This window comes from Coregonus clupeaformis, chromosome 21 (assembly GCF_020615455.1).
Source record: "Coregonus clupeaformis isolate EN_2021a chromosome 21, ASM2061545v1, whole genome shotgun sequence".
Lineage (NCBI taxonomy): Eukaryota > Metazoa > Chordata > Actinopteri > Salmoniformes > Salmonidae > Coregonus > Coregonus clupeaformis.
The window spans coordinates 19524617-19594205 of NC_059212.1; the positions used below are offsets into that span (position 1 = coordinate 19524617).

The 69589-nt window shown below is 41.8% G+C and overlaps 2 protein-coding genes across 2 annotated transcripts; both read left to right on the plus strand.

Annotated features, from left to right (window-relative positions):
* Positions 1–4025: 4025 nt before the first annotated feature.
* ccdc18 (coiled-coil domain containing 18) lies at positions 4026–31800 on the plus strand. The gene is made up of 27 exons (XM_041841714.2): positions 4026–4407; positions 4623–4824; positions 5054–5209; positions 5299–5408; positions 5561–5689; positions 5947–6043; positions 6133–6254; positions 16062–16350; positions 16539–16626; positions 16958–17175; positions 17549–17659; positions 17915–18046; positions 18388–18522; positions 18752–18829; positions 19144–19260; positions 19447–19614; positions 20467–20609; positions 21639–21802; positions 22011–22224; positions 23940–24039; positions 24175–24291; positions 24449–24517; positions 24929–25090; positions 25241–25378; positions 28210–28422; positions 29461–30201; positions 31268–31800. Exons 1-27 carry the CDS (start codon positions 4304–4306, stop codon positions 31310–31312), a joined length of 4362 nt encoding a protein of 1453 aa, XP_041697648.2. The 5' UTR covers positions 4026–4303; the 3' UTR covers positions 31313–31800.
* Positions 31801–45189: 13389 nt separating this feature from the next.
* Positions 45190–68579, plus strand: LOC121535035 (gelsolin). The gene is made up of 17 exons (XM_041841715.2): positions 45190–45326; positions 49264–49451; positions 51152–51306; positions 59498–59659; positions 60034–60183; positions 60666–60755; positions 61043–61175; positions 61457–61545; positions 61822–62037; positions 62382–62515; positions 62887–62977; positions 63523–63693; positions 66564–66738; positions 67096–67211; positions 67419–67496; positions 67615–67675; positions 68095–68579. The coding sequence occupies exons 2-17, from the start codon at positions 49271–49273 to the stop codon at positions 68253–68255; spliced, it is 2163 nt and encodes a 720-aa protein (XP_041697649.1). The 5' UTR covers positions 45190–45326; positions 49264–49270; the 3' UTR covers positions 68256–68579.
* Positions 68580–69589: the final 1010 nt, after the last annotated feature.

Below are 69589 nucleotides of genomic sequence, written 5' to 3' on the forward strand. Positions count from 1 at the left end.
AGTGGCCCATGAAGTGTCCTTCGACTTCCTTCAATAAACTGTAATTTCCTTAATTCATGATATCCCTTAAAGGTCCAACACGGCTGTTTTTATCTCATTATCAATAATTTTTGGGTAACAATTAAGTACCTTACTGTGATTTGTTTCAATTAAAACGGTCAAAAATAAACAAAAATAGCTTCTTAGTTAAGAGCAATTTCTCAAGCAAGAATTTTGCTAGGACTGTCTGGGTGTGTTCTGAGTGAGGAGGGGAAAACTGAAAACTAGCTGTCATTGGCAGAGAGGTTTGGAACTCTCTTTCTTATTGGTCTATTAACTAATTTACTGCCTGGTGATGTCACCAGGACCTTCAAAAGGGGGCCCCCAGTTACCCATCGCTTGCTGCCAAGCCTGTAAATCCTATTCTAGTCTATTCTCCCCTTTGGACTCAAATATTAAAGTCCCTGGAAATCAGGTTAACGTGTGACACGAAAAGTCTGACAAGAATATTGGCTATAAGTATGAGTACACCGCTGCAAAGCATGAGGCAAGCTGACCATCTCTAATAAATAGGACATTAGTCAACATTGTTACCATTTCAAAGGCTGTCCATAATATCCTGGCTTCAATAACACATTCATTAAGTTGGTTGTAACAGATGATATAACTGTATTGATTACTCAAAGGTTACACAGAGGCCCCAAATGTCACTATTACTGATGGCGCAGTCTTCTATTCACCCATTGGCCAATATGGCTCAGTTGGTAGAGCATGCGCTTGCAACGCCAGGGTTGTGGGTTCGATTCCCATGGGGGACCAGTATGGGGAAAAAGTATGAAAATGTATGCGCTCACTACTGAAAGTTGCTAAATGACAAAAATTAAATAGCTAAATCTATAAACCCACTCTAAAGTGTGTTTCCCATTAGATGGTGTCTCCTTGATCAGAGTCCAGTGGGAGTCATGAGTCTGGAGCATAAAGTCTCAATGTGTGTTGGGGGATATTATGAGATGTGTGTTAGCACTTAGCAGAGTAACACACCCATCTCACTTTCTCTAATGTGTAATGCACTTGATCCATATTCAATAGTCCATGTACAGTGCCTTCATACCCCTTGACTTATTCCACATTTTGTTGTGTTACAGCCTGAATTCAAGATGGATAATTTTTTTTCTCTCACCCATCTACACACAATACCCCATAATGACAAAGTGAAAACATGTTTTTAGACATTTTTGCAAATGTATTGAAAATGAAATACAGAAATATCTCATTTACATAAGTGTTCACACCCCTGAGTCAATACATGTTAGAATCACTTTTTCTTTAAATGTGTCTGTCAAGTTGGTTGTTGATCATTGCTAGACCACCATTTTCAAGTCTTGCCATAGATTTTCAAGCCGATTTAAGTCAAAACTGTAACTAGGCCACTCAGGAACATTCCCTGTCTTCTTGGTAAGCAACTCCAGTGTAGATTTGGCCTTGTGTTTTAGGTTATTGTCCTGCTGAAATGTGAATTAATCTCCCTGTGTCTGATGGAAAGCAGACTGAACCAGGTTTTCCTCTAGGATTTTGCCTGTGCTTAGCTGTATTCTGCTTCCTTTTTATACTGAAAAACTCCCCAGTCCTTAAGGATTACAAGCATACCCATAACATGATGCAGCCACCACTATGCTTGAAAATATGGAGAGTGGTACTCAGTGACGTGTTGGATTTGCCCCAAACATAACGCTTTGTATTCAAGACAAAAAGTGAATTGTCTTGCTTTTTTTGTGTGGCAGTATTACTTTAGTGCCTTGCTGCAAACAGGATGCATGTTTTGGAATATTTGTATTGTGTACAGGCTTCCTTCTTTTCACTCTGTCAAGTAGGTTAGTATTGTGGAGTAACTACTCAGTTCTCTTATCACAGTCATTAAACTCTATAACTGTCTTAAAGTCACCATTGGCCTCATGGTGGAATCCCTGAGCAGTTTCCTTCCTCTCCGGCAACTGACTTAGGAAGGACGCCTATCTTTGAAGTGACTGGGTGTATTGATACACCATCCAAAGTGTAATTAATAACTTCACCATGCTTAAAGGGATATTCAATATCTTTTTTTATATATATAATTTATATACCCATCTACCAATATGTGCCCTTCTTTGCAAGGCATTGGAAAACCTCCCTGGTCTTTCTGGTTGAATCTGTGTTTGAAATTCACTGCTTGACCGAGGGACCTTACAGATAATTGTATGTGTGGGGTACAGAGATGAGGTAATCATTCAAAAAATTATGTTAAACACTATTACTGCACACAGAGTGAGTCTATGCAACTTATTATGTGACTTGTTAAGCACATTTTTACTACTGAACTTACTTAGGCTTGCCATGACAAAGGCTTATTGACTCAAGACATTTCAGCTTTTCATTTTTTATTAATTTATAAAAATATCTAAAAACATAATTCCACTTTGACATTATGGGGTATTGTGTGTAGGCCAGTCAAACGAAATCTCAATTTAATCCATTTTAAATTCAGGCTGTAACACAACAAAAATGTGGAAAACGTCAAGGGGTGTGAATACTTTCTGAAGGCACTGTAGGTACAGTCGTGGTCAAAAGTTTTGAGAATGACACAAGTATTGGTCTTCACAAAGTTTGCTGCTTCAGTGTTTTTAGATATTTTTGTCAGATGTTACACTGAAGTATAATTACAAGCATTCCATAAGTGTCAAAGGCTTTTATTGACAATTACATTAAGTTTATGCAAAGAGTCAATATTTTCAGTGTTGACCCTTCTTTTTCAAGACCTCTGCATTCCGCCCTGGCATGCTGTCAATTAACTTCTGGGCCACATCCTGACTGATGGCAGCCCATTCTTGCATAATCGATGCTTGGAGTTTGTTAGATTTTATGGGTTTTTGTTTGTCCACCCGCCTCTTGAGGATTGACCACAAGTTCTCAATGGGATTAAGGTCTGGGGAGTTTCCTGGCCATGGACCCAAAATGTCGATGTTTTGTTCCCAGAGCCACTTAGTTATCACTTTTGCCTTATGGCAAGGTGCTCCATCATGCTGGAAAAGGCATTGTTTGTCACCAAACTGTTCTTGGATGGTTGGGAGAAGTTGCTCTCGGAGGATGTGTTGGTACCATTCTTTATTCATGGCTGTGTTCTTAGGCAAAATTGTGAGTGAGCCCACTCCCTTGGCTGAGAAGCAACCCCACACATGAATGGTCTCAGGATGCTTTACTGTTGGCATGACACAGGACTGATGGCAGCGCTCACCTTGTCTTCTCCGGACAAGTTTTTTTCCGGATGCCCCAAACAATCGGAAAGGGGATTCATCAGAAAAACTGAGGCAGCAGACTTTGTGAAAATTTATATTTGTGTCATTCTCAAAACTTGACCACGACTGTAGTCGGTTCCCTGGAATCAAGCTGTATATTGCATGTCTAACGAATGAAGCCACACGTGATAGAAACATAGGTATGTGAATGGCACTCATACATTATGGCATATTGGAGCATTCAATCGGATCTTTAATGAAACTGTATATACAATCCCCGTATGCCGTTTTTTCCCCTTCCTCTTAAATTACTTTAAAAGTAAATGCATTTTTTATTATTGGGTTATCAATGATTAATTGTGTCAAAATGTTCCTGTGAGAAATGTTTTCTATATCAAGATGTCTGGGGGTTAGTCTCACATTTTGAAGGGAATTTATTCAGCTATGACTCATGACATATGTTGTTGTCAACTTCATGAATCAAAAGTAAACATCTCTATGCGTGATTTTTTTGTATTATCCACTATATTTCGTCATTTTGCATATTTCTGCTCCACAAATTGAGATTAATAACAATTTGCCAGGAGTAACAGAAACCAACACACTAAAAACAAAAACGTAAAAATGACTAATCTAGGAGGCCAGGATACATATGCTTTGAATTGGGCAGTCAAAACGCGCCACCATTCGCGGCCTTTGCAGTTCACGACCTCTTTGTGCAACCAATCACTTTTCACACAGTTCCCTCTCGTCCAATCAGATGACGCGATGTTGGAGCGATGTTTAGATTTTGGCAGTGGCGATTGAACTGTCAAGCAGTAAACGATTTTTAAACTTTATGAACCTTTCCTTTTAAAAGATCACCGCGTATTTACCTATTACACTAGCTAACTAACTTTATCCAGAGTACCACTGCATATCTTTGCTATACAGCGTCAGTTAGCTAACTAGCTAGCTAAAAAGAACCCTAGCAACCTGGTGATTGATAAACTGGCTAGCGAGTTGTTGATGTTAGCTAGCTAGCTAACGTTAGCGTGTGCAAATGACACCCACCAATGTTTAATAACAACGATGAGGATCTTGTCGAAGATGTGGCAAGTTTAAGGAATCAATTACGATTGACTGAGATTAGTTTGCAAAGTTTGGGAGAACAATTAAGGTAAGCGACGCTAACTTAGCTGCTAACTATCACAATAGACATGGCTAACTTGATTTCCCCACTTAGTCACAGGTAGGTGCCAGTCATGGTGGCCAAAGCCAGGAAAATGTAATTTCCTCACGCACATAGCCCAATTGACAAACAGACTGTTAGGTCCTCTGAAAGTCCAACAGGTGTAACACTTACTTTGACATGTCTTTTCTCCATCCTCCCAGTCACTCAGGACATGAAAGTCACAGTGAGCGCTCTGAGAAGAGTTTAGTCGATGGGTTGCCAGGTCTTCTGTCTCTAGAGGACCTGCAGCGGCCTGATGTCCCTCATCCTCCACCTGGCAACCCAAATCTTGAGCGACCCCTCCACAGGAGTAGGACAGCTGAGAGACAGGCCTGTGAAAGCCTACCCAGTACTGACTCCAGGGTGAGAGAGAGAGAGACATCCCCTTTATTTAGAGGTGGACCAGTATATGTTACTGTATGTCACTATGTATGTGTGTGGTCGTTTGTGCACTAACTCTGCTCTAGCTATAATGTCACAGACTTTGTCTGTTTGCGTAACATTATTGTGAGTTGAGTGTGTTTCTTGTCTGTGTGTGTGTGTTGGGTTTGTGGTTCATGTCTTAACCTGTCTATACCTCTGTATCCATCAGTGCTCCTCATCCAGGGCAGTGAAGATGGAGGTTGCCCCCCTCAGGAAGAAGCTAGGCTGCCTGCGTCAGGAGAATGCCTCCCTGGCTGTGGAGAACAGACAGCTCATCAGTGACCTGGAGGCGGCCCAGATTGAACTGGCCAGCTCTAAAACCAAGGTACTAAGTGAGAACAACCATGAATGTAAAGATCATTGACATTCGCTAGGAGAGATGCTAAATGGTCTGTGTATCTGCTCTTCCTTCAGGTCCGTCTCCTGGGCTCCACAGTAGGGGCTAAGACCTCCAGTGTGACCGTCATGAGGGAGCAGATCCTGGGCTTGGAGGCCGAGGTGGAGGCCCAGGCCAAAGAACTCCGGTCAGTTGGCATCTTTTTTATTGCCGTGTCCTTAAATGTAAGATTGTAATTAAGTTAAGTCTCACTGAATTTGTATTTTCCAATATCTTTTTCAGAATGAAAATAGAACTGAATTGAATGTTGTAGTTGTTGTTGACTTGTTGTTGATTTAGGACTGCAGAGTTGAAGGCAGAGCAGAGCCAGCAGGCAGCAGCCCAGAGTGACAGACAGGTAGCCGAGCTCAGAGACGAACTGAGCATGCTCAGAACAGAGCTTACCGACACAACCAGACAAGGAAAACGGTAACACTTGACACTTGTTTCCTCTTGCATTATTTTGTTTTAGCTTTGTTTCTCCCCATCTAAAATAATTTGCCCCCTATTGATTTCAATGATTTTTGGTGCTGGCATCCTAGGATGTTCCTTCAGGCCCTTAGTGCCTGGACATAGGCAACAATCTAGCTAAGGAAAACACTGACACTTGTTGCTCATTCACGGTCATAACCATGTATTTTAGTGTGAAATAACGACAGTGCACTGAGCTGTCTCGTTTCTTACAGAGCGGAGCAACAAAGGAACCAAGCCCTTCGAAATGCAGAGAAACTCACAGACGCTTTCAAAGACTACAAGACAAATATTTCCATTAAGCTGAAAAAGGTATCTCATTGAAGCCTTACTTAGTTCAGCAGAGTAAATAATTAGTAGTGACCGACCCTTTGACATTATGGCTTGACTGTGTTTCCAAGGTCATGGAGAGCGAGAGCAAACTGAAGGAGAGTCTGATAGTGTGTGACCGAGAGAGAGAGGAGCTGGAGAGCAAGTGCACCGTGATGGAGAGAGTGCAAGAGGAGCAGGGCCAAACCATCAGGTGGGTGTGGGCATTATCATCACCAGGGCCTAAAAGTACCACCTGCCAAATGCGGGTAGATTTTGGCATTGGCGGGTAATATGTATATTTCACCAGCCACGTTGGTGGGTGGTCAGGGCTCCACAGTGCACACGTTTCACTCGCATTTGTGAATAAAAAATAGTTGCGTATGATCACATTTATAGCTAAATACATTCTGCAGTAGCTATTTTCAAAGTATTTCTGCCGTTTTGTTTCAATATACCACTACTTACTAGTTATACATTTGTTTTAGAAACATTACAAAGCATGCATACTAGAGTTGGTCAGTAATGATGTAAAAGAGTTGAAGGCGAGTCTTGAAATGAGTGACGGAAAAGCTGCGATAATGGAGAAAGATACAAAAAAACTAAAAGAAACGGTCACTAAGCTGCTAATGAGAACCTTGACGACCTTGTACCTAGCCGGTGGGGATTCCGGTGGGGTACCCCCACCCAGGTAGTGGCAGTGCTGGCAACACTGGCTGCAGTAACCCATGGGGAGGGGGTCACACTCAGACAACCAGAGAGGGGGCTTATTATTGTGGCCCAAGTGGCACAAAATAATCAAAGGTCTGACTGCACGGAGATGCTTGGGGAAAATGGTTACAACGGGGGACCAGAGTGTTTGTGTCTCAGGTGAAGAGGGTGGATCTGATCTCCATCACCTAGGACTTGACATAGATTAAATAGATTAATCAAATCTCACATTGTTGTCAATTTTTGCTCAATCTTGCATGCTTTATCAAACAGCTGTATCTGTATATGCATTCGTAAATCAGGTCCTTTCTTAAGTTGGGCTCTGGGATGTAACAACCGTTGAGCATCTGATCTTATTGTGGAGGAAAGGGGTTGAGTGTGTTAGAGTATGTGCGTGTATGTTTATCCCACATATATATATATTGAGGTGAGAGCATTGGAAATGCTTTTGGTGGTTGACCTGCTTCTGTTTTGTGGGTGGCACTGTGTGCTGTTTTCGATGGATGGGTCCTGGCCTCTCGGGGGCCTGGGGGGACGGGGGTGGTATGCTGGTCACTGGGATGATGGCCCAACTTGGGATGGTGGAGATAATATAAGGCAAGTACTGGAAACAATATAACACTATGAAAAATCTGGGAAACCAGGCCTACTATTCATAGCAGACTTTGAAAAGGCATTTGATAAAGTACGACTGAGGTTTATATATAAATGCCTGGAGCATTTCAATTTTGGAGAATCTCTTATAAATTGGGTTAAAATCATGTATAGTAACCCTAGGTGTAAAATAGTAAATAATGGCTATTTCTCAGAAAGTTTTAAACTGTCAAGAGGAGTGAAACAAGGTTGTCCGCTATCGGCATATCTATTTATTATTGCCATCGAGATGTTAGCTATTAAAATCAGATTCAACAATAATATCAAGGGATTAGAAATCCAGTGCTTAGAAACAAAGGTGTCATTGTACGCTGATGATTCATGTTTTCTTTTAAATCCACAACTTGAATCCCTCCACAGCCTAATAGAGGATCTAGATACATTTTCTAACCTCTCTGGATTACAACCAAATTATGATAAATGTACTATATTACGTATTGGATCACTAAAAAAGACAACTTTTACCTTACCATGTAGTTTACCAATTAAATGGTCTGATGGTGATGTGGATATACTCAGCATACATATCCCAAATGAAATAAATGATCACACTCCAATAAATTTTAATAGAAAGTTAGCCAAAATCGATAAGATCTTGCTACCATGGGAAGGTAAATACCTGTCTATTTGTGGAAAAATCACCCTGATTAACTCTTTAGTATTATCCCAGTTTACCTATTTGCTTATGGTCTTGCCTACGCCTAGTGAACAGTTTTTAAAAAATGTATATGAGAAAAGAAGATTCCATTTTATTTGGAACGGCAAGCCAGACAAAATTAAACGGGCCTATGTATATAATGAATATGAATTCGGAGGACAGAAATTATTAAATATTAAAGCATTAGACCAATCACTAAAAGCTTCAGTCATACAAAAGTTATACTTAAATCTGAACTGGTTCTCTACCAAATTAGTAAGATTGTCTCACCCAATGTTCAAGAATGGCCTTTTTCCCTTTATTCAGATTACAACCTCTCACTTTCAGTTATTTGAAAAGGAAATAATTTCCCAAATATCACTATTTCTAAAACAAGCCATAGAAAATTGGTTGCAATTTCAATTTAATCCTCCAGAAACGACAGAACAAATAATGCAACAAATATTGTGGTTAAACTCAAATATACTAATTGATAAAAAACCTTATTTTCTTTAGACAAAATTTACAAAAAAATGTATAATCTTCGTAAATGATATAATCGGTAGGACTGGTGGAGTTATGTCACACATGCAGCTAACAAAAACATATGGAAATGTCTGCTCTACCCAAAATGACAACCAAATAATTGCAGCATTACCGCGAAAATGGAAAAGGAAAGTGGAAGGGTGAAAAAGTATAGAACTATACTGTCGGCCTTGCATTAAAGAATATACAGTGGGGGGAAAAAGTATTTAATCAGCCATAAATTGTGCAAGTTCTCCCACTTAAAAAGATGAGAGAGGCCTGTAATTTTCATCATAGGTACACGTCAACTATGACAGACAAATTGAGGAATATAATCCAGAAAATCACATTGTAGGATTTTTAATGAATTTATTTGCAAATTATGGTGGAAAATAAGTATTTGGTCACCTACAAACAAGCAAGATTTCTGGCTCTCACAGACCTGTAACTTCTTCTTTAAGAGGCTCCTCTGTCCTCCACTCGTTACCTGTATTAATGGCACCTGTTTTGAACTTGTTATCAGTATAAAAGACACCTGTCCACAACCTCAAACAGTCACACTCCAAACTCCACTATGGCCAAGACCAAAGAGCTGTCAAAGGACACCAGAAACAAAATTGTAGACCTGCACCAGGCTGGGAAGACTGAATCTGCAATAGGTAAGCAGCTTGGTTTGAAGAAATCAACTGTGGGAGCAATTATTAGGAAATGGAAGACATACAAGACCACTGATAATCTCCGTCGATCTGGGGGCTCCACGCAAGATCTCACCCCGTGGGGTCAAAATGATCACAAGAATGGTGAGCAAAAATCCCAGAACCACACGGGGGACCTAGTGAATGACCTGCAGAGAGCTGGGACCAAAGTAACAAAGCCTACCATCAGTAACACACTACGCCGCCAGGGACTCAAATCCTGCAGTGCCAGACGTGTCCCCCTGCTTAAGCCAGTACATGTCCAGGCCCGTCTGAAGTTTGCTAGAGTGCATTTGGATGATCCAGAAGAGGATTGGGAGAATGTCATATGGTCAGATGAAACCAAAATAGAACTTTTTTGGTAAAAACTCAACTCGTCGTGTTTGGAGGACAAAGAATGCTGAGTTGCATCCAAAGAACACCATACCTACTGTGAAGCATGGGGGTGGAAACATCATGCTTTGGGGCTGTTTTTTCTGCAAAGGGACCAGGACGACTGATCCGTGTAAAGGAAAGAATGAATGGGGCCATGTATCGTGAGATTTTGAGTGAAAACCTCCTTCCATCAGCAAGGGCATTGAAGATGAAACGTGGCTGGGTCTTTCAGCATGACAATGATCCCAAACACACCGCCCGGGCAACGAAGGAGTGGCTTCGTAAGAAGCATTTCAAGGTCCTGGAGTGGCCTAGCCAGTCTCCAGATCTCAACCCCATAGAAAATCTTTGGAGGGAGTTGAAAGTCCGTGTTGCCCAGTGACAGCCCCAAAACATCACTGCTCTAGAGGAGATCTGCATGGAGGAATGGGCCAAAATACCAGCAACAGTGTGTGAAAACCTTGTGAAGACTTACAGAAAACGTTTGACCTGTGTCATTGCCAACAAAGGGTATATAACAAAGTATTGAGAAACTTTTGTTATTGACCAAATACTTATTTTCCACCATAATTTGCAAATAAATTCATTAAAAATCCTACAATTTGATTTTCTGGATTTTTTTCCCTCATTTTGTCTGTCATAGTTGACGTGTACCTATGATGAAAATTACAGGCCTCTCTCATCTTTTTAAGTGGGAGAACTTGCACAATTGGTGGCTGACTAAATACTTTTTTCCCCCAATGTAATTGGTTAAAGAAAATTGTGATAAATTAAAAAAGTATACCAGTTTCATTTAAGGACGTCCCATATAGATTGCAAAATAGTTGGGAAGAGATTTTTGACGTACCGATTCCATGGCATAATGTTTATGAATTGATACGCAAAACGACGCCGGATTCAAAACTTAGAATTTTTCAATTTAAATTATTATATAAAATTCTTGCTACCAATATAATGTTATTTATATGGGGGATACAATCTTACCAGCTCTGCAGATTTAGCTGCGAAAGACAGAATCATTTGTTTTGGTACTGTCCATTTGTAGCTTGTTTTTGGACAGAGGTCCAGGAATGGCTAAAGGATTGCAATATTTACTTGGAGCTAACCCTGCAGATAGCACTACTGGGTGATCTGAAAAGTCATAGTCAATCGATCAATAAAATAATAATACTTTTAGCAAAACATTTTAGTTTTCAATTTACGATCTGTAAAAACAATGAGAATAGAAAGGTTCAGAACTTTTGTAAAACATCACAGTACAGTTGAAAAATATATGGCAAATAGAAATCCAATATGGATGGTGTTAAGAGATAGATGGGAGGTGTTGAATGGAGCTGAAGGATGGGACTAATAACAACAACTAATAACAACAAGATAACTAATGTAAAGCATACTGTGTCCATAATAAGTATATAGGTTGAGAGCTTTTGTGAAAGAGCACAGTTAGAAAAATATGGCATATAGAAGAAAACCAGATGGACATCATGAAAATGATCGGAGGAAGTTCAGGAGTAAAAACAAACAAAATATAATTATTGTAGAATTTGACTGTGTCCATAAAATATATATAGTATGTTTGGGCTGGAAGTAGAGGCCTAAGCGTTGTTGTTCACTAGTTTACTCCAATTGCGGAAGGGGTGGTGGTTGTTGTAAAGTAATGAAGGATATGTGTGTATGTATGTATGTTTATGTGTGTGTGTGTGTTTATTTATGTATGTATGTATGTATGTATGTATGTATGTATGTATATGTATGCGAGGAAAATAAACATATGGGGGATTGGAAGTGATGCAGACAATTACATTGATGGAAGTTACAATCTATCTGAAATATTAAAGCTGATCTGCCTCCTACATCCGTTTTGTTGGTGTAATTATACCGAACATAAATGTTTTGGTTGTTAATAAATCTGAGTGGCTGATAGATTTTTGTATCTACCTCACTAAGTGGCTGGTGGACCAAAAAGTTAATTTAAGGCCCTGATCATCACGGAGTCCAGTAGCTAGCTATACGGTTAGAGGTGTTTTCAGAGAATATTCACACCCGTTCACTTTTTCAACATTTTGTTGTTACAGCCTGAATTTAAAATGGATAAAATTGAGATTTTGGCATACACACAATACCCCATAATGTAAAAGTGTTTTTTAAACTCATTCATAAAAAATTAAAAGCTGAAATGTCTTGAGTCAATAAGTATTCAGCCCCTTTGTTATGGCAAGCCTAAGTAAGTTTAGTAGTAAAAATGTGCTTAATAAGTTGCATAGACTCACTCTGTGTGCAGTAATAGTGTTTAACATGATTTTTGAATGATTACCTCATCTCTGTACCCCACACATACAATTATATGTAAGGTCCCTCAGTCAAGCAGTGAATTTCAAACAGATTCAACCACAAATACCAGGGAAGTTTTCCAATGCCTCGCAAAGAAGGGCACCTATTGGTAGAGGGGTAAAAAAAAAAAGCAGACATTGAATATCCCTTTGAGCATGGTGAAGTTATTAATGACACTTTGGATGGCGTATCAATACACCCAGACCAGGATTTCCGTTAGCTGGTAGTAGCCGGCTCTTGTCCAATATATATTTTTGGAAAAACCCATAAATAATAATACAAAAAAAATCCCATTTCGAAAAAATGCTTTTTGGGGTATTCATTGATGGAAATACCAGTAGATGGAAATACTTTTGACTGGGCATGCTCATCAGTCTTTAGGGGAATTTCAATAATTTTGTGGAATTAAATTGGCTTGTGTGTACAGTATTCGTTATGTATCTTATTTATCACATGCGTACAGCATACATATACAGAGCCTTTGAGCGGAAAATCTGCCAGACAGCTCAAGAGCTGCTGCTGCAGCATCTTGTGGTGCTTTCAAGACAACTGGGAACTCTGAAAAATACGAGGTCAAATCATGACATCAGTGATCTTTAGTTCGGAAAGTTGGAGCTCTAGAAAGAGGCCCGAGTTCTGGATTTGGAGTTCCGAGTTGGATGATCGTTCAAAACCGCTTTTCCCAATCAGAGAACGTTTTTTCCCCCAGTTCCCAGTTGTCTTGAGCGCACTGAAGTCGGAAGTCTGAGATTTCCGAGTTCCCAGTATTTTTCAACGCGACATCGAATGGCAATGGAAGGCAGGCTTCTTCATCAGCCTGTCACACACCATTCCAATGAGTTGGAGGCAGTATGCATTTTGAAAACATATACCTAATTGTTTGAAACTCGAACGTCTTAATGAGGCATGCCTTGCTTCAAAGTAGCCTATTAGATATCCTTTCTTTCTAAATTTCTAATGAATATTTTCATCTCTTTCACATGAAACCGCTAATGTGTGCAATGCCCTTTTGACAGCTGTGTTTTCCCTCTAATTGCATTATGGAACGAACATTTGCGCGTAGCTTACTGCCTTGTGCGTATTGCTGCGCTTATAATGTGAATAAATTATAGTTTATCTACATTTTTAAGTTAAACGTTCTGATCTGTTGGATCAGACTCATTTCTTTTTTAATTGTATTTTTTTTTATGTAGCCTAGTCATACTTGGTTGTATGAATTTGGGATCGATCGCCCCACAACTGTCCCGGAGTCTGTTTGGAATAGGCTATTTCTTTCTTGACAAGCTGACCAATAGAATAGGTAGCCTAAACTTTTCTACTATAGTAGATTGACATAGGCTAGTGATTTTGCTGTTTGTTACTCGTCGTGTTGGCTCAGATGAATTACCATATTCTAAATATAATTTATGTTATTCTGAGCAATGTGGGTGGACGCACTAATCAGGTTACGCACACAATGCATATGGGTCTGGTCAATTTCTCAAATGTCAGGCAAATTAAAATGTCCAACGCCACATTTTCCTAAGGGAAACCCTGACTCAGTCAGTACAAAGATACAGGCGTCCTTCCTAACTCAGTTGCTGGAGAGGAAGGAAACTGCTCAGGGATTTCACCATGAGGCCAATGATGACTTTAAAACAGTTACAGAGTTGAATGGCTGTGATAGGAGAAAACTGAGGATGGATCAACATTGTTGTTACACCACAATATTAACCTAATTGACAGAGTGAAAATAAGAAAGCCTGTACAGAATACAAATATTCCAAAACTTGCATCCTGTTTGCAACAAGGCACTAAAGTAATACTGCAAAAAATGTGGCAAAGCAATTAACCTTTTGTCCTGAATACAAAGTGTTATGTTTGGGGCAAATTCAATACAACACATTACTGATTACCGCACTCCATATTTTCATGCATGGTGGTTGCTGCATCATGTTATGGGTATGCTTGTAATCGTTAAGGACTGGGGAGTTTTTCAGGATAAAAAAAGAAACGTAATGGAGCTAAGCACAGGCAAAATCCTAGAGGAAAACCTGGTTCAGTCTGCTTTCCACCAGACACTAGGAGATGAATTCACCTTTCAGCAGGACAATAATCTAAAACACAAGGCCAAATCTTCGCTGGCGTTGCTTACCAAGAAGACAGTGAATGTTTCTGAGTGGCCGAGTTACAATTTTTACTTACATTTACTTGAAAATCTATGGCAAGACCTAAAAGGGTTGTCTAGCCAAACAACAACCAATTTGACAGAGCTTGAATAATTATTTCAAGAATAATGGCCAAATATTTGGCAAATATTGCACAATCCAGGTGTGGAAAACTCTTAGAGACTTACCCAGAAAGACTCACCGCTGTAATCGCTGCCAAAGCTGATTCTACAAAGTATTGACTCAGGGTTATGAATACTTACACTACCGTTCAAAAGTTTGGGGTCACTTAGAAATGTCCTTGTTTTCTAAAGAAAAGCAAATCTAACTGATCAGAAATACAGTGTAGACATTGTTAATGTTGTAAATGGCTATTGTAGCTGGAAACGGCTGATTAAAAAAAATATATATATATATGTCTACATAGGCGTACAGAGGCCCATTATCAGCAATCATCAGTCCTGTGTTCCAATGGCACGTTGTGTTTGCTAATCCAAGTTTATCATTTAAAAAGGCTAATTGATCATTAGAAAACCCTTTCGCAATTATGTTAGCACAGCTGAAAACTGTTGTGCTGATTAAAGAAGCAATAAAACTGGCCTTCTTGAGACTAGTTGAGTATCTGGAGCATCAGCAATTGTGGGTTCGATTACAGGCTCAAAATGGCCAGAAACAAATAACTTTCTTCTGAAACTCGTCAGTCTATTCTTGTTCTGAGAATTGAAGGCTATTCCATGCGAGAAATTGCCAAGAAACTGAAGATCTCGTACAACGCTGTGTACTACTCCCTTCACAGAACAGCGCAAACTGGCTCTAACCAGAATATAAAGAAGAGTGGGAGGCCCCGGTGCACAACTGAGCAAGAGGACAAATACATTAGTGTCTAGTTTGAGAAACAGACGCCTCACAGGTCCTCAACTGGAAGCTTCATTAAATAGTACCCGCAAAACACCAGTCTCAACGTCAACAGTGAAGAGGCGACTTCGGGATGCTGACCTTCTAGGCAGAGTAGCAAAGAAAAAGCCATATCTCAGACTGGCCAATAAAAAGAAAATATTAAGATGAGCAAAATAACATAGACACTGGACAGAGGAAGATTGGGAAAAGGTGTTATGGACAGACTAATTGAAGTTTGAGATGTTCGGATCACAAAGAAGAACAGTGGTGTGACGCAGACCAAATGAAAAGCTGCTGGAGGAGTGCTTGATGCCATCTGTCAAGCATGGTGGAGGCAATGTGATGGTCTGGGGGTGCTTTGGTGGTGGTAAAGTGGGAGATTTGTACAGGGTAAAAGGGATCTTGAAGAAGCAAGGCTATCACTCCATTTTGCAACGCCATGCCATACCCTGTGGACCGCACTTGATTGGAGCCAATTTCCTCCTACAACAGGACAATGACCCAAAGCACAGCTCCAAACTATGCAAGAACTATTTAGGAAAGAAGCAGTCAGCTGGTATTCTGTCTATAATGGAGTGGCCAGCACAGTCACCGGATCTCAACCCTATTGAGCTGTTGTGGGAGCAGCTTGACCGTGTGGTACGTAAGAAGTGCCCATCAAGCCAATCCAATTTGTGGGAGGTGCTTCAGGAAGCATGGGGTGAAATCTCTTCAGATTACCTCAACAAATTGACAACTAGAATGCCAAAGGTTTGCAAGGCTGTAATTGCTGCTAATTGAGGATTCTTTGACGAAAGCAAAGTTTGAAGGACACAATTATTATTTCAATTATTTCTAACCTTGTCAATGACTACATTTCCTATTCATTTTGCTATATTTCCTATTCAAACAAATTTTATATACGTTTTCATGGAAAACAAGGACATTTCTATGTGACCCCAAACTTTTGAACGGTAGTGTATGTAAATGAGTTATTTCTGTATTTAATTTTCAATATATTAGCAAATATTTCTAACAATATATGTAATTAAAACCATCTCTTTCTCCAGTGAGCTGAAGGAGGAGATCACCCAGGCACGCACACTCAACACAAAAACCTCTGAGCTTCAGGGACGTCTGGAGGAGGCTACCCAGCGGGCCTCGCGGCTGGAGATGGAGCTGGGGGAGCGGGCCTTGGCGGCCAGGGAGCTGACCTCTCTCCACAGGGAGACAGAGGACCTCCGGGCCCTCACCCAGTGCCAGGAACACAGGCTGGCCCAATGCCAGAGAGAGGCCCAGCAGAGCCAGGCTGAATTAGCTAGTCTGGAGAGCATACTGGCTTTGCTGCATCTCCGAGAGGTATGGAGGATTGGGGACGCGCGTACATACACACGCACGTACATAGACACACACACACACACACACACACACTCACTCCCATTCAGACATATATTTGCATGCACAAACACAGACAAACAACTTGGGGGGCATCTCAAAGCGATAGGGAGATCCTTCTTTAGACACTTGATGGGGTTGTGTTGTAACAGGGCGATGAGGGACCGCTCTGTGTGAAGCCCTGTATGCTGCCCCCAGTGGATTACATAGGAACTACAGACCTACTCCGACCCAAGCCAGGTGTGTGTACAGTACAACCAAATCACAGGCAGCTGGTGGCACATTAATTGGGGAGGACGGGTTCATAGTAATGACTAGAATGGAATGGTATCACACACGTTTGATACCGTTCCATTCATGCCATTCTAGCCATTATTATGAGCCGTCCTCCTGTGAACCAGATGTATATCTTTGAACTAAGTTGATGTATTTATTTTGTTGCCTGTGGTTGTTGGGCTGTGAGTGATTTTTCTTTATCTTGCTCTCTTCTACCTACCCCCTCTTCCAATCCATCCATCTCCCCCTTTTCCCTCTACACCCCTCCATCTCCCCCCTCTCCCCACTCCTCCAGGTGAGCACTACCAGCAGCTGCTCCCAGTGCTCCAGGCGGTGGAGGCAGAGCGGGGCAGACAAAGCTCCCTGGCCTCCAGGCTCCAGGAGAGGCTGTCTAAAGCCCAGGAGGAGGTCTCCTCCCTGCACAGCTCCATGGCCCAGAGGGCCTCTCACTACCAGCAGGTCCACAGCGAGCTGCTAGAGAGGGCCAGCCAGGCTACCGATGCCGAGAAGGAGGTGAGGAGAATGAGTTGGGAAGGGGAGAGGTGTGCCGAGTCCAAAACCACCAGCCGCTGCCTCTTCCCTTATCCCTTCTGGGTTTGCAGATCTGTAGTGAATGGATAAGCGTAGTAGTGATGGTTCATCTGGCCTTCCAGTGGACGTAGAGGTTCTGTCAGATCTGCCAACACAGATGGACTAGAGCTTGGCTTTGTTTTACACAACAACATGTAGTCTGAGTGTGTAGACCTGCAGTAGCGAATGTTTAGCGTTGTCTGTGTTTGTTTGTTGTCGCGTGTGTGCGCATGATAGGGTGCGTGTGTCTGAGGTGCGAGTCGTATTTGTTGAATTCTGACTGTCTCCCTATGGTGGTCTTGCTGTCCTGCTACAGTTGAAGAAGAAGAGTGCTCGTGTGGCGGCTCTGGAGAAACAGCTGCAGGAGAAGAGCTCTGCCTACTCGCTGGCCGCCCTGAAGAACACTCAGCTGGAGCAGGAGCTGCTGGTACACACACACACACACACACACACACACACACACACACACACACACACACACACACACACACACACACACACACACACACACACACACACGTCACACACACACACACACACACACACACACACACACGTCACACACACACACACACACACACACACACACACACACACGTCACATTAAGTGACTCATAAAGGATGCTCATTGTAATGAGCTACTCTTTCATTCTCTTTCTCTACTCTCTTTCTCTCACCCCAGGAGAAGACAAGTGGTATCCAGCACTACCAGTCTGTGATGACCAAGAAGCAGAGGGACTTCCAGCAGGCTCTGGACAAAAGTAAAAAGGACTGTGCTGACCAGTGCAAGGAGCTGCAGGATAGAGTGAAAGTGGTGAGTCTTGTGTTTGTGTGTGGATTTACTAATTTCACTGTCTTTCTTCCTCATTCTTATAGACAGTTCCTGATTTATCATCAACTTCCTGTGTCACTTTATCTTTGTGACTTTTATCATCCTGACAGTCTCACTCTCCCTTATCTCATTTCCTTTATCGTTCTAGGAAAGAGAACAACATATGCACACCCAATGTTTTTGGACATGTGCTGGAGATCAAATAATGGAATCAAGCAAAAGTCAAATGTAGTTGTGGACTCTCTCAGTAGTAGTGGCTTTCTCCCTTTTTAACTCTTTGCCTCTGTCCCTGTCTCTCGCTCTTGCTCCTTCCCTGTCTCTAGCTGCAGTTGTCTCTGGACCAGACCCGGGCCCAGCTCTCAGAGCTGGAGCAGGCTGTGTGTTATGCCCAGAGGGAGAGACACGAGGCCCAGAGCACAGCCCACCTGCTGCAGGTCTCCCTGGACCAGCTCACGCAGGTCAGAGCCACCACAGCTATACAGTTTCAGACTACACATCCTCTCATCCACCACTACTATGTAACTGGGATGCATGGCCCGGCAGCCATTTTGTGCCAGAACACTCATTAAATGACATTTCATGACCGTACATGAATCCATAGCGTTAATGTAATGAGATTGGCGACCTTGAATGTCTTGCTTGTGTGCTCTGTACCTTTTCATGAAACCTCAATGTACCCATCACCAGGAGAGAGAGACCACAGTGAGACACAGTGAGGAGGCTCTACAGAGTGTCAAAGAGCAGGCCACAAAGTCTTCCACCAAGGTTGGTGCACAATACATGGAAAATACTGTACTGAATGCTATACCCAGGTTTTTCTAGCCCTCAGTTTAAATGCATATCAACTGTATGTACTGTAGTCTACAAACACGTGTGATTGAACAATTACTACAGTAACAGTCTTGTGCTTGGTGATGACATATCAAAATCAAATCGAATGTCTTACTGTTATCTTACCGTAGATCATTGACAAGGATGTATGGCAAGGTGGCAAGGAAAAATAACATGTATGTTTGACATCAATACAGAACATATAACATGACCGTTTGACATGAGTATGTTGTGTGTCTGTGTTTGAGGTGAGGCAGCTGGAGACAGCCCTGTCGTCCTGCAGAGATGAGCTGAGCTCCTACCTACTGCAGATGGAGGACGCTAAGGAGCGCTATCAGAGACAGCTGGACGTCAAGGTCCAAGAGGTGTGTGTCTGTGTTACATGTTGGTACCTACCTGTTGCTTATACTCCATTGTGACTGTCTGACAGTCTCTGCTACCATGCTTGTGTGTGTGTGTGTGCGTGTGTCTCACTTTGTTGTGTGTGCGTGTGTGACAGTCCGTGTGTGTGTGTGTGTGTGTGTAACCCCCTGTCCCGCTATACTCCACAGCTGTCGTCTCTGCGGGAGGAGTTGCGTGGCAGTACTCTGGTGTGTAGTCGCTCCAGTGAGCAGTGTGTCCAGCTCCAGTACTCTCTGCAGCGGCAGCAGAGCATGTTACAGGAGAGCAGCACCCGTGTGGCCGAACTGGAGGAAAGCCAGAGCCAGCTACAGGGACAGGTACGGAAGCCTGCTGGAGAGACTGAGAAATACTCTACCTAGACGGCAGGTAGGAATATGTGTCTTGTAGACAGGGAGAACGCTGACATTGCAGTGATACCGAAGGTAAAACATTTTTCATGGAGCTAGCTACCGGGAAATGGACATTTGATGGAGAGACCCAGGTTGTATGTCAATGGTCAGTAGTCTTCATGGGTCTTCATGCAACTGAATAAGCAGGACACAGCCTATTCTATTGACTTCAGTGTTAAAGTGCTTCCAATAACACCCCCTGAAAAGCAAATGCATATATTCAATGCTTTCACTTCAATACATTTGAGTATTTAACTTATCAGGGACCTTTATGTGGTTATAATCATGGGAGCTAATCATTTCACATGTTCTTGCAACATTGTTCGTGTGAGAGTGTTCCTTTTTCTTTCTCAAACTTCCCTCACAACAAGAACATAGTACAATGACTCCATTTACCAAAGCCGATATAAATCTATGAACTTGCGGGCAGGACTTTTCTGTCTACAAAGTGTGGCTTGACAGGGGACATGAGAGCTGAACTTCCCACAGGCAACATGCTTTCTGTGTAAACCTTTGTCAACTAGGTTATCATCAAGTCTTCCATTGTTTTAAGGTGAATCATGTAATTGGGTATTTTACTGTAAGAAAAACACATAGCAAAACAACAACAAAAACATTTGTCTCCATGACTACTATACACAGGTATAAATACAACTTACTGTAAAGTAAAACCAGTTGTATTACGGTATTTGTAGCCTATGTTCAGGATAGTGCTTAAACATGATATTACTAATTGAGTATGGGATATTAATATATAATATGAATGATATTTGTTGCCAGGTGTCTGCGTTGGAGCAGGAGTTGGAGCGTGCGCGCTTGTCTCTGGAGGAGGAGCTGAGGAGGAAAGAGAAGGAGGTGCAGGAGGCTGACAAGGAGGTGCAAGAGAAGAGGAGACAGGCTGCACAGCTCTCTGGCTCTGTCACGTAAGACTAGACAGAAGATTTTTATTCATTCAAATTAAACATATTTGTCTATACTTAGTTTGCGATAGAACGCTTCAGTCACACAATTCACTAAATGTAATTTAATTCAGACATTGCATTAACGTCTGATTCGTTAATCAAGCCATTCAAATATGCTTATTTGTTTGTTTACCCTGAAAACAAACACATTTTATGATATCTGATCCATGAAAAGTTGAGTTTAAAATAACCCTCAAGCCATTGTGCCACACTGAACCATACCGTACTGTTGTTCAATGGAAGTTGTTGGAGTTCAGTCCAGACAGAGCAGCTCCTGCCCTGTAACAGAAAGAGCGAGAAGGAGAGAAATGTTCCCATCGGCATAGTGCTGACAGAATAAGACAGTCCCATGACTCTAGTGCCTCTACAACCAGAGGGTTTACTGTCCCCCACGCCACACTCTCCCTTGTCATGGGTATATATACAGCGTTCCACTCTCTGAAGCATCCTCCTTAGAGAGAGGGCTTAGGGAGCTTCACTTAGGGTGGAGTTGAACACTTATTAAAAGAGCGTAGCAAAGCATAGAGGAGCACTTTGACTAGGAAAGCACATTGCTTTGTCTATTAAGTCGCTACTTAGGAAGGATCGATACTCGGATCGTACTCAGTTCTAACTCTCGTTGCTCAGTTAGTACTCTACTTCAGGTTACTCCGTTAGTACTCTAGTTATTGTTAGTCAGTTAGTACTCTAGTTATAGTTACTCAGTTAGTACTCTAGTTATAGTTACTCAGTTAGTACTCTAGTTCGGTCCAAGTCATATAGAGCCTGAGTTGGCTCCATGTTCTTGCGGGTCGTGCAGGGGTCTATGTTGCGGAGAGGATTCCTAATGGGGGCACATTTGTGCACAGTTCGGTAGGCGCCAGATGGAGGGTGTCTAGGATGTGTGTGAGTGCAGGGTGTGAATCTCTGCATGTCTGTACCTTTACATGTATTTTTATCTGTGTGAGGATACTTGTATGCTAACTAACTGTGTGTGCATGTGTATTCCAGTCAGCTGTCGTCTGAGATGAATAAGTGTCGTGGGGAGCTGTCATCCATGGAGCAGGAGCTGCAAAGGCTGCGGAGGGATGCCAGCATGAAGTCCTCCCAGCTCAGCTGCATGGAGGAGACCCTGCAGCAGACCCAGGGCCTACTGGAGAAGAAGAATGACGCGGGTAAGACAAACTGGGGGGATTTAATTTCTTTATGTCAGTCTTTATTTCTTCAATCCTTCAGTCATTCATTCAATTTTATTTAGATTTTTCGTGATTACTGTATATATCCCCCACGGTCTGCGTTCCATTGACCTCTTTATCACATCTATAGTCATTGTGGAAACCCTTTCTCCTCCTCCTCCTCCTCCTCCTCCCCCCCTCCATGCAGTTGTGGACTTGGAGGAGAAGCTCCACCGCTGTGAGGAGGACAGGCGGAACTCTGTGCAGCGGGCGCAGACTCTGGAGGGACAGCTACAGGGGGTGCGCGGTGAGATGCACGACACCCTAGAGAACCTACAGGAGCTGAGAGACCTGTTACAGCGCACGCAGCTCAGCGCAGACGAACGACAGACATCACTGGAGAAACTGTCCGCCGAGCTCAGGTGAGCCTCTCTCTGCCAACCACCCGACAGACACACACCTTTGACCGGTGGTGTCCATTTGTTGCTCTGCTGAACAAAACACATCTCCCCTCAAATCTTTAGGAAATGCTTCCTAAACAAAATAAACTCAGAACATAAATAAAAGTCCCCCACCCCAAGTACATTTTTTTATGGAAAATGCAGGGTTAGTTTGAAGGTAAAGGTATTCATAGTTCATTTTTGCAACCTATTTCATCCCACGTTTAATTGAAGAAGCGCTGGCAGCACACCGGAAGTCACACGCGCTTTCAATGGCCTGTGTAACCATGGCAACCACTGACCGGTCGAGCGCTGGGGATTTGTCTGAGACGTCGTTGACGGGCGATTTGGGAAGACTGAATCAGAAGTCATATGTTTAGGATATGGGTCAGATTTAAGAAGAATTGATTTTGGATTACCTTGTTTTTCTTTTGAAAAAGTAAATATAATATACTGTATGTAATATGTATCCTATTTGTAAAGTAAATATTATGTACTGTGCATATTTTATTTGTTGAGAATTAGTTGCAATGTTGAAAGCATAACTTTTCTTTGCACTAAAACCTGACTTGAGGATAGGCTATCCATGTGTAGTTCGTCTCTGGCTGAGTTAGTGTCTGTCATTCATAATATGTATCATGCTATATTATGTTGTTGATATATGTCATAATATATTTTTATAATATATAAATTGTGTATTGTTTTGAGGCTTTGTTGCAGTCAGTGAACAAACAGCATTTGCTTTGGGTACACACACACACACACACACACACACACACACACACACACAGACACACACACACACACACACAGACACACACACACAGAGACAGACACACGACCCACACTGATACCAAGCACAACAGGATTTTACATCCATTCCAAATACAATATCATCTGTCTGCTATGGATTCAAACCCTCAGTCTGATACCAACCAGTTCATATCTGGTAAACGTCTTTGTCAAAAACACAATTGTCCCCCACCCAGCATGCCCCCAGCCAATATGACTTGACAAGTGGACAGTGTCACAAACTTTCTAACGGCACGTTCTAATCAGGTGAATGTAATGGCTAGGTATTATTGTGAAGCTTTGACAGTTTTACATGTCGATTTATCTCTCACTGTCAATCAAACATAAAACAAGTACAGTAACACCTGATGAAGATCTGTAAATCCTATTGAGCAGCTACAGTGCTGAACCCCACCATCTCAACCACTGATACAATATAATTAAAGACATGTATGTAAAAGTAAAGGCCTAAAAAAGGCTGAGGGGATCAGTTTGAGCAAGGCAAGGCGCAGAATCACTAGTCTTGGCCACATAATGAGTAGTTATTTGGGAGGCAAGGGGATTTGTAGATCAGTGATTTAGACTTCAATGTAGTTGATCTCAAACACTCACAATATCTCTGCATTACAGTCTCAAGTAGTTTTCCTTTGATTCCCCCCAGTGTGTGTGTGTGTGACTGAAACAAAATGCCTGCTACACAGCTGGGATCAGATGTTGAGATCTTCTGTGTGAAATAGAACATGCCCCTGGTGTACAGTGATTTCACAGCCCAAATATGTATGAACATTTAGTGTGTGTAGGTTTCCCAGCTCCACGAAACATGATTCCAGATCCACATGTTGGTGTGTGTTAGTGTGTGTTTGAAGATGTCCTATCCCTGTGTAACGTGTGGCTTTGTGCTACAGGGAAAGCCAGATGGAGTTGGAGGAGAGGAACCACGAGGTGTTGGACATGGACACAGCATTGAAGGAGAGACAGGGGGAGCTCCAACAGAGAGCACAGCTGGTATGCACACACACACACTAAACCGAGGCAACATTTGATTGCATGGCGTGCTACATGAGGTTTATTTAACTTGAATGGATGGAATGCTAACAGATTTTAGAGCTTCTCTCTCTGTGTCTCCCTCCTCTTCCTCAGCTGGGCCAGTTGGATGTGGCCATCAGAGACCATAAGCTGGAGATGGACAAGAAGGTTCAGTCCCTACAGCAGGCTCTGGATCAGAGAGAGAGAGAGGTCAAAGACCGAGACAAACGGGTAAAAGTCCCCATTACACACAGACTTCTATTCTTCATTTGGGATCATTGTTGCCCCTGGAAAGCATATTCCTGTTACAAGTACTGTCCATTCTGCTATAGTGATATAGCTGAAGTACTGTTGTTGTTGACTACCACCTCATGTTTTGGCTCCACAGGTAGAGTTTTTGAGTGAGAGGTTAGACCTGCTAAAAGCACAACTACAAGGGAAGGAGGATTCTGAGAAGGTATGGTGGGAGGAATGGATCTATTGATCGATAGAGGGAAAAGTTGAAGTACGGAAAGATGGGAAAATACTTATGGTATCATTATACTGATGGAGGGACAGATAAATGGTTGAAAGTTATCGTTGAACAGAGAAGTTGTTATATACCTCAATTATGGTGTGAATAAAATGCCACCAATAGCATACAACTTAGAAACTTTAGCAATTGGCAAGATGCTTCTGGATCATAACCTCATAATGGAATATCATGCATTGTTCAGTGTTTCCTTTTTGGAACCTTTTGAATGAACCACAGAAGGAACCATGACAAGCTTCAAGTCTATTTGGAGTAATCCATAGAGGAAATGCTTTAAAAAATCTATGGACTGACCATCTAGGCTCCGTCTGATTAACCTTTGACCTTTTGCTCCAGGACTCTCTGGGGCAGGGCCAGAACCTGCGTGTGTGTCGGGAGGAGCTGCAGAGAACAACGCAAGAGCTCCAGAAGACGACGCAAGAGCTGCAGGACACACAGACTCGCTGCGAGAGCCTGATAAGAGAGCTGGACAGCATCACTCAACATGCCAGGGAAAAGGTGAAACCTTCATTTTGTTGCTGTTTATAAAAGGTCATGCCCAATAAATCCATGTATTCTTGCTGTATCCATAATAACAAAGTGTGGTATTTCTGTCAATTCTTCAATGGTCAGATGATGACCTTAACTGTGTTGTTGGGTCTCATGTAGGAGGTGCAGGTGAGGAGTCTGGAGGAGAAGCTGTCTGCCAGGGAGGGCCGCTGGGTCCAGGGGGAGGCCAGACTGCAAGTCACCATCTCCTCCCTACAGCAGGAGCTGGAGCAGGAGAGGGAACAGCACAGCAAGGAGGTACAACAAGGCCCAAGAACTGTGGATGTCTCTGTAGTACAGCCTGTCTGTCTTTGTTTCAGTCACTGTCTCTGTAGTACAGCCTGTCTGTCTCTGTTTCAGTCACTGTCTCTGTAGTACAGCCTGTCTGTCTCTGTTTCAGTCACTGTCTCTGTAGTACAGCCTGTCTGTCTCTGTTTCAGTCACTGTCTCTGTAGTACAGCCTGTCTGTCTCTGTTTCAGTCACTGTCTCTGTAGTACAGCCTGTCTGTCTCTGTTTCAGTCACTGTCTCTGTCTGTCTCTGTTTCAGTCACTGTCTCTGTCTGTCTCTGTTTCAGTCACTGTCTCTGTCTGTCTCTGTTTCAGTCACTGTCTGTCTCTGTTTCAGTCACTGTCTCTGTCTGTCTCTGTTTCAGTCACTGTCTCTGTCTGTCTCTGTTTCAGTCACTGTCTCTGTCTGTCCATTTGTCTGTCTCTGTTTCAGTCACTGTCTCTGTAGTACAGCCTGGCTGTCTCTGTTTCAGTCACTGTCTCTGTTTCAGTCACTGTATCTGTCTGTCTCTGTTTCAGTCACTGTCTCTGTCTGTCCATTTGTCTTGTCTCTTTCTCTCACGCACACTCCATCTTCCTCTTTCTCCATTGTTCTTTGTTTCTGTCATCCTCTACTGTAGGGGTATTCTACCAGAGCCTGATGTTTTTCTGTTCTACCTGATAATTAATTGCACCCACCTGGTGTCTCATGTCTAAATCAGTCCCTGATTAGAGGGGAAGAATGGAAAAAAACACAGTGGAACTGGCTTCGAGATCCAGAGTTGAGTTTGAGGGCTCTACTGTATACAGTGGGGGAAAAAAAGTATTTAGTCAGCCACCAATTGTGCAAGTTATCCCACTTAAAAAGATGAGAGAGGCCTGTAATTTTCATCATAGGTACACGTCAACTATGACAGACAAAATGAGAAAAAAAATTCCAGAAAATCACATTGTAGAATTTTTTATGAATTTATTTGCAAATTATGGTGGAAAATAAGTATTTGGTCAATAACAAAAGTTTCTCAATACTTTATATACAGTGGGGAAAAAAAGTATTTAGTCAGCCACCAATTGTGCAAGTTCTCCCACTTAAAAAGATGAGAGAGGCCTGTAATTTTCATCATAGGTACACGTCAACTATGACAGACAAAATGAGAAAAAAAAATCCAGAAAATCACATTGTAGGATTTTTAATGATTTTATTTGCAAATTATGGTGGAAAATAAGTATTTGGTCAATAACAAAAGTTTCTCAATACTTTGTTATATACCCTTTGTTGGCAATGACACAGGTCAAACGTTTTCTGTAAGTCTTCACAAGGTTTTCACACACTGTTGCTGGTATTTTGGCCCATTCCTCCATGCAGATCTCCTCTAGAGCAGTGATGTTTTGGGGCTGTCGCTGGGCAACACAGACTTTCAACTCCCTCCAAAGATTTTCAATGGGGTTGAGATCTGGAGACTGGCTAGGCCACTCCAGGACCTTGAAATGCTTCTTACGAAGCCACTCCTTCTTTGCCCGGGCGGTGTGTTTGGGATCATTGTCATGCTGAAAGACACAGCCACGTTTCATCTTCAATGCCCTTGCTGATGGAAGGAGGTTTTCACTCAAAATCTCACGATACATGGCCCCATTCATTCTTTCCTTTACACGGATCAGTCGTCCTGGTCCCTTTGCAGAAAAACAGCCCCCAAAGCATGATGTTTCCACCCCCCATGCTTCACAGTAGGTATTGTGTTCTTTGGATGCAACTCAGCATTCTTTGTCCTCCAAACACGACGAGTTGAGTTTTTACCAAAAAGTTATATTTTGGTTTCATCTGACCATATGACATTCTCCCAATCCTCTTCTGGATCATCCAAATGCACTCTAGCAAACTTCAGACGGGCCTGGACATGTACTGGCTTAAGCAGGGGGACACGTCTGGCACTGCAGGATTTGAGTCCCTGGCGGCGTAGTGTGTTACTGATGGAAGGCTTTGTTACTTTGGTCCCAGCTCTCTGCAGGTCATTCACTAGGCCCCCCGTGTGGTTCTGGGATTTTTGCTCACCGTTCTTGTGATCATTTTGACCCCACGGGGTGAGATCTTGCCTGGAGCCCCAGATCGAGGGAGATTATCAGTGGTCTTGTATGTCTTCCATTTCCTAATAATTGCTCCCACAGTTGATTTCTTCAAACCAAGCTGCTTACCTATTGCAGATTCAGTCTTCCCAGCCTGGTGCAGGTCTACAATTTTGTTTCTGGTGTCCTTTGACAGCTCTTTGGTCTTGGCCATAGTGGAGTTTGGAGTGTGACTGTTTGAGGTTGTGGACAGGTGTCTTTTATACTGATAACAAGTTCAAACAGGTGCCATTAATACAGGTAACGAGTGGAGGACAGAGGAGCCTCTTAAAGAAGAAGTTAAAGGTCTGTGAGAGCCAGAAATCTTGCTTGTTTGTAGGTGACCAAATACTTATTTTCCACCATAATTTGCAAATAAATTCATTAAAAATCCTACAATGTGATTTTCTGGATTATTTTTCCTCAATTTGTCTGTCATAGTTGACGTGTACCTATGATGAAAATTACAGGCCACTCTCATCTTTTTAAGTGGGAGAACATGCACAATTGGTGGCTGACTAAATACATTTTTCCCCCACTGTATATCACCTCATCCATGCTCTTGGATCAATCTCTTCCCCAGTTCCTCTTTCACTTCTTTGTTTCTCTTCATTTCCCTAATCACCTGTTATTTTACACATGTAATAACTGCTGAAGTTCCTAGAGTACGCGCTGTAACTTCTCTCTCCTCCTTCCCCTTTCTCCATTGCCCCTCCCTCAGCTTTGCTCCCTGCAGCAGACGCGGGGCCAGCTTCTGAAGGTGTCGGAGCAGATGAGCTGCAGCCTGCGGAGCTCCCAGGAGCACCTGGCCTCCAGACTGCAGCAGAGCCAGCTGCTGCTAGAGCAGACCAGGGCCCAGGTGGCCCACCTGCAAGCCCAGCTCCACACCAACCAGACCAGCCTGCAGAGCGCCCGCGAGGCCCTGCTCATCAAGGTAGAGTACAGGAGGACTGGGCTAGTGAAGTGTACCCCCCCCCACCCCCTACTGGGCATGAACATATACTCCAATTTCATTGTGCTGTCTTCCTCCAAGATGGAGGACATTTTAGAGAGGAAATAATTGCCTCATCCTATAAGGTATTAAGAAATGGTGAAGGAGTCAGGGCAGCCTCTATTCAAATGTGATTAGGGTCCCCTGGGAAACACTGACCAACACTTTGGTTCGTAGATTTAAAAATCAATTTTTCTGGCGCTCCTTAATTTTATTTGGTGCTATTAACTTTTGGCCTAGCTGATAGTTTTACCTCGTTGTCAGTAACCAGGTTTCCATCCAACCATTCCATGTGGATGAATTACCTGACGCATAACTCACAACAGGCCTGATGGAAACAAGGCATTTGTTATAAAAAAATCCTAATGTTGACTAAACAAAACACACTGGACAAGGGCGGATAATTTGTGAAATTGATTATGCGACAATTGCGGTGGAAACACCTTTTATGCACAAATATTTATATAATAACCATCATATCAAAATAAACTTGGAGTCATGCAATGATATGTTACGTTGTAGGCCTACCACCATGACGTAGAAAAGCATTACGTTTATAGGCAGATTTAAATTAGTTATGATGAACTTCACATGATTCAGTGCACAGTGATCATGCACATTTTCATTAAATATCGAGGGTAGACTATTATTTGAATGCTGGCGCTTGGCTGCCAATTATCAAATCAAATAATCTTGCTCTAATCCGTATCTCATCATATAACCTACCCCTTGTCTAGAGAGCATGCCCCAATACCAGATTGGGCAAGTTTGCTATTTATCCCAACAGTTTTTGTGACAAAACCATCAGTAGAGTTGAAAATGTGATGAAAGGTTGAACATGGGGAATTACGCATAAAAGTGCTTTTAATGTAACACACACAGCTTTTTATCCGCAACAAGTCAGTTTGATGGAAACACACCTCTGGTGGAAAAATAAAACCTAGCTACTGAATGACTGACTCTTCTCATCCCTTCCTACAGGAGTCAGAAGTCACCCGCCTACAGGCCAGAATTTCCAGTCTGGAGAGAGCTACAGAGCTGCACCATGCCACATTCCACCTTCACCCAGAGATCACCCTGCCCTCATCCCCTCCACCCCCTCACACACACCACCATTCTCCCCCACACACTCACTCATGCACCCACTCTCCTCATAAACACACCCGCTCCTCCCCACCCACACACACCCACACCCCTCACAAACTCTCCCATCACTCTCCACCACCCACTCACTCTCACACCCGTTCCCCTCCATCCCCACACATACAACACTACTCCCCTCCTCGCCCGCCCCAAACCCACAGTCCAGACTGGCCCGTGGAGGGCAGCAGTGTGGACTCCTCCCTTGATCTCCCTCAGAACCTGAAGGCCACGTTACGGGAAGCCCTGGGTCAACACCTCCCCTGGGACACCTCCTTTCTGTCCCCCACCCCTTACCAGCCTGACCACAGCTGGCAGGGCCTCAGCCGCCTGGAGGCCGCCTCTGCCTCAGACCTCTCCTTCAACCCCCTCACCTACATGGTGGACAAAATGTCGGAGGAGAAGGAGGGGAGAGACCCAGAAAGAGAGTCCCTCCTCAGGCAGGAGACCCAGGAGGAGATGGACATGAGCTCCCTGACGGGCATGCTGAGGTTTGTCAACCAGACACTGGCCCTGCAGGAGGACCCATCCCTCTGGGGCTCCACGGGCCTCTCAGAGGCTGAGCACACCCTCACACTGCAGGTAAGCATGAGCAACTCTCTCTGGGGTACAAAGGATGAAATGAGGTCATAGCTGTAGTTTTAGCATTGGTAATTGTGATGATTGATGAAATGGTTAGTGCAGTATGAAAATGTATGCACTCACTAACTGTAAGTCGCTCTGGATAAGAGCGTCTGCTAAATGACTAAAATGTAAATGTAAATGCTTGTTTAATTACTTTTGTATAGGTAGTTGAGAGCTGGCCGACACTCTAACAAAGAAAACGTTGAAAACAGACAGAAAGCTGTGGCTAACCTTACACACACACACACACACAAGGATCTCTCAAATAATGACACACCTGCTGTTAAAATAGTTCCTTCAATAACTAGGTCAGAGGGACCACACCTTTATTCAAACATCCACTCAAAGAAAGGGGCCTCCCGAGTGGCGCAGCGGTCTAAGGCACTGCATCGCAGTGTTGCGGCGTCACTACAGCCTGGGGTTCGATCATTACCGGCCGTGACCGGGAGTCCCATAGGGCGGCGCACAATTGGCCCAGCGTCGTCCGGGTTAGGGGAGGGCCGGGCGCCTGCAGGCTGACTTTGGTCGTCAGTTGAACGGTGTTTCCTCATTGGTGCAGCTGGCTTCCGGGTTAAGCGGGTGGGTGTTAATTGGTGTTAACATTTCAATCTTTTTTACTTATTCTTTGATCTGTCAGTTTTTTTTTTTTACTGCTCAACCCTTATGGTGGGTCGCGACTCAAGACACCTCAATTGGTGGGTCACAAAGCAAAAAAGTTTGGGAACCCCTGCCCTATGTTTCCACTAATACAATTCTGCGTAATTGACATTGCAGCTATAGTATTAATTGCATGGAATGAGGAATGGTTGAAATGAAAGGGATTCTGCAAACAACTTGGTTTATCCGATAAATAAGCAATAAATACATTAACTAAACAATATCCTTGTAGTGAAGAGCTCACTCCTTCACAGTAGTATAGGAATGCTGTCCTACGTTTAGGCTCTAAACAACAGAATATCTGCTCCTAGTGACACAATGGACACCTCTGTTATTTCACTAATCCATATCGGTGTTTCATTTTCAGGGGGACCTTAAAGATGGTGGATGCTGTTCTACGGGGAACGTGTAACAGTGGGATCCATTTAGACTTTTGCACTGTCGTTTTTGAAGACATTGTGTGTGTGTGTGTGTGTGTGTGTGTGTGAGTGTTTTTTAGTGTGTGTTTGTGAATGAAGCATCAGGCCACACTACTGTCTGGTAGGAATTGGTTTCATTACATTTCACTCCAGCTCAGGCTTGCCCTGGATATGGCTGCCAAGCTTCATGCTCTTTTACCTAGACACATGTTGTATATACAGTGAGCTCCAAAAGTATTAGGATAGTGACACATTTGTTGTTGTTTTGGCTCTGTACTCCAGCACTTTGGATTTGAAACGGTACAATGACTGTGAGGTTAAAGTGCAAACTGTCAGCTTTAATTTGAGGCTATTTTAATCCATATGGAGTGAACCGTTTGGGAATTACAGCACTTTTTGTACATAAGTCTCCCCATTTCAGGGGACCAAATGTATTGGGACAAATTCACTTATGTATATTAAAGTGTATGCATTCACTAACTGTAAGTCGCTCTGGATAAGAGCGTCTGCTAAACGACTAAAATGTCAATGTAAAGTAGTCAAAAGTGTAGTATTTGGTCCCATATTCCCAGCACACAATGATTCCCAGCACGCAATGATTACATCTACCATGATTACGGATAGTCCTGAATGAATTGGGGGGGGGAGGTATGATATTTGTGCGTCTAACTTTCTCACTCATCATTATTCACAATTCATTCAGGACTATCCGTAATCATAGTAGCATCCACATTAATGTAGAAGTGTTTAGAAACATTCTATTCTTATTTACAATAAAAGTGACCACAAAATGACACAATAGATTATTTACCATTCATTTCTATTGGGCACAAACTAATCTGAAACACAACCAAAACAAACAGCAAATGCATTCAACAAGTTTGTAGAGTCAGAAGCTTGATGTAATCATTGTGTGCTGGGAATATGGGACCAAATACTAAATGTTTGACTAATTTTATACACATAAGTGAATTTGTCCCAATACTTTTGGTCCTCTAAAATGTGGGGACTATGTACAAAAAGTGCTGTAATTTGTAAACGGTTCACCTGATATGGATGAAAATACCCTCAAATTAAAGCTGACAGTCTGCCCTTTTAACTTACATTTACATTACATTTTACATTTTAGTCATTTAGCAGATGCTCTTATCCAGAGCGACTTACAGTTAGTGAATACATATATATATTTTTTTATACTGGCCCCCCGTGGGAATCGAACCCACAACCCTGGCGTTGCAAACACCATGCTCTATCAACTGAGCTACATCCCTGCCGGCCATTCCCTCCCCTACCCTGGACGACGCTGGGCCAATTGTGCGCCGCCCATGAGTCTCCCGGTCGCGGCCGGCTGCGACAGAGCCTGGATTCGAACCAGGATCTCTAGTGACTTCATAGTCATTCTATAATTTCCAATCCAAAGTGCTGGAGTACAGAGCCCAAACAACAAAAAATTTGTCACTATCCCAATACTTTTGGAGCTCACAGTATATATTTTAAGTATAAATGTGTATGTTATCTATTTTCAATCTGAATAAAATAAATCATTTTTAGTAGAATAAACTTTTGATATTTAAATATTACTTCTTGTGTGAGGTGTGGTTCCTCATTTTATTTTAGCGAAAGAAAAGGCTATTTTTTAAACTTGACCTTCACTTTGATGTTTTTGGCATCTGTGTGCGGGACTGTGGAGTCATGTTGCAAGGGGAACTTGCAAGGCCCAGCGAGGAATTTCTGGTCTGGACGGTGGTCATGTTGGAACAAAATTACAGCCCAACTTGCTGCATTTGATTTGGCACCCAGAGGGGTTTAAATAACAAGAACAAAAGTCATGTAGAATTAGTCTTTATAGGATCCCAAACTCTTGTCGATAAGCCAAATGTTATATACTCAAGTTAGAGACGATGGAAAGTTCAAACTAGGGAAAAATTATATTTTCGGTAACAAGATCATAAGCTACATTATTGTCAACACATGGACACTAATTGAATACATATGATATTCCTACTTATTTCTTTACAAAGAGGAAAAAGTAGATTTTACTGAATTAAAATTGATTCCACTGATGATAGGCAACCTATGAAACGAATAACTGAAGTGTACAAGCCTAATGAATTGCAGCAGAGGAATAACATCAATATCATGACAAGCAAAAAAAACTAATTAACACATACACGCCGCAGGATACCGCTACAGGAAACGCAATACTTGGTGTACAAATGTGGGTTTGCTATTTGGACAGGATGCAGTAGGCTCCACACAAAGCTGTCTGTCTGTCTGCCTTTTGTGTCTGTGTGTTTGTCTGGCTGTATGTGTTTGAACAGACTCGGGCCCTGTCGGCCTGTACCATTGTTTCTGAAGGTTATAGGGGGGAAAATGTGGAGGTTGGCAAGCATGTTTTTCTCTGTGGGAAAACAAAACCTCTTCTCCAAGACCAGCAGCACTGGTCCTTTTTTTTTTTTACAATGACTGTCATGTTAGTACTGTGAAGCATTTTCATTGGTGCTCTTGATCAGTGAATCTTTTGTACTGAAAAGTTTATTCCAGCCACCCCTAACAAGCTGTTTAGTAATTGATTGTAGTGTAGACCTGGGATAGGATAAAGTAATCCTTCTTACCCCCCCCTTACCCCCCCCAATTTTTTTTTATATATATGTGTAAAGTGGTTATCCCACTGGCTATAAGGGGATTGCACCAATTTGTAAGTCGCTCTGGATAAGAGCGTCTGCTAAATGACGTAAATGTAGATGTGTCTCTCTCTCTTTCTCTCTCTTTTCTTCCCCTCCTCTCTTCCTCTCTCACTGTCATGGATTACTAACGTGGAGGATGTGCGTGTGCAGCTCTCAGTAAAGAAAGAGGATGTGGTCTCACTTGACAGTTGCGTGTGTTGCAGAAGCAACCTTTAGGTGTTTATTATTTAAATTCCTAATTCTATAGAAAAACCCCAGTCTTCTGCTTCGAACTTCCCACTATTGTCATTCATTGACTGTGTGTATTGTAACGTTTTAAATTTGAGAGACATTTGTAATATGCTGACATTTAGCTTATGTAGCAATACATTTAGGAGAAAAGGACCCTTTTGCATTGAGCTCATACATAGTTGAATATGCATGGGTGCAGAGTTGATTGAATATGCATGGGTGCAGTGGTTTGTGCAGGCCTGGGGTGATTTGAGGTAGAAGTGAAAGAGTGTGGGTGGTTTCTGTGCCACATGCCTACTCACCACATCTGGTACTGGTTGTCCCGGTTACAACAGTGAAACTACAGCTCTAAAACACAAGAACATCTTCAGTTGATGGCACCATTGTTTTCTACGTGACAAGGAATCTGTATCCTACTTAGAATGGAGGTATTCTAATGAGAAAAAGACCTTACTCTTTCAAACTAAATGTAGCTGAATCGTATTGAACCATTCTGTGATGAGCACTCCAAAGTCTGTAATGTTGACTATTAAGGTGCCATATGGTTTTGACAGGATGCCATATGATCAAGCAGAACTCTGTAGATTTTGTTTTGACAATGACAAATTCTACACTGAAGACGTCAAAGATGGCGCCATCCCAACTTCACACAGCTATCTATTTGACCCAGAGTACCAATAACTGCAGATTACCCTTTTCCTGCGTTAATACGGACTATCCCCTCTGCTAATATAGCACTTTATAACACAAGATCTCTCAGTGACAAAGCTCCCTGTTTAGCTGATTTCACTGTAAATAGAAATATTGATTTGCTATGCTTGACAGGAACTTGGCAACAGCCAAATTATTACATGCTACTTAACCAGGCCGCACCCCTTGGCTTTCAGCACAATGCTCAGCCACGCAACACTGGCCACAGAGGAGGTGGGATGGCAAATATCTGTCACTCAGAATTGAAAGCCTATTTCAATAGAAAACCCAACCTCATTTGAATGTGTAGTTTTAAAGAGCGACTGCCCCTAAAAAGCAACGTCTCGTTTTGAAAATGGCTTGTGGCATCGATATGAGTCAGACATTTATTCTAGTGTCAACATTGACTACAAAGTGTAAATAGGATCATTTTGGTAATATAGTCAGTCTCGTCCAAAACTGAGATTTATGAGATGATAGGAAAAAATGGTATGTCACGGAATGAAGGGTACCGAAACCGTTTCCATGGGTTGGGTTTATTTTAATCCTGCCCACATGCCGACAGCTGGCAGCACCTAAGTAATCATCAATATGATCATAATGCCCATATATTGTCATAGAGATAGATAGAGGACTCATCATGGATATTTAATCAATAAGGCCCGAGGAGGTGTGGTATATGGCCACTATACCACAGCTAAGGGCTGTTCTTAGACATGAGAATGTGCTCACCTCCCTGCAAACTTTAGACCATGCATATGCACATCTGCTAGTGGTTGAAATATTGTAGGCTACTGCAAACTGGCAAGTAAGTATTTTGTGCAAATGGGGGATATGATGAAAAGCTTTTTCATAAAAAAAGTAAAAACAGGAAAACATATTAACAAGAATGCAACCATTTGCCAGCTCAGAGCCTGAGCGAAAATCTGTTATTTTTAAAATCTAAAATAATTATACATAGGAATCTTTCCTATTTATTTTATTTTCATAACCATTGCATAATGTATTCCTCACCTTTTCTGGCTGTGATGGGTTCATATTCCTGAAGGAGCCATACAACAAATGACCATACACATCTCTCATTTAATTGGACCTAGTAGCCTAGTAAATAGATTGGCTATATGTATTTCAAGTTTTGCAATATCATAGGTAGTGTGGTTTATAATACTGGTATTCAGTCGAATTTAACAGTTGATCTTCATTGAAGAAGGCCTATGTATCAAGTTTCAAGTTTTTATTATCATGTGCACAAGTAGGCTACAGTGAAATGCCTTTATTGCTTGCTCTTTCCCAACAATGCAGTAATGAATATCAGTAGTATTATAACGAAGTAAAGTAGAACAAAAACACACGAGAAATAGAACTGTAATAGCAATTTTTGGACTAGCGTGCCCAACAATGTTTCAGAATTGGCGGGCAGTCCATCATGCAGTATTTAGGTTGGGGGAAAAGTTGATGACACGTCCACGACAATTATCAAATTTTTTCTCTTTCAGAAACCTACAGTCCTTTTCCAGATACAGCATAAATTACTACTAAAGATGAAAACATTCAGCCAACACAGTAAATAGACCGGTAGTTTATGTAAAATATTTGACAGTATGGTTAGGCTACACTAGGCCTATTGCTACTCGATAGGAGCGCGACATCGTTACCTATTTAATCTCAGAGCCTGTACAAAGGCAGGACATATAAACCCAATAATCTATTGATAAATTAAATATTGAACAATTATACAGCAGATTATACAGCAAATAAAGAGCGTTATTGTCACCATAAAAGGGGAATGGAGGCGTTTTCCAGGCGGAGTTTTAATGCTTGTTCGCGCGTGCACTGTTTTATGACAGGTCTGAGTTATAACAGGAAACATGCGTATGTATGGCGTGAGCCAAGTTTAGAAATCTCAATATTTTTGTATGTGCGCAGACTTATCAGAAATGGCGCTTGCAGAAATGTTGTATGAAAATTACTAAGGTTATAAATGAGGCCCCTGGAGTGGTCCTCCGGGATCTGACCTCAGTCGACTTCCCAGCTAGCACATAACGTTCTGAGAACCATGTTTCTTAGACCTTGGTGAGAGCATAGTTGTCCAATGGTTATTTTACAGACAACCTTCCTACAACTTTCTGGGAATGGTGCAGGAGACCCAGCTAGCAACAATTTCAGTACTTCAGCATAACGTTTCCTACAGGTTTCCTCATGGTTCTATTTAAAGTAATGTTGTCAAATTGTTCCGACAACATTAGGAACAACGTTCTTATGTGGGAATTTCAGTACTTCAGCATAACATTTCTACAGGTTTCCTCATGGTTCTGTTTAAAGTCATGTTCTCAGAACATTAAGATATTTTTTCATAAAAACCACAAGAAAACATTAGTAAAATTCAAAGAACGTTCTAAGAATGTTAATTCAAAACATATACATTCCGTTCTCAGCGTCAACAAAACTCTCTCTATCCTTTATCATGTTAAGTGTGTTCAGTTGGGTTGGCCGCACTTACTAATTGGCCACACCTGATCTTAATGAGTGCTTGTTTCCTTTGAAATGGGGTCTGTTTGAATAGACTAAAATGAACAGCTTTTTATGAGTTAAAAAACATGGCATGCTAGCTCCATCCTGGTGGCGCAGTGGACTAATTCCGTGGATAAAGAACAGAATATCATATGTTCAAATCTCACTGATGCTGTGCCACAATAAAACATTAAATGTGTTTGCATGATTAATGCCTAAGCAAATGAATGTCCATGTGTTCTAAACAGTTAAGCTAGCAGTGTTTTTTAAAATTCTTATTGAAACATTCAGTGAACATTTTAAGGAAGTTATTCAAAAACCTCCAAATAACCTTGAAATTCCATTCAAAACATTCACAACATTTAGAAAATTTTAAGGAAGTTATTTAATTACCTTCAAATAACCTATAATTTCCATTCTCGGAATTGTTCCCAGAACAATCCAAATTTTCACTTCCGTTCTCAGAACGTTTGAAACCATAAGTTTCCTGTTTTTAATCTCAGAACCAATGGGAAACCATTTGGAATTTATGTTCCCACTACTTCCAAGGAACCAAATGTGCCAGCTGGGTTGGGCTTATCTGACAATAGGGCCCTTCTCATGACTGCCTCCATCCCAATTCCAGCACTGTATAAATAGACTGATATCCTTCCGCAATTTGAAATCTATCACCCCCACTCATTTGTAGAAGCATTATCTGATGTGCAATTACTTTCCTCAACCTCACTTGAAATGGCAGTTGAACAATATAACCAGGGACAGTGCACAGTTCTCAACAACATTGCCCCATTAAAAACTCGGGAGATTCCTTCAAACGCTCTGCACCTTGGTTTAATAGTGATCTACATTCTATGAAAGCTGCTGAGTGTAAACTGGAAAGAATATGGAGGAAAACAAACCTAACTGTGCATGCCATATCATCAGACTGCATACAAAGAGGCACTGAACACTGCACATAAGTTATACTATACCAATCTCATTGCAAATGGTGAGGGGAACCCCAGAATGCTATTTTCTGTTGGAAAGAAATGTTAAACCCCCAGATAACTCCTCCATTGATCAATCCAACAGTTTTCTTGACATTTTCCAATCCAAAATCAAGGACATGTACTGTACAAACGGCCCCTTGCTTGGGACCTGCCCCTCTGCTTCATACTGAGCCTCCCAGCTGCAGTTTCAACAAATTCTCATTGACACCCCCAACAGCTTTCTCCTAAATTGTAGAGAATATGAGGTCAAATACTTGCTCCTTGGACCCTATCCCCACAGCTCTCATAAAATCCAGACTCACTCTTCTCAGTCCAACTATAACCAAAATCATAAATTACTCTCTTAATTCAGGCACTGTGCCTAATTCCCTGAAAACTGCCTCCATTAAACCAACCTTGAAAAAACCTGGACTGGACCCCAACACCTTAAGCAATTACAGACCAATTTCCAACCTGCCCTGTCTATCAAAGGTCCTTGAACGTGTGGTCTCAATACAGCTGCATAACTACTGTACCTTTCAACCAACAATCTGCATGAACCCTTCTAGTTCGGCTGCCATGCACAGCACAGCACAGTACAGAGACAGCCCTGTACAGAGACAGTTGTGTCAAGTTGAACGATTTCGACACCTTGTAGAGTCCATGCCCTGACGAATTGAGGCTGTTCTGAGGGCAAAAGGGGGTACAACTCAATATTAGGAAGTTGTTCCTAATGTTTTGTACACTCAGTGTATGTGAGGACAAAAGTGGACTCTGAGACCATAACAACCAAACTGACAGACTGTCTAGATGCAATCAAGAGATGGATGCAGTTGAACTTCCTAAAAATGTATTGCAGCAAAACAGAGCTTGTACTTATTTGGCTCTAAGAGTGTACGGAGCGAGATGAGCACGTTCTCCCTTTCTCTAGATAATGACACCATCACAGCTTCCCCCACTGCAGAAACCTTGGTGTTTAGACTAGCCTCATTTGAAGCAGACATCTGCAACCTCATGAGTGTTATTTTTCCACCTGCGTAATATCGCTTGAATCAGGTCCTTCTTGTCCACTGCGGATGCTGAGAAGCTTGTGCATGCCCTGGTAACATGTCTCGGTGTCAGGGGTGGAGTGTAGTGGGATGTGGAATCACACGCAGGACACAGAGATATAAATCCAAAGGTCTTTAGTGAAGTCCGTAGTACACGCCAAACACGGCAACAGGCCACAGGCGAAAACAAACGCACACTAAACTGTCCAAAGTAAGTGTGCACAACGTGCAGGACTCTCTATTACAACACGAAATAAGAGAGAACAAAAATACAGAGGACCAAACAACCACACGACAGTAGAACAATTACACACAACACCTGACCTAACACAAGGGAACTAAATAGGGTGCCTAATGAAACTAAACACTAAACAGGTGTGACAAACAGACAAAACCAATCAAACATGAAACATCGAACGGTGGCAGCTAGTACTCTGGAGACGACGACCGCCGAAGCCTGCCCGAACAAGGAGAAGGGGCCGCCCCGGCCGAAACCGTGACACTCGGCTTGACAACTGTAATGCACTGCTGACTGGAATCTCAGTAAGGCACGTCCCAACTTCAGATGATCCAGAATGTAGCTGACAGGATGCTCACAAACTACACAAAAAACTCACATCACCCCTGTTTTATTCAACCTCCATTGGCTTCCTGTTCAATACAGGACCAAATGTAAGATTCTGCTGCTCACCTTTAACCAGTGGTGTAAAGTAAAACTGAAAATACTTTGAAGTACTACTTAAGTCGTTTTTTGAGGGGTATCTGTACTTTACTTGAGTATTTATATTTTTTATAACTTTTACTCCACTACATTCCTAAAGAAATTATGTACTTTTTACTCCCATATATTTTCCCTGAAACCCAAAAGTACTCGTTACCTTTAGAATGCTCAGGCAGGACAGCAATATGGTCCAATTCCATACCTATCAATATAATGCGTTGTCTTCCCTACGGCCTCTGATCTGGCGGACTCACTAAACACAAATAATGCATTTGTAAATTATGTCTGCGTGTTGGAGTGTGCCCCTGGCTGTCCGTAAAATAAAAAAATGAAAATTGTGCTGTCTTGTTTGCTTAATATAAGGAATTCCATGCATAGCATTTAGTTTTACTTGTTACTTTTACTCAAGTATGACAATTGAGTACTTGTTTCTCCACTGTACTTACAGTGGCTTGCGAAAGTATTCACCCCCTTGGCATTTTTCCAATTTTGTTGCCTTACAACCTGGAATTAAAATTGATTTTTGGGGGGTTTGTGTCATTTGATTTACACAACATGCCTACCACTTTGAAGATGCAAACATTTTTGGGGGTGAAACAAACAAGAAATAACACAAAAAAACAGAACTTCAATGTGCATAACTATTCAAGCCCTCCATTTTAGTCTCATCTGACTAGAGTACCTTATAAATAATATAATATGCCATTTAGCAGACACTTTTATCCAAAGCGACTTACAGTCATGCATGCATCAATTTTTTGTGTATGGGTGGTCCCGGGGATCGAACCCACTACCTTGGCGTTACAAGCGCCGTGCTCTACCAGCTGAGCTACAGAGGACCACCTTCTTCCATATGTTTGGGGAGTCTCCCACATGCCTTTTGGCGAACACCAAACATGTTTGCTTTTTTTGTCTTTAAGCAATGGCTTTTTTCTGGCCATTCTTCCGTAAAGCCCAGCTCTGTGGAGTGTATGGCTTAAAGTGGTCCTATGGACAGATACTCCAATCTCCGCTGTAGAGCTTTGCAGCTCCTTCAGGGTTATCTTTGGTCTCTTTGTTGCCTCTGATTAATGCCCTCCTTGCCTGGTCTGTGAGTTTTGGTGGGCGGCCCTCTCTTGGCAGGTTTGTTGTGGTGCCATATTCTTTCCATTTTTTAATAATGGATTTAATGGTGCTCCGTGGGATGTTCAAAGTTTCTGATATTTTTTTATAACCCAACCCTGATCTGTACTTCTCCACAACTTTGTCCCTGACCTGTTTGGAGAGCTCCTTGGTCTTCATGGTGCCACTTGCTTGGTCGTGCCCCTTGCTTAGTGGTGTTACAGACACTGGGGCCTTTCAGAACAGGTGTATATATATACTGAGATCATGTGACACTTAGATCGCACACAGGTGGACTTTATTTAACTAATTATGTGACTTCTGAATGTAATTGGTTGCATCAGATCTTATTTAGGGGCTTCATAGCAAAGGGGGTGAATACATATGCACGCACCACTTTTCCGTTATTTAATTTTTATAATGTTTTGAAAAAAGTTATTTTTTTCATTTCACTTCACCAATTTGGACTATTTTGTGTATGTCCATTACATGAAATCCAAATAAAAATAAATTTTAATTGCAGGTTGTAATGCAACAAAATAGGAAAAAAGCCAAGGGGGATGAATACTTTTGCAAGGTACTGTAAGTATATTTAAAACTGGATACTTTTAGACTTTTACTCAAGTAGTATTTTACTGGGTGACTTTCACTTTTATTTGAATCATATTCTATTAAGGTATCTTTACTTTTACTCAAGTATGACAATTTAGTACTTTTTCCGAAACTGCCTTTAAGGCCCTCAAGGGTGATGCATCTAAATACATATGCCAACTTCTAGAGACACACTACGATCATCAGACTCAAACAACGTGGTCACACCAGCCACAAACCTGTGCAGCATGGGTGACAGGGCCTTCTCACATGTGGCCACTCAGCTCTGGAATGCTCTACCTACACATGTCAAGGAGGCAACTTCAATTTCCTTGTTTAAAACACAACTAAATACCCACCTATTCAAGCTACAAAATAATGGAAACACTTGAGTAAATGAGGGATACAGAGTATATTGAAAGCAGGTGCTTCCATACACGTGTGGTTCCTGAATTAAGAAATTAATATCCCATAATGCTTAGGGTCATGTATAAAAATGCTGGGCAGGCCATTATTTTGGCCATTATTTTGGCTACCGTGGCTATGCCCCCATAGGATGACAATGCCCCCATCCACAGGGCATGAGTGGTCACTGAATGGTTTAATGAGCATGCAAACAATGTAAACCATATGCCATGGCCGTCTTAGTCACCAGCTCTCAGCCCAATTGAACACTTATGGAAGATTCTGGACCGGCGCCCGAGACAGTGTTTTCCACCACCATCAACATAACACCAAATTATGGAATTTCTCGTGAGAGAATGGTGTCACATCCCTCCAATAGAGTTCCAGACACTTGTAGCTACATGCATTGAATCTGTTCTGGCTCGTGGTGGCCCAATGCCCTATTAAGACACTTTATGTGGGTGCTTTTTTTTATTTTGGCAGTTACCTGTAGCTTTTAATGTTTGATCTCTTAATCTGCTTAAAGTAGATATCTGTTATCACAGCCTTCACACAATGGAAGGTCTTACAATGTCCATACAATGTCTGTGACATGTTCTCAATGGAAACTCTAGCGTAGGATGGTAGAGGTCATTGTTCATTCTCCCCCAGTTCTCCACTCAGGTCTTTAAACACACTTCTCATTAAAGTGACTTTTCAAAAGGGAAGGCCATCAGGGGGCACTGTGTGTGTGTGTGTGTGTGTGTGTGTGTGTGTGTGTGTGTGTGTGTGTGTGTGTGTGTGTGTGTGTGTGTGTGTGTGTGTGTGTGCGTGCGTGCGGTGCGAGTGCGCCTGCTCTGTGTTCCCTTAGTATTGTCGTTGACCCCATTGACCCTCTATCTAAAAAGCCTTATCATGGTCGTTTGCCCTTGTTTTGGACACTTCCACAGCGTGGTCTTTGGATGAAGAGGACGCTTATCCGGTTGTGCTTGTGGTGCAGCCACATTGCTGTCTGAGCAGTCGAGGCCTGAAGAGAATGCAGAATATTCATTACTGTGTCATTATGTTACCCATGGTTCCAAGTCTTAAACCTCAGACAACTCAGCATTTTACTCCTGGTTTTCAAGTTCATTGGGTTCATTGGACTCATCACAATGTTCATTTTGAGTATATAAATCATTTTCAGGAGGCTTTAGCTACTTAACTGTATTCTATTACAAACAAAACTTCAAGGATTACAAATAAGCCCATACTTCAGTACTGTTTGTGAAGTGATGTGTAATAACATCTTTATTGAGTGTGAGCATGTTTTCGATCAGACCATATTATGACAGACAGTGGGTGGGTTCCCTAAAGCTAGAGTGGTGAGGTGGTTGCATTGTCCCTCAGGGTCTGTAATACTCTGTATCAACTCCCTGGGTGCATCCCAAATGACTCCCTATTCCCTATATAAAACACTTCTTTTGACCAGAGTCCTATGGGCACTATTTTTGGACTAGGGTGCTATTTGGGACGCAAGTCCTATCAATGTGTGACACGCTACATTCTCATCAGGCAGACGACTGCCATCCAGTCCTGCGGTGACATCACTTTTCCCTCAGGCTTCAAAGACTGCGAGCTTTCACTGTGACAGCTCCACAGCCATCACTGTCATAGTGAGACTATTGTGAGAGACAAGAGTACTTCCTCTTGCAATTGGATTTCAAACACAACGACAGTAGAACAGATGTTTTCCCTATTGCTGGCTGCTATGTAGATACAATTCACAAACTCCTGGGTCTTCCATGTTTTGGGTTGTTTTGGGACTTTAGTTTTTCTGTGGTTTCACTGAAACAATAGGATTTGTATATGTACCCGTTATCAGTCTATCAAACTTCTGTACAGTACATCTCTTATCACTAACAGTTTGGGTCAATTCTACCACAATTCCTGTCTGTTGAATTGGACATCGAATTTCTGAATAGGAATGCAATCCAATGGTCCTGAAATTACCCTGGTAAAAGCAGATATTGACTATTTTGCAGAGTTGTCAAATCAACTGGTCCATTTTTTACTTCAGAGGTGGTTTCTACCAGACTGACTGTAATCACTGCAGATCATGAGGGAGTCTTTAAGAAGTGAACAGTCAGTTCTCAGAAATAAAAGTTAAATTGAATTTGGTGCTAAATTAGGTGAGTCATCCTCTCACAGTGAAGCCTTCAGCTCCTTGAGTTTTTAGCATCATCAGAGGCCATTTTGAAAGGAATGTATTTTGGTTAAGGCAGGGCACTGAAACTGGCATTGGCCATGTTACTTTCCCATAGCATCTGTTTTAGTTTACCATGCCTTAGTATGAGTTTGTTCCTCCTGTGGGTTGTGTACCCTCATTCACAAGAACACATGCTATATAGCACTTCCCAACCAGTGCAAGGCACATATCTCTCCTATTATTCACTTCTAGTGTGAACTTGGGGAATCTTACAGTGTGTAAACATCTCTTTACACTCTTAGAAAAAAAGGTGCTTTAAGGGTTCTTCGGCTGTCCCCATAGGATAACCTTTTGAATAACCCTTTTTAGTTCAAGGTAGAACCCTTTTGGGTTCCATGTATAGCCCTTTCTACAGAGGGTTCTACATGGAACCCAAAAGGGTTATATCTGGAACCAAAAAAGGTTCTACATGGAACCAAAAAGGGTTATCCTATGGGAAGAGCAGAATAACCCTTTTAGAACCCTTTGTTCTAAGGGTGTGCACAGAGAGAGAGAGGTCAGTGGGTGAGAGCTGGTAACTTGATTTGGGGGAATGGTTTCTGCTTGTTTGTTTAACGAACTGAACTGGTTATTGTGTGGAGCCTACTATACATTTACATTTATAGAATAGTACAAGTCATTTATGTCGTGGCTTTGATTGTTGAACAATCAGTAGGGTGCTCCCATAAACTGCTGAACCCTCCCACAATCAAGGCACTTTGCATCTGAAAGAGAAGTTCCTCATCAAGGCACTTTGCATCTGAAAGAGAAGTCGCATTCGCGTCCACATCTGCTTCTGCTCGCTCAACACACATTATCTTATCCTCTGTTACACATCTGTCAAGCTGTGAGTTACTTTTGATATTCATTAATGAATTTTGCATTATAATTTGGTTGACTTTCATTCGTTGTTGCAATACATTTTTATTATTGTTGCGAGACCTTGTTGTTTGATCCTGCAATAGTCCCTATGGAAACTTTATTACGCCTACATTTATATCGAGCTTTGTCAAAATTGTCGTGCGCAATATATATTGTAGACCTGTTGAAGTTTGGCGTTTATTCTTCAACAGTTTTGCTCAAAGTTTCACATGATTTCCTATGTGTGACTTACAGTGCATTCGCTCTATTCCTCTCTTGTATACTCTAAAAAGAAAAGGTTCCTGGAGTATCCTTTAGCGATCTTCACATTTAAACTGTGGGGGAACCCCAATAAGTTCTTCGAAGAACCCTTTAAAAGGGTTCTTCAAAGAACCCCTTTTAATCGATCCTCGAAGACCCTTTTGGGGTACGTTTCTGAACTACCCCCCATTATTATTATTAATAATAATAATAATATGCATAACAATAACTACAATAACACAATATTTTAGTTGTCAGTGTTTATTATGATTTTAGCGGCAAAGCAGAATAAAAAAATCTAAATATGAGGTAAACTCCCAGCAGAGCCCCAAGTCCAATGGGTACATCCTCTGTCGTGTTGATGTTAATGTGTTGATGTTCTCTGTATCCATAGCCAGAATGATTTTGCAGTGCATGGTGATCGAACATGTTTCCTGTTATATTCATCAGAGGTGTAGGGAGGGTGAAGTCTGTAGGGAGGGTGAGTGTAGCCCAAGTTTGAACCGAAATCGACTGAAACATGATCTCTTCAGCTGCTTACTTTGTCTAAAAGCCAAACTAATGCCTTTATTTTACCAGCTGTGTCAATTAAGTGTAAATAGGCCGATCATAGTGGAAGAGAGTCGTGCAGGGACAAGTTGTTACTAGGCTTGATAACATTTCCAGGCATAGGCTACTTCTGTTATGTAACACATTCCCTGCGAAGAGAAAAATGTCATCATTGAGTTGTGTGCCTGTGTGTCTGCCTTTCTGTCTGTGTGAGAGAGAAAGGTATTTTAATATTTGGTCATGCACAGTGACAACCACATTTATATTCAGTAGATACACTCTAAAAAGTAAAGGTTCCTGGAGGATCCTTTAGGGGTTCTTCAAACTGAAACAGTGGGGGAACCCCTATAAGTTCTTCGAATAACTATTTAAAAGGGTTCTTCAAAGAACCCCTTTTAAAGGATCCTCAAATAACCTTTTGAATAACCTTTTGGGGTAAATTTTTTAACTACTAATGTGTTGATGTTCTCCATATCCATAGCCAGAGTGATTTTGCAGTGCATGGTGATCGAGCAGGTTTCCTGTTATATTCATCAGAGGTGTAGGGAGGGTGAAGTCTGTGAATCCAAAAAATTGTAGTTATACAGATGATTAACAAAACATGCACACAACAGTATTCATACCTTGGTTTTGTGGTAAATGTGAATGAAAAAACTGTTTTAATAATGGTTTTCATACACATACCTTGGGATATTCATTGACGCGGTAAGGGAGGAGCATGGTAAATCTGATCTGCATAACATACCAATACCAATTGATATACCTTTTTATGCCTCCTCATATGTATACCTGCAGACACAGACACAAAAGTGAGCAGTTCAGTCATCTGCACCCAATACAGCTATCCTTTAACATATTCTTATAGCATACATATTCTTAACTCTTTGTTGATTGATATCCATTGAATTGTGTGCATTTTCTGTTTTAGAAAGATTTGCACAAATAAGAAAAGATTGATAGTGTCATCAGAAAACAATATCAATTTAGATCATACAAGGGACAAACCTTACCTTAAATTGAGGAGATCTTTACATTTTTCAGTTGAGTGCCTGCACCTGCTGTCCTTTCAAATCCAAATGTTTCAGTTGGGCAGTTAGGTTCCTGCAAGAACCCCCACCAACTAAGGAGGTTCCTCGATGAACCCCACCTCCTATGGGGTTCTTGGAAGAACCTTTTGGGTGCAATTTTCAGTGCCAAGAACCCTAACGTTCTTCAATGAACTTTGAAGATCTTAGAAGAACCCTTGTAGAACACCTACTTTTTTAGAGTGTATGATAACTATCTCACCTAACACATTTGCATCATCCCAAGGTGTTGTTGATTGAGTGCAAAGATAGTTTCTCATCTATCTCAGTCAGAGCAGAAACAGACAGCTAGTTCATACATAGGCAAGTACAGTTAGCTGAGGTTACTGGTAGAGGAGTGCACTATTTCTACACTATAAAACCATGAAACGTGACATGTTTATAACCTAAATCTCAGTCTTTAAAATTTAAATATTAGGCATTTTATATTTGCCAATAATTGTTCTCATCTTAAACACAGGTGTTGAGAATGCAAGATTAAACATGACAGTCAGCTTTTTCCAGATAGTTTCCAACCAGGAAGTGTTCCGATTTTAAACACTAGTGTTTGCTTTCCCATCGTCCTGTCTAGAGTGTATTTAGTCATTAGAAATTGATGTGACTTTCCATGCCTTTTATTCAGATCAGTGTTAGGAATGTCTGTCACCTTACCTATATTTCAGCACAACTGAACAGGACATTTGATTTAAGAAATATTTTCAATCGCGTAGTGTTGTTGTTACTCGACTGTGTTGAGTTCATTTTCGTTAACTCTCTCAGAGTAAAAAACATGTGGGAGGGGCCTCTCATATTTCCTAGCATGCTTTGTTGCAGGTAGATTTTAAAAAATAGTTTGTTTTAATATCTATGTTTCCTCATGCACATTGATTGATTAATTGATCTTATACTATACATTATACAAAGATGAATAACTTACTTTTTTCTAAACTAATCCAATCTGTTAGTAGTTGGACTTATTGCACCTGTTACTGAGATGGTTGTTCCAGTTTAGATGGTTTAGGTAGTCTTGTTTGTTAAGTCCTTCACCATAGCATTCATTCTGAGTGATAAAATATTCTAATTGTTGGCTATCCTCCCTCTGGGTGGATTCCGATAGGAATTAATAATCACTTCACAAACCAGGTCTGATGTGGCCCATGAGCCAGGATTTTCAGACCACAATGTCGAGGATAACTAGGCCATAACTAAAGACCTTATGAAACGTATAATATGTGGTCATAAAAGGTTTACTTTTAATTGAAACACATTCACTTAGGGAGTCACTTGATGAAGGCTTCAGGAATATAAGTTATTAAATGCAACAACCATGTCTCTGTCACTAACAAACACAGTCATGGGTTTATGTCACCACAATCTTGTCCTGTGGGCCAAATCTAATTTCATTGTAGTAGGCCACCACTACTTTCAGAGGAAGTAGCACATTTTCACATACAGAGCTACAGTATGTTCATGATTTCGGTATCTAGTGCTTCAAATATAATCGCTTCTCACAAAGTGATCACCTAGATTAGAGGTATGGTCCTCTGGTCAAGATAACATGGGTATTTATAACCTCAGTTATAACCTAGTTAGTCGACTACTACAACCCTAGACTAACAAACCCTATCCGCGGCCCTGTTGAGATAGGCGATAGCTTTGCTTCCCCATACAAAATTTATGACAGGTCTGCCTCTCTTTCTTTCTCTCTCTCACTCTCATTCTCGTTCTCTGTCCATTTCTCTCTTACAGCCTGTCTTTTTAATTTAAAAGATGGCAGATGCAGTCAAATTACAACAGACAATACAATGACGAATACAGTGACGATAAAGGTTAGAAATTAGAAACTGTCACAATTTTTGAGGAACATTGAGATATGATCATGTTCTCTCTTCCTCTCTCTTTTCTTTCCTTTATTCCGTCCCTCCTCTCCCTCTCTCTCTTCCCCTCTCTCTCTCTCTCTCTCTCTCTCTCTCTCTCTCTCTCTCTCTCTCTCTCTCTCTCTCTCTCTCTCTCTCTCTCTCTCTCTCTCTCTCTCTCTCTCTCTCTCAGAGCCATCATGGTGTCCCACAAGGAGTTTGAGGCTGCGGGGAAGGAGCCAGGGCTGCAGGTGTGGCGTATTGAGAACATGGACCTGAAGCCAGTCCCCAAGGCCCTACACGGCAACTTCTTCACAGGAGACGCATACATCCTCCTCTACACCACCGCAGCCCCATCCCACTACATACACATGTGGATGGGTAAGACACACACACTACATACACTAGGCTCTTGACAGCCATTTCTTTACATGTTGAAGAAATGTCATTGACTCCCATTCAAATGCTTTGATAATACTCACATTCCTGAATGTAACCACTGATCAGACATGGACTGGATTTGAGAAAGCTATGTAGTGGAGACCTTGCTTTCATCCAGTCATCTTAGATCAATGTTTACTTTGAGAAAGAGAGGAGTTATTTGGTTATATTGGATCTGGGTCACTGGCAGACATTACATAGACAGACTAGTATGGACATATGGATGAGGTAGAGATACGCCCACAGACAAATACACCAAAGGAGGCTGGTGGGAGGAGCTATAGGAGGACAGACTCATTGTAATGGCTGGAATGGGATCATTGGAACGGAGTCAAACACGTTGTTTCCATGTGTTAGATGTGTTTGGTACCATTCCATTGATTCCATTCCAGACATTACAATGAGCCCGTCCTCCTATAGCTCCTCCCACCAGCCTCCTCTGAAATACACCCTTATTAATTTCAACAAGAGTGGAAGTTGCATTCTTTCCCAATCATCAGTTATACTCACTTATAGAAAACATTACTTTTTCAGAGTGTGTATGTGTGTAAACACTAACACCCTATAGCTGTTGTCAATCTACACGTAGACACTGTGGTAAATCTATATATAGCAGGTATTGCTTGCGCAGAGAATGTTCCGTTTTCTCACACTTGGTTTGAAGTGAAGAGACCACATGAGAAAGCGTTTCCAGCAACACACATCACTATGATGCTTTGGCAATGATAACAGTGATGTTGAAACTCCCCTTCCTGGTACCTTACTGAAATGTATTTGTGTAACTCTATTTGCCCCCTTTTTTTTGTCTAGTCTATTAGCTTAATTCAATTGGCTAAAGATCTTTCTGGGCATGGTAGGCTACATACAAGTGCACTTATCTTCAAAGAAAGCCAACACCAAATTAGAAGACTCTCTCCTCTCATTTCCTTCCCTCTCTCTCTCTGTCTCTTTTTCTCTTTCTGTATTCCCTTCCCTCCATCTCTCCTCTCTATACACTTCTAGTTTGTCAGTTTGACTTTACAACAAGACAAACCAGAGTGAACCCAATGTGCGTGCTGAGCTGTGCTCACACACATGGCATACCAGTTCTGGGTAGTTTTTACCCACCCACAATAGACAGACAAGCCTGGTCTGGACATGTTTATGTGGTGCCTTGCTAACAAGGCTTAAGTTCTCTATTGTGGCGGCGGCCTTACAGATCTAACATGCTCTATCATCCCCGATCCAGATCTGATCAATGTAAAATTGCAAACAACTCCACCCACCACGGTTGAACCATGTTTAACCCCATGTTGGAGCCTTAGGGCCCAACTACAGCAATGTTTACCCTTAATCAAGAGGATTGACTGGTTCTTGGTGGAGTGTTTGGTGGATCTGATCAAACCAGTTCTAATATAATAATTTTATTGTACTCATTATTTGTATGTAAACCTTGGGATGAAGTCTCATTCCGTTAGCTTGGAGCAATTGCTAAAGAATTGTACTCCACATTTCAAATGAGAACACTTTTAACAAATGCTTGGGAGCAAGTCTTTCGTATATGCAGGATTCTCTGTGGATGATGTCACTTTCTCTGTGGAGGATGTCACTTTCTCTGTGGATGATGTCACTTTCTCCTCTCTTCTCTTTCTTCCCTCCAGGTGATGAGTGTTCTCAGGATGAGAGCGGAGCGGCGGCCATCTTTGCCACCCAGCTGGATGACTTCCTGGGCGGAGGGCCGGTCCAGTTCAGAGAGGTCCAGAACAATGAGTCCATCACCTTCATGGGCTACTTCAAGTCTGGCATCAAGTACCAGGTCAGTCGCTTTCAACTAACAAACAGAAAGATATGAGTTGGGAGAGCAACTATTTTTCAATTTATGGTCCACTAAAGACATTTTGAATGAGAGCAGTCATTTGAAAGAGAGCAGTCAGTTGATGATAAGGAAGTAGTTTTAGAAAGGTAAGGGTTAGGGCAAGAGGGGTTGGTCATAACACTTGTTGGTTAGCTAGCTAGCGAATTTGAGCCATATTAGCATTAAATCAGCCAAAATGCCTCAAAACAAGACATGGTATCAAGAACAAGATTAAACTAGCTGAAACGAGTCCCCTACGATTCCCCACATGGCAGTTTATTGTCATTGTTGGTAGCTACTGTATCTGGCCATCCAGAATCACAACAACTCTGACTTCTGCTCCATTGAAGCGTGCGCATCGTTTTTGTGATGATGTCAGCTAACCCATCTATTGCTACTGGGTCATTATTGATCAGAGATTAAGATTGAACAGGACAGGTGGATAGAAAAACTGGATGCGGTTTCCTCCAATGCTTCAAATCAGAAGCCCCTTTCTCATTTACATCTAAAGACGTGACAGCCACTGTAATCACTGCAACTAACATGTCAATGGCAGCCATTTTGAAATCTCCATAAATACTACAACCATGGGGTTTGAGAGTTTTGCCCCTTGTTGTTCCTTTCACCATCTGTTTTATGTTTCCACAAAAGCCACAGTAAAGATCACAGTAATTAACCCAGTTCTGTTTGCCATTGGAAACTGGAAACTGTCTTCCTTCTATTTTAGAGTTGCACACTAGAGAGAGAGAGAGAGAGAGAGAGAGAGAGAGAGAGAGAGAGAGAGAGAGAGAGAGAGAGAGAGAGAGAGAGAGAGAGAGAGAGAGAGAGAGAGAGAGAGAGAGAGAGAGAGAGAGAGAGAGAGAGAGAGAGAGAGAGAGAGAGAGAGAGAGAGAGAGAGAGAGAGAGAGAGAGAGAGAGAGAGAGAGAGCCTTTGTTAGTCATAAAACATTCCTTCCATGAAAATAAACACTGCTGCTTCTCTGCCATGGAAAGTTCTCTGTTTTTCTCAGGATAACCTCTCTTCCTGAGAGTGGATCTGTTTCTCATTTTGGGAATTTCATAAATAGCCACATAACGTAACAACAAGCTTTAGAGGAAAAGTAAAACCAGGAATTATCAATGGTGGAAACCTACAATTATTTGAGTTCAATTGTAGTTTGGACAGTGATATCTCTGGTTTGCAAATGGAAATCTGGTTTCATATTCATATCTGGCAAAGTCTGTGTCTAAAAACAAAAAATTATTGCTTCCTCTGTCCTTGTTTCCTCCACTCCTTGCCTCTCCTTCAAAGTGCATTGCAGTCTGAGGGGAGGGACCTTTACTCCTCTCCCCCAATGTGCTTTCAGAGGGAGGTGAGGAATGGGGGAAACAAGGGAAGGACCTCTGACCTTCTCATCCAATGGAGAGGAGAGAGGATGCGTTGAATCAAGGAAATGCAATTGAGGTTCTCCCAAGGACAGCTATTACAGCCCCCATGCAGTCTTTGTAAAACATTTTTTAAATCATCGCTGTATGTCTAATAAATCACTGTGCGTGTTTATTTAATGAAAATAATGCCAAAATATATTTTTAATCATTTATTTCCCAGAGCCTCCTTTGGGCCTTGAAATGCTCAGTTTGATCGTGTGGGCGTTAGGAAACAATTGTTAAGAGTATTTACATACACAGCCCTGATTGGCTGATAAGATGGTCTAGAGCCCACCCCCTTACCCAAATGAACAGTCATTGGTCTATTATAATCAGATCACATTGTGATGTCATGATGTGGGCCAGAAGTTCCATCCCACCTGAACAGGCTGATATTCCAGATTTCTTTTTCAAACAGCTCTTACACAAAAGGACATAATTTTCACTATTTCTGAGTGTTATTTCGACCTCATAGTAAGGCTGGGATGATACCAGTATCGCGATACTCGTTAGTATCTTATTTTTTAAATATATATTTTTATTTTATTATTATGAACAAAACAAATACAAAAACAGAAATATACAAATAAGAGTACAGTTGAAGTTGGAAGTTGACATACACTTAGGTTGGAGTCATTAAAACTCGTTTTTCAACCACTCCACAAATTTCTTGTTAACAAACTATAGTTTTGGCAAGTCGGTTAGGACATTTTCTTTGTGCATGACACAAGTAATTTTTCCAACAGTTGTTTACAGACAGATTATTTCACTTATAATTCACTGTATCACAATTCCAGTGGGTCAGAAGTTTACATACACTAAGTTGATTGTGCCTTTAAACAGCTTGGAAAATTCCATAAAAAGATGTCATGGCTTTAGAAGCTTCTGATAGGCTAATTGACATAATTTGAGTCAATTGGAGGTGTACCTGTGGATGTATTTCAAGGCCTACCTTCAAACTCAGTGCCTCTTTGCTTGACATCATGGGAAAATCAAAATAAATCAACCAAGACCTCAGAATTTTTTTTGTAGAACTCCACAAGTCTGGTTCATCCTTGGGAGCAATTTCCAAACGCCTGAAGGTACCACGTTCATCTGTACAAACAATAGTACGCAAGTATAAACACCATGGGACCACGCAGCCATCATACCGCTCAGGAAGGAGACGCATTCTGTCTCCTAGAGATGAATGTACTTTGGTGCGAAAAGTGCAAATCAATCCCAGAACAACAGCAAAGGACCTTGTGAAGATGCTGGAGGAAACAGGTACAAAATTATCTATATTCACAGTAAAACAAGTTCTATATCGACATAACCTGAAAGGCTGCTCAGCAAGGAAGAAGCCACTGCTCCAAAACCGCCATAAAAAAGCCAGACTACGGTTTGCAACTGCACATGGGGACAAAGATCGTACTTTTTGGAGAAATGTCCTCTAGTCTGATGAAACATAAATAGAACTGTTTGGCCATAATGACCATCGTTATGTTTGGAGGAAAAAGGGCGCACACCGGGCAAGCAGCCACAAAGGCGCGCGTATCCCCCTCAGCTGATGGCCACCAGAACCTCCTACGCAGGAACTCCAACGTCCTGGCGCCCCCCGGATGGCTGGTGAGGTCGGATGCGTGCGCCCACTGAAGCAGTCGTGAGCACGCAGCCTTAGGTACGTACATCCTCCCTGATGGACCTCCACCCGGATCGGGCTCCCGCCGTAGCGCTGCTCTGACCAGCCTATTGATTCCCCACGAATCAGGGTTTTGGGGACAATGGGGTCATTCCTCTCGACCCCGGATGGTATGAGATCTTGAACCGGAACCTGGGGAAGAACAACGCCCACCTGGCCTGGTTCGAGTTGAGCCTCTTGGCCTCCTGAATGTAGGCTAAGTTCTTAAGGTCAGTCCATATGACGAATGGATGGGCGGCCCCATCTAGCCAATGCCCCCACTCCCCCAGGGCGAGCTTGACCGCTAGCAGCTCACAGTTCCCCACGTCGTAATTCCGCTCCGCCGGGGACAGCCTTCGTGAGAAAAACGCGCAGGGGTGAGTCTTACCATCCGTGAGGAACCGCTGGGACAGGATTCATATCAAATCAAAATATATTTTATATTTGAGTTTCTTCAAAGTAGCATCAGATGACTTGGCCTCCACAATCACCCAACCTCTAACCAATTGAGATGGTTTGGGATGAGTTGGACCTCCGAGTGAAGGAAAAGCAGCCAACAAGTGCTCAGCATATGTGGGAACTCCTTCAAGACTGTTGGAAAAGCATTTCAGGTGAAGCTGGTTGAGAGAATGCCAAGAGTGTGCAAAGCTGTCATCAAGGCAAAGGGTGGCTACTTTGAAGAATCTAAAATATATGTTTGTTTTTTAAACCGTTTTTTTGGTTACTACATGATTCCATATGTATTATTTCATAGTTTTGATGTCTTCACTATTATTCTACAAGGTAGAAAATAGTCAAATTAAAGAAAAACCCTTGAATAAATAGGTGTGTCCAAAGTTTTGACTGGTACTGTATGTCTGCCCTTCATAAAACCAGACTGGGTATCATCAATGATTTGGTCAAGACCTTTTTTAAGTCTTTCAGCAAAGATGGATGCAAGTAGATTTCCATCAGTGTTCATTCATGTGATTGGTCTCCAATTTTCTAACATCACAGGATCTTTGTTTGATTTGGGGATTACAGAAATGAGGCCTTATGTCATAAAGAAACAGGCAGGACCCCTAAATCAATTGCCTCCTTAAAAACATTAAATATAAATTCAACAATATCCTCCTGAAAATATTTATAGAATTCACTAGTAAGGCTATCATTCCCTGGAGATTTGTTCTCTTTTAACTTGCTGATACATTTGTTTTATTTCATTAATATAAATAAATTCATCACAAGACTTTTGGAAGTCTTCATCTATGAATTTTGCATAGACTTTGACAGAGTCTAGAAAGGCAGACATGTCACTAGTAGGACAGACATTACTGGTGTAAAGATTACCATAGAATTCTGAAACATATTTTGAAATATCTTTGGGTATATTAAGCTTATGAATAGAGGTAAATTCAGAATTCTTTCTCTCTAAATTGTAAAAGTATTTTGTGTTTTTTTCACCTTCCTCCAACCATTTCCTTCTTGATCTTACAAATGCCCCATTTTGTCACGCCCTGGCTCTGGGGACTATGTTATGTTGAGCCAGGGTGTGTAATTCTATGTTTGATTTTCTATGTTGGGCTGAGTGACTCCCAATCAGAGGCAACGAGTGTCAGCTGGGTGTCTCTGATTGGGAGCCATATTTAACTGTCTGTCTTTCACTTTGTGTTTGTGGTTTCTTGTTCATTTCGGTTTGTGTTAAACTGTAGACGTCACGTTATCGTTTATTGTTTTGATCGTGTGATCAGTAATAAAAAGATATGTTCACCTTCAACGCTGCGCCTTGGTCCTCATCTCTAACCAACGATCGTGACACATTTTCTCTCTCTTCATACATTCGGTCCATTTCTAGTTGCAAAGAAAATAACTGACCCTTTCCTTCTTCATCAAGGTCTTCCATAAAGATTAGAGAAAGTATTTCCTTAACAAGTTTCTCTTCCCTCAATCTTTTAAATTCAGCAATTTCTTTACCTCTCTTCATGGCTGTTTGTCTTATTTCATACTTCATTAATTCCTAATATTTCCCTTAAGACTTAAATAGCTGGGCTTTCCTCCAATTTTCTTGTATAATATCTTTGGCATCCATCTTGAAATTATCATCTTCCAACAGTCTACTATTGCATTTCCAATAACTCCGATTCGGTTGATTAACTTCAGAGCCATTCATATTTAAAGATAAGAATATAGCTTTATGATCAGTAAGAATTGATGGTTCAATGGATACCTTGACTACAGTGTTATCTAATGATTAGAAATCAACCAGAAGTCAATTCTTGACTGTCTGGACATGTCCTTGTTATACCAAGTGAAGTCCTTTTCATCAGGATATTTAGATCTCCAAATATCGAATAATCCAAGACCAAGACATAGATTATTAAACTCAGGATTAACAATGCTGGATCTGTTAGGAGGGGGATATCTGTCAATCATCACATTAGATACAGAATTAAAATCTCCACCTAAGATCCTTTTGATATCCTGAAATACACCTTTAACTCTATTAATCTCTTCTTCATATTCTTGAAATAATATCCTGTTGTTTTGTTTGTTGTTGGATGCATAGATAATCCCTAGTTAAAACATTTCACTGTTCAAATTCACTGTTAAAATTAACCAACGTCCAGAGTGGTGAATCTTACTACTGATTAATTAATTGAACAAAGAGATAAAGCTTGACATATATAATTGTTTTTAGATGGTCATACTATGGATAATTTAGCAATTTGATTTGGAAATTTAGGACCCCTTTAGGTATAAAATAATATATAAAATATATATAGGACATATAAAAAACTCTGGAAATATATATATATATTTTTTTACACATACAGTATTTAACCCCTTTTTTTGGGTAGGCACAAAAGTACCTTCATACTTCCGTTTGTTTTTTAAAACCGGTACCGGTTACCTTCAGACGAGTCCCGTGACACTTGTGGGGGGTCGTAGAGCAAAACGTGAGAATCTCCCCTTTCCACAGTGGGGCTCCATTAGTTTGTAGCCCAAACGGTTTGGACGCTACCAAACAGAAGTTGGCACATCGACGGTACCAACTTTAGACGAGTCTCCTGATACTAATCGTTCGGACGCTACAGGCGTTTTTGTGAGAAGACCGATTTTAGGGATGTCTCATGGTCTGACAAACACAGCTCTAGCTCTCTATCTTAAACTGACAGATTTTGATGGGGATATTTTTGTTATGTAACTTAGATTGGCTCTAGGGGGTTAAATCCGTTTTTTAAATGTTTTTCTGCTGTGCATAATATGCAGTAGGCTATGTATAGTTTTTTCCGGCCTTGGGCTCATAGGCATATTAGAGCTTATGCATAGGCCTATATATTATAAAGGCCTATGGATGTTTTGAATTAATCATCACCTTAGAAAGTGCTGTCCATTTTGTTGTGTTAGGCTTTGAAACAACATCCACAATGACCATGTTTTCCACTCAGTTTCAACCTGTTGTTGAACTTCTGTCTTCAAATTGATCAATCACAGTGACCTGAGTTTTAAAAGCACACACTGTTTTGATGATAAGTGTTTGATGTGATTTTCAATTGCATTTGCATTGATGTCAGAGTGGTTAGAGGGACAATAGATCCCTGAGTACCAGGCCATTAGGACCTGATGGTCATTAGCAAGTTGGGTACTACCAACGCATGTCCAGAGTGCATAAGAGGAGATTATCATGACTCAATGGTCACGTGGAATTTTACTGCAGTCATGACTCATGACTGCCGGTGTGGCGGTAATTCGGGTAGTTGGAGACCTGCTGTAAACAGTGAAAGGATATATTTACATGTGTACTATTCACACCCTTGCTTCATTCCAGCTAGTTAGATGTGCAACCACTGACTAACTATAGCTAGGGGCATATCTCTAGTCTAGCAATAGATACTGTTGTTTTGGCTGTATAGCATCATTGAATAAGATTACCAATGGTTAGCTAGGTAGATAGGCTATATCAGTCAGCTAACCATTTACAGTAACAACAGTTAATTAAGAAGTCAATACACACTAAATCTTCTGCAGAAATGTAAAAATCATACCTTATCTTGGCACTGTGGCACGGTATGGGCAGCTATTAATCAAATAATTTATAGATAATAGATTAATAGAATGGCGTTAGAAGGGTGACATCCTACTTTGAAAGGACAGGAACTGTTGGCTGTGCACTTAACCAATGACAGGAATTCCATATTTAAACCCACCCATGTGAAAAACGAAACATCAAGTTTTTTGGTTTTATATGCAAACTATCAAAATGTACACGGACCGTAATCTTACCTCAGGAATCTTGACAAAATGTTGTCCACAACAACATTATCTTGACTGCCTTAACAACATAGACACCAAAATCTTCTGTCAATTCTCCAGGTCAACATTAATCAACATCAATCGCCTGCAGTATCACACCAGCTCTTTATCACTTGACTGTCATTCAGAAAATCCTTTCTTGAATCAGCTGATGTTGCACGATAATTTCCCCACATAACTAAACAGCTAGACATCAAAAGCGCATCAAACAACTGTTATGCATAATTATTAAAGAACCCCTATAATGACAGTATTGAGTTTTGTATGATTCATCTTGTTAAAGTTACAGTACTCTTTCTGTTAGAAGCATTTTATTTTGCAACCCATACATTATTTGGGATATGTGTGCCCATGAAAACTGTTTTCACACCTTAACATAGGGATATACGAAATGTTACACGTTACAGTGCACTTCCGAGATCTCCATACAAAAAGGAGTCCAACAGCAATATCCAGGAATTTTACAGGATCAAGTGCAATATGTAATTCAATTGTTAAATGCTTAGTATATGATAGAACGACAAACAGCAGTATCATAAATGTAAGGAAAGAAAGGTAGTGTTTAAACATAGGTTTTTATTCAACTCATGAATTATATTGAATGTATCTATGTTCCCCCTTTATATCTTAATGTATTCACATGAGAAAAAAAAAGGTACATTATCACTAATGACTTTGTAACAGCTCCAAACAGTTCACTGGTACCCTAGTTTATAGAAAGACCCAACACCAAAAAAAAAGCCTCTGATCTCCTCTTTACTCGTTCACCTAATTTGACCCCTCCCATCACAGCAAGGGGGCGTGGCCTCCGGCTTCCAGCACGTTGTGACCAATGACGTGAGTGTGAAGCGCCTGTTGCACATCAAGGGGAGGCGGGCCATCCGAGCCACAGAGGTGGCCCTGTCCTGGGCTAGCTTCAACCAGGGAGACTGCTTCATCGTGGACCTGGGAAAGGTAAGACTCTACACAGTACAGCCTTCGTGAAATGTAGACCTGTGTATATAGATATTGGGATTTGAAAGCTGGAGTCAGAGCTATTAGCTAAGTTATATGATGAGCAAAATGATGTGGCTACACCATTGAAGGGACTCTGTAGTCTGTAGAATTGGTGAAATGATCATCATTAACATGAACTCATATTTACAGCACCTCACATTTCTGTGTAAATCATGCATTGATGTCAATTATTATTTGCATAACATTTCAAGTTAGGCATCTCAAAATAGGAGTTCACGCCTGAAGGGCTATAGCTAAGTAACATGAGAAGCAAAAATGATGTACACCAGAAATCACATAGCTGAATCTTCTCCACTCTACCTCTTCCTCAGGATATCTACCAGTGGTGTGGCAGTGAGTGTAACCGCTTTGAGCGTCTGAAGGCCTCCCAGGTGGCCATTGACATCAGGGACAATGAGAGGAACGGCAGGGCCAAACTCCACATGGTGGAGGAAGGGGCTGAGCCACAGGCACTTACTGAGGTGAAAGATAGGGATACACACACACACATGCATGTACCAACGTACACACACACACACACATACACACACACACACACACACACACATACTTATACACGTACAGTAACATTCAAACAGCATTCAAATATTCATCATTGGATGTGGGAATTACTGTATAACATATCATAAAATGGTGCTATACATTTTTGAGGAGTTTCCTGGTTATTGAAATCGCCCTCACCGTGGGAATGCAGATGGGTACAAATGCCTTTTTTGTGCCCTGTACCACTTCTGTGCCATAGCCTTTTGCTAAACTGGGCCCCCCCAAACAAGTATATGGCAATGTCTCTAATCAGACTAATGAGAGAGAAAAAATAGAAAGATAAAGTGAGAAAGTGAATAAGAAGAGAAAAGAGAGACTGGCCATGCATGTGTATGGGGCCTGGAACAGGGCTGCTCTGTGTTTCTGTATGAAGCTAATCCTCCATGTTGGATCCTCCTAGGCTCTGGGGCCCAAACCCAGTATCCCCCCTGGCACACCCGATGATGAGAAGGTGGACACCTCCAACAGGAAGAAGGGTGCCCTCTACATGGTAACTGATTTTACTGCACTTTGTTGTTTAGCATCAGCATCATGATTTGTTATCGTTGTTGTTGTTCCTATCTCATTGTTCTCTTCTCTTGATAATGGTGTTGTCCATTTCAGTTCTCACATATTGTTGATCTCTGATGTTGTATCTATTTGTTGATTCCATATTGATCCCTTATTTATACATGGGAATTCATAGAGAAGAATACATAATTTTTCAAGGGAGTACTGTCAATATATGTACAGGATAAATGTATGTATCTATTGATATCTAATCCCTGTGTTTTGTAGATCTCCAATGCCTCTGGCTCTATGAAGTCATCAGTGGTGGCCTCCTCCAGCCCTTTCAAACAGGCCATGCTGACCGCTGAGGAGTGCTACATCCTGGACAACGGAGTGGACAAGAACGTCTTTATATGGAAAGGTAGGCTACTCCTCTCCTCTCCACTCTGCTTTTGAAACATTTGCCAGGATATTGATCATCATGTGACGCACTTCGACAAAGCAAGTCGTTTGTCGGAAAAGATGCAACTTCTGGAAACAGCTCCATCTGGTCAAAAATAGTTTTGGGGCATATATGGCTACCTCAACATGTAATGTTTCACAACATTCTTTTCAGAGTTCTCTCTTTACGTATTTGTTTTAGCGATTGTCTGTTGAGTTGTGTTGATAATTTAGCATCCCTATCTGTCCCCCCCATCACAGGACCCAAGGCCAACACATCGGAGCGTAAAGCAGCCATGTCAGCAGCCCAGCAGTTCATCAAAGAGAAAGGCTACTCCAATAAGACACAGGTACACTGATGGAATAACGTGAAGTTTAATTTTGAAATGAGCACGGACTAAAACATTTTGACCATTGCCAGGTCTTGCTCAGGCACTACCAGGCAATGCTCAAAATGTTGTTAGCCATTTACACTTTTAAAAAAAAGTAATGAATATAAAAAAAGATTGATAGTCTCACGTAACCATACTTCCAAATGTCATTTATCACTCGGCTATTGGAACGAATGTGAGATGAAATTGTGGTTTATGGTGAACAAAACTCTTATTTCTTCTTTGGCCCTGCAGATCCAGGTACTTCCAGCAGGAGGCGAGACCACTCTGTTCAAGCAGTTCTTCAGTGACTGGAAGGACAAGGACCAGACCACGGGTCCCAGTAAGGCCTACAGCATCGGCCGCATTGCCAAGGTGGAGCAGGTGCCCTTCGACGCCTCCTCCCTCCACTCCAACAACAACATGGCCGCCCAGCATGGCATGGTGGATGATGGCAAAGGCAAAGTCCAGGTAAAACACATAATACTGGACTACAATGGAAATAACTAAGTCAAGGGTCTCAAACTCATTTTGCCCAGGGTCTGGCTGTTTATCTTTACAAAGACAATTGTAGGCCGTATTAAATCGACTTGCGGGCCAGATGTGGCCCACCACCCGTATGTTTCAGACCCCTGAACTAAGTCTTTGGACTTTACTGTGTTTCTATCATCTTAAATTTGGGAACGTCCAGGAAAATACAACGTTTTGAAGTGGCAGTCAGGGTGCTGGGCACTTTCATAACAAATCAGGGCAGAAACATAAACGTTGAAAATTATATTGTGAGTGAGCACCCCTAACTATTGCTTTGGTTTCAGATCTGGCGTGTTGAGGATGGTGATAAAGTGGCTGTGGATCCCTCCTCCTACGGCCAGTTCTATGGAGGAGACTGTTACCTCATCCTCTACAGCTACAGACTGGGAGGCAGGGAGCAGCACATCATCTACACCTGGTCAGTACATTAAACATCATCCACAACTATGCTGTAAACATGACGTCATTTATTTACACCTAGTTAGTGCAAATGACATCACCTACCTAATAATCTACTGTGCACCTGGTCAGTGCAAATGACATCGACACCAGGTTTGTGTACAACAAATTAATTACACAAAGGGGGCATTTTACCTAACCCTATTCTGAAACACTTCCACGTGTCCTCCTTGATCTAGTTCATAAAGAAAGATGTATCTGAAATGAGCATGACAAAAAAGGTGTGGTTAACATGTTTGTTGGTTTGTGTGTGTTTTTTTTATCTGTATCCGTGTGTGTGTGTGTGTGTGTGTGTGTGTGTGTGTGTGTGTGTGTGTGTGTGTATATCAGGCAGGGGCTGAAGTGCACCCAGGATGAGCTGGCTGCTTCTGCCTTCATGACAGTGAAGCTGGATGACTCTATGGGAGGAGCCCCTGTTCAGGTGGGTCTCTATCCTCTCCAGCTCATCTTCCTGTCCCCAACACTCCCACGCACAGTCAATAGCTATGGCGGTGTGAAGTTTTTATTCGAAAGGGCACAGGACAAAGCACTGTACGTTAATAGGCCAAAGGTTGTCAAGCCGTTGCATTTATTGTGGTTCATAAAGGGCAAGGGCAGCTGCTGCGTTGGTATCCAGTCATTTAAGTCTCTAACAAATGAGGTCATATTATTGAACCTCTTGTGCATTTTGTCCTGTTTTTATAGACTGAATAATTGTGTGGAAAGGTTTTGATACTGACCAGCAGAGGGCAGTCACTCTTTGTTTTGCTTCCAGTTGGGTTTTTCAAGCAGTTTTGTGTTTAACATTTTAATGGGTACCACCATATTAGCACTAAATGTTACATCATGACAGTTCAGTATATTAAGGAAAGAAATCTTTGCCTCAATTTTCATGAAATCAACAGAATGACCCATCACTTTAGAATGGGTTTTCTTAATCTACATCATTATCATTAAGTGTCCATGTTCATCTACTTCCCCCTACAGGTGCGTGTGACCCAGGGCCAGGAACCCCCCCACCTGATGAGCCTGTTCCAGAGCAAGCCCATGATGGTCCACATTGGAGGGACGTCCCGTAAAGGGGGACAGACAGGCACTGGCAGCACACGCCTCTTCCACATTCGCCAGTCCTCCACCCGTGCTACACGAGCTGTAGAGGTGAGTTCTCAGTGTGTCTATGTGTGAGGGAGAGGGAAAGACAAGTCAGGTCGGGTTCAACAGGTGTATATTATGATACCATTACCTATTAAGATGGAAGAGGGGGGCTTGGCGGGGTGGGAAGGGGTGGGAAACATGGTTTCCGGGTGGGGAGGGAGGATGGGGACTGAGGGGGTTGGGGGGAATGGCTTGGGAAGGGGGAGCCTTTTTTGTTTATTTTCCTTGCATGCAAAATATTACAAAACTGTTGATACTGTTCTTTATCTTTGTATGCATTTCTCCTTATTTAAAAAATAATAATTTGAGCGGCAGCCCACGGGTACAAGAAAATGTGAAAATATGAAATGCAAATATGATAACTGAATATATGAATATATCTGAATTAATATGACTTTGAATGTTATACCTGTACCCGTAACTAGGGCTGTAACTAGGGCTGTTGGGTTAATCATATTACTGCCACACCAGCAGTCATGAGTCATGACTGCAGTAAAATTCCATGTGACAGTTGAGTAACGGTAATCTCCTCTTATGCACTCTGGACATGCTTGGTAGTACCCAACCAGCTAACGACCATCAGGTTGCTAATGGCCTGGTACTCAGGGCTCTATTGTCCCTCTAACCACTCTGACATCAATGCAAATTCAATTAAAAATCACATCAAACACTTATCAGCAAAACAGTATCATGCTTTTGATAAATTTGAAGAAAGAAGTTCAAAAACAGGTTGAAACTGAGTGGAAAACATGGTCATTGTGGATGTTGTTTCAAAGCCTAACACAACGAAATGGACAGCGCTTTCTAAGTTGATGATTAATTCAAAACATCCAAACGCATATTAGAGCTTATGCATACGCATAGGCCGATATATGAGCCCAAGCCTGGAAAAATACCTGATTTAAAATATTGATTGTGCCATTGTACAATAAATAGCCTACCGCATATTATGCATGTCAGAAAAACATTTAAAAAACTGATTTAAGATGTCCTTGGTACATAATTGGTCTAGCCTATACTCCAAAATTAAACAAATTTGAGTAATCGCCTTTGAGTGTGGACTATATTATTATGCATACTGGATGGACTGGTTACCTTATGCTATGCTCCAAAAGTTATATCCATGAGTCTGGGAGAGAACATACTGCATAGGCCTAGGCGATGCTGTTGGTTCATTGATTGTGCAGGGCGGCTTATAGAGTTATCCTACAAGTATAGTGAATTTGTATTTGATTTGGAATAGCCTAGTAATAGGGATTTTTTTATATTTTTTATTAATTAATAGGCTGACATTACCTTTAGCTACAGAATATCTCACCACCGTGCATTTCCATCTCATCCCCTCTCTCCTTCATTCCTTTCTCGAGTGCGCAGAGAGAAGGGCTGTCAAGTTTAATGAAATATGTTTCATTGTGAAAACATGTTATTATTGATGTTCCAAAACAGATTTCACTTGGTTTCCCAAATTAAGCACTGGGTACCTTCAGGAACAATGTTGGAGAGTCCATGGCATACAGAGTTTGTACGGAATATCACCTGTCGCGCAGCGAGAGGCTGCATGCTCCTCAAACGGTGTTTGATTAATGGAGTGAAATAACCGGAGTAGCCTACCTGGCACGATTGAAAAACAAACAGGCATGAAAGCGGCCTCCATTCGCTATTCAAGTGAGTTAGTAAAGACAAGATTAAATTGAAAATAGTCTGATGGGTGAAAATATGATCACTTGATGAGAGAACAACATGCGCAGCTTTGAGGCAAGAAACAGAGCGCAAGCTTTTTTTGCGACTTTCTCAAATCATCAATAGTGTGACGAGTACTGAGGATACGAAGAGGCAGGACGCAGACGCAGGAATCAACAATGTAAAGGTTTACTGAGCAAGAGCACAACAAAGCGCGAGTACACGACAAGACACTAACAATCACACACAACACAACACTGAACAGTCCAGGGCTATATAGGGGTGGTGATGAGATGATGAGGTACAGGTGCGCTGGAGGTGATTAGGGTGCGTTGGGTTTCCATTCCGGTGTTGCCGAGGTGGTGCGCTCAGACCGGTGGCTCAGTAGACCGGCGAATCAGAGTGCCGGAGGGGAGCAACGGGAGGAGACGTGACAAATAGCCAATAGTCACATCATGCCGCCCATATATGTTTTGATTTTCATATAGGTTTTTATCATTCACAACTAAAGTTACCAAATAACTCTAAATCTAGTGTATAGGACCTGTTTCAAATGATCACTTTTATGCTCAACATAGCCACTTCATATGCACACTCACTCTGGAATGGGAAAAATATCCTTTCTATTTTATTCAGCTTACTATAAAATCATATAATATAAAATAATGGCATGGGATTTATAAGCATATCTTGTCTGCTAAATGAACAAGATTACGGCCTACAGTAGGCCAACTCATATTCTGTTCCTCTGAAATACATTTTCTTCATATCATAATGCTTCTTTAGACCTGCCTAAAATAAATAATGGATTTATTGTTATGGTGTATATTAAATTGATTTATTAGACTTTTTTCAATGTAGATGTTCCAAAGGAGCGCATCAGTGGCTTGTATGCGGCTTGTATTTGTGGAGGCCTGGAGATGCTAAATGTGTTTATGTTAATTAACGGTCAATTACTGTGAGACAGGCCTACTTTTGCACGACAATAACCGGCTGACAGAATTTTATGACAGTTGGTCACAAAAAAAAGATGGGAGATAATAACCATCGGTGTGGGTGGAGGATTGACAGGCCCTTAGAAGAACATCTAAGAGTGTAATATAGTAGAAGTATAGAAACAGTGTAGTATAAGAAGTAAGATTCTACTTTTACCAGACCACTTCTGATCACCTCTTGTCTTTTCTCCCTGTCAGGTAGAGCCGTCCGCTTCCTTCCTGAATGCCAATGACGTGTTTGTGCTCAAATCTCCTGATGCCATGTTTGTGTGGAGGGGGGTGGGCGCCAGCGAGGAGGAAATGGCCGCCGCCAAGCATGTGGTGGGCATCCTGGGTGGCAGTGCCAGTGATGTGTCCGAGGGCAAGGAGCCAGGTAAGGATTTCATGAAGTGTTCCATCTTTATTGTATTAGTGGGGTGCATCTCAATAGTCCAACGTGTCTTCCTCTTCTTGCCTTATCTCCTTCATCTACACTAGGCTGAAATCACAGGATAGGTAAAGGCTATTTGGTGGTGGCTTCCTCTCATGTATTTGCTTGACAATCTACCTTTTTCAGATCAGTGTTGATGAAGGAAAGGTTACAATGAGAGGAAACAACTTTAGACAATTGAAATGTGCCCCTAAATAACACAGGAAATAGATAACATCACACATCCTAATATATCACAACAAAACACTACAGTTCCAAAGAACTAGTGAAATGAATCTATGCTGGTCTTTCCTGTGCTAGCTGGTTTCTGGTCTGCCCTTGGAGGAAAGAAGGAGTACCAGACCTCCAAGAGTCTGCAGAACATGGTCAAACCTCCACGCCTGTTTGGCTGCTCCAACAAGACCGGATGCCTCAGCGTAAGTGATGGAGTGTTGTTGAGTGTGTCTTACATAGCGTGTCACTCTTGGATAGATAGATGACTACTTAATTCAACCCCAATCAGAAATTCAGTGTCACTCAGAAGGAGAGAAAATTGCATAGGTAATACAAAGTAGAATACTACAAAGCAAAAGTCCAATGTGCCCATGTTCCACAGTGCTGTATTGTAATCCTCCAATCATCAGGTGGAAGAGGTTCCTGGAGACTTCCAACAGTCTGACCTGGCCACTGATGATGTCATGTTGCTGGACACCTGGGACCAGGTGAGTGAAGCTCCCCCATCATCATAATTCACAAGCTTGTTCATCTTCTGCTCTCAAAAAACAATGCAGAGTGAATCTGAAAGTCTATAAGCTAACAGCATGTGTGGCCTCCCACCAGATCTTCCTCTGGATCGGCAATGATGCGAATGCGGAAGAGAGGACTGGAGCACCCAAAATAGGTACGAGAACACGCAGGGAAACAAACTTTTACAGTGGTCCCTACTCAGGACCCAGACAGGGGTCACAACTGATTAAGAAGAACACGAGTTACCTTATGACTCCCATTGTATCTAGCTATATAATCAAAGGATGACCTTTATATTTGTAAAAGGTTGTTTTCTCCCTCCGACGCTCACCATTGTATACAGTTGAACTTGGACATTGGTTTCAGCCTATGGTTAAAGCTCCACTTTCTGTGGCCTTCATACAAATATGTTCTGCATCAAACCATATGAGTGCCTTTTGTGAGTTAATAACACAACAGTACTGTATTTCTGGTCTCTCTCTTTAGCTAGAGACTTGGACTGTCAATATACAGGAATAATGTTTATGCTCCCTCCCTCCCTCCCTCCCTCCCTCCCTCCATCTCCCTCTCTAGCTAAGGACTATGTGGACTCAGACCCCTCTGGACGCAGAGGGCTGCCCATCGCCACCATCAAACAGGGTGCTGAACCCCCAACCTTCACTGGCTGGTTCCAGGCTTGGGACCCTAAAATGTGGGAAACAGACCCTCTGGGGAGAATCCATGCCCTCTTCTAAATGCCAAACTCCACCACCCCCTTACCTATCTGCCACTTGCCCATACCCATTCCCTTGCCACTCCCCTGCACTGCTGTTTGGGAGTTTCTGCCTCTATTATGTACCAGTGCAGTGCAGTACACTGCTCTGTAACTCTAGCTTGAAAAAATGCCATAATGTTGTCGTTTTTAGAGCTGTATGAAACGTCTGCCTAGCATGTTTTTTTAATTTCCTGTTAGAGCATATATTTGGGAGCTTTCTCACTCCAGTAGGCCTAGTGTATTGAATCCAAAAGGTATTTTTTGCACTTCGTCTTGGTATGTGATGCATGCTGCATTTTAACAAGATACAATACATGGCCAAAAGTATGTGGACACCAGCTCATCGAACATCTCATTCCAAAATCATGGGCATTAATATGGATTTGGTCCCCCCTTTGCTGCTATAACAGCCTCTACTCTTCTGGGAAGGCTTTCCACTAGATGTTGGAACATTGCTGCAGGGACTTGCTTCCATTCAGCCACAAGAGCATTAGTGAGGTCGGGCACTGATGTTGGGCGATTAGGCCTGGCTCGCAGTCGGCTTTCCAATTCATCCCAATTGTGTGGCCTACCACTTCACGGCTGAGCCGTTGTTGCTCTTAGACGTTTCCACTTCAAAATAACAGCACTTACAGTTGACCGGGGCAGCTCTAGCAGGGCAGAAATTTGACGTAAGGTGGCAGGGGCATCCTATGACGGTGCCACGTTGAAAGTCACTAATCTCTTCAGTAAGGCCATTCTACTGCCACTGTTTGTCTATGGAGATTGCATGGCGGTGTGCTCGATTTTATACACCTGTCAGCAATGGGTGTGGCTGAAATAGCCAAATCCACTCATTTGAAGGGGTGTCCACATACTGTTGTATATGTAGTGCATCTAGCTGAAGAAATATGTCATCTCTTTTTTACATGATTTTTGATGATTCTGAAATGCTAGTACAGATGGATTTTAAATAAATTCCTAGTGTTTTAAAGGATTGTGTTTCTTCTGTGGACTGTGGTAGAACAACTCTAGAAATTAGGATATGTTGGTAGCCTCCATTTTCTATGTTGACAGGAGGCCACATGGTTAGGAATGTCAGCAGACCAGTGTATCACACTTCTAACATCAGCACAACCTCTTTCTTCCTGCCTGTTCCATGATCTCGCCATCACGGTTGACAACTCCATTGTGTCCTCCTCCCAGAGTGCGAAGAGCCTTGGCGTGACCCTGGACAAAACCCTGTCGTTCTCCGCTAACATCAAGGCGGTGACCCGATCCTGTAGGTTCATGCTCTACAACATTCGGAGAGTACGACCCTGCCTTACACAGGAA

What these genes read in the sequence shown, in the direction of transcription:
- ccdc18 (XM_041841714.2), top strand. Translation starts at nt 4,304, where the DNA reads ATGTTTAATAACAACGATGAGGATCTTGTCGAAGATGTGGCAAGTTTA. An exon ending in TCAAAGACCGAGACAAACGG is followed by an intron (nt 24,292 to 24,448) that starts GTAAAAGTCCCC and finishes TTGGCTCCACAG; the next exon opens with GTAGAGTTTTTGAGTGAGAG. An exon ending in CTCAACATGCCAGGGAAAAG is followed by an intron (nt 25,091 to 25,240) that starts GTGAAACCTTCA and finishes GGTCTCATGTAG; the next exon opens with GAGGTGCAGGTGAGGAGTCT.
- LOC121535035 (XM_041841715.2), top strand. Translation starts at nt 49,271, where the DNA reads ATGGTGTCCCACAAGGAGTTTGAGGCTGCGGGGAAGGAGCCAGGGCTG. An exon ending in CAGCACATCATCTACACCTG is followed by an intron (nt 62,516 to 62,886) that starts GTCAGTACATTA and finishes TGTGTATATCAG; the next exon opens with GCAGGGGCTGAAGTGCACCC. An exon ending in TGGGAGGAGCCCCTGTTCAG is followed by an intron (nt 62,978 to 63,522) that starts GTGGGTCTCTAT and finishes TTCCCCCTACAG; the next exon opens with GTGCGTGTGACCCAGGGCCA.